Source organism: Cnephaeus nilssonii (genome assembly GCF_951640355.1).
Source record: "Cnephaeus nilssonii genome assembly, chromosome: 5".
Lineage (NCBI taxonomy): Eukaryota > Metazoa > Chordata > Mammalia > Chiroptera > Vespertilionidae > Cnephaeus > Cnephaeus nilssonii.
This window is the reverse complement of record NC_137076.1, coordinates 97,150,283-97,222,371: the sequence shown is the minus strand read 5'-3', so window position 1 is coordinate 97,222,371 and position 72,089 is coordinate 97,150,283.

Genomic DNA, 72,089 nt, shown 5'->3' with positions numbered 1-72,089 from the left:
CTCCTTTACAAAGGCATCATCACACTTGACACTGTGGATAATCAAAAACAAATACTGTATTATTTCTGCCCTTAAGTTGTTTATTATCCAGTAAGAAAAGGGGAAGGAGACACACAGACAACCATCTATAACCCAGGTTCCATGGCTGTAGGGCTTACCAGAGGGTCATAGTCTCAGCCTCTTGCCTCTTCTCCAGGTACTCTAGCCTACTGTTGGTTTCTGGAATGCTCTGAACTCATTCCTGCCCCAGGACCTTTGTGTTTGCTGTTCCTTTGCCGGATCATTCTGCCTTAGTTCATAGAGGGACTGGTTCCTTCTGGTTATTCAGGTCTCAGCTCATATGTCATCTCCCCAGAGAAGCCTTCCCTGAACACCCTTTCAAAGTTGGTTCCTCCTGGTCATTTTCTATCAGAGCAGGACCATCTTTGTTTTTATTTCCAGCATTTTAACAATTCATATTATCAACTTTAATTAACTTGTTTAATTGCCTGTCTCATCGACTAGATGGAAGTTTACATGAGACAAGGGACTATCTCTGTTTTATTCTCAGGTTTATCCCCAGGGCCTTTCACAGTGTCTGGTGTCTAGTAGGTACTACTAGAATGAATGAATGAATGAATGTGAATGAATGAATGAAGGAAGGAAGGAAGGAAGAAAGGAAGATTATAGTAAATGATAACATAGAAGAGAAAATAATAGTTTTGATTAAGAACTCCACATAGTTTTAAAGAGAGAGATGGAAAATTTAGGATAGGCATTGTGAAGCCATAGAGCACTGTGAGCAAAGACATGGAGAATTTGATACCATTACCTGTTTTGAAGGAGAATCCATCTTCTGACCTTTAGCACGTAACTGCAAGGTCATGTTTCAAGTTTCCTGGGTATCCTAAAAAGCTTTTTCTTCCTCCCTCAGCCCTGTTATTGTGTAACTTTTTCTTTCACTGTCTTGTCTTTCCAATCTTGTTACCCATCCATTTAAACTTAAAGAAATGTAGCAGAATAGAGTGCCATCTTGTTGCTCCCAAGCAGGAGATTTTGCTAAAACATTCACACCCACGCTCAAATTATGCAGTCACCAGGGACTGCACAGATAGTGCAATCATGTTTATGCAGCTGAGAGTAAGAGAAGATCAGGTAAATGGTGGAGATCACTTACCTAAGAGCTGTGGGTTTCCATTGATGATAACCACAGACTAATTTCACTGCTGAACGAAGGCTGTAAGATAATTAGGAAAAGTGCATGCCAGAATGCCAGTGCATATTTCTTCTAAATGAATACAGCCTTGTCAAATAGGTTATATTAAAAGCAGACACTCTGTGATACAAGATCATTGATTGGCTTAATTAATAAGAATCAACAGGCAGAAGTTAGGGCTTGCATTAACCTTGGCAGCAGTTGGGGGTTGGGGGACGGTAACTGAACAAGAATTATCTGCTAGGAAGTAAATCTGTGCTAACAAAATAGCTTCTAAAATGGAGACTGGCTGTGCACTGATGCAGCATTTTTGTTCCAAAAGATCTCCCCTGGGCGTACCCACTAAGGTGGCATACCAGAGCAAGATAGGGAACCTGCCTGTGGAGAGACAGATGTATAATTCAACCCCAACTTGTGGATATTTTGGGGACGCTTACTTCCTAGATCAGGGAGAAACTTTTGCTCTAATTGAGTGATATTCCTGGAAATGCCCAGTTATTTCAATTGCATTCATTTTCCGGTTGACAGATTCAGATTTAGAAGAAAAAAAAAGGAGATGTCCAGGTAAATTTTCTTAAATCTTTATTGTTGAAAGTATTACATATGTCCCCCTTCCTCCCCAATGACCCTTCAAGCCCACCCCTGCCCCCTACCCTAGGCCTTCACCACCCTATTATCTATGTCCATGTGTTATGCACATATGCATACAAGTTCTTTGGTTGATCTGTTCCCACCCACTCACCGCTGCGTTCCCTCTGTGTTCTTAATATTTAAGGATTTGACTCGTGACTCTTAAAGAATTTTTTGGAGATTTGACCTGGCACCATTAATGCCCCCATGGAACTAATTTTTCTTTGTCCTATTGAAGCCAAAGATATGCATATTCATTGTATTCAAGATGACTAATAGATGTTGAAAAATTATGTGATGATGATTTAGCAATAAGGATAAATGCAGAATTTTTATAATAGTTAAATAAGAGGGGGAAAAAACTGAATAAGCAGTGGTATATTGGGACGATGCTCTCTATGCCAGTGGTCGGCAAACTCATTAGTCAACAGAGCCAAATATCAACAGTACAATGATTGAAATTTCTTTTGAGAGCCAAATTTTTTAAACTTAAACTTCTTCTAATGCCACTTCTTCAAAATAGACTCGACCAAGCCGTGGTATTTTGTGGAAGAGCCACACTCAAGGGGCCAAAGAGCCGCATGTGGCCTGCGAGCCGCAGTTAGCCAACCACGGCTCTATGCCAACTTAGCTACCTGGCCAGGGTCCTTGCAATTTATTTAAGCTTTGGTTTTCTCAATGATAAAACAAAAGGTAGTAAGAAAACTAAGTTGTTGGATCACTAAGAGGCTTACAAAACATTAAAAAAATATTAGGAAGCTAGGCACAGTAATTGCTCTACAAATTTCAACTGTTCACTATTACAAAGGAAACTTTAGATGGGCAAGGTCTTAGGAACTTTGGATGTTGAAAAAAATCAGAAATTTGGGCTTGGTTTCAATCCTCACTCTGGTAGCATGGTAATTCTATTTCGGAGTCTCTGGGACACAAAAATTCACATTTCTCTGTGGTGACTTCTGGTTCCAGTCTTGTAAACAGCCTAAAAGCAAAAAAATAAGAATTTAGGATATCATTAGAAAGCATGTAGAAACTTCCTAGGGTATAACACTTAAGTTTAATTTTATGGTTTTCCTTACCTAGACAAAATTTAGTAACCTTGAATGTCTATGACTTCCTTTTACCGAGAATCAGAAATCTGAGGATTTGGCTAAGCCAAGAAGGAAACAATAGGGAGAAAATCAGTGGTAAATTTACTCTTATGATTAGATTTTGAAAGATTCACTGTCTGTTTGTATATGTATTTGCTTATGATCCACAGCTACTGATCTCTTTTAATGTAGAAAAGGGACTAATTTCCCTCCTACATGTCACAGTTTGTAGAGAAGCGGGCACTCCGTCACCTTTAATAAATTTACTATAAAATATGTAATGGAAGGAAGATTGGTTCACTCTGTTATGCAATTATGTAAACTGTTTTAGAATTCTTAGATTTGGGAGTTTCATTCTGTGGAATTATGGGTCTATCTTTTGGCAATTTGCTGTTTGTTTTTATAAACTAACTAGAGGCCTGATGCATGAAGATTCATGCAAGAAGAGGCCTTCCTTCCCCTGGCTGCCAGCACCGCCTTCGCTCCGGCCCGGAGCCACCTTTCTGTCTTCTCTCCGGCCCAGAGCTGCCTTCCGCCTCTCCCCTTGTTGCATCAATTTGCATATCCCCTCCTTATTGGCTGTGGGCACCACCATCTTTGTCACGGAGTTATGGTCAATTTGCATATTCTGTCTTTATTAGACAGGATATATATATATATATATATATATATATATATCTTTATATATATATATATACTAGAAGCCCGGTGCACGAAATTCGTGCACGGCGGGGGGTTGTCCCTCAGCCCAGCCTGTACCCTCTCCAATCTGGGACTCCTGGAGGGATGTCCGACTGCCCATTTAGGCCCGATCCTGGTGGGATCGGGCCTAAACGGGCAGTCGGACATCCCTCTCACAATCCAGGACTGCTGGCTCCCAACTGCTTGCCTGCCTGCCTTCCTGATTGCCCCTAACCGCTTCTGCCTGCCAGCCTGATCACCCCCTAACCACTCTGCTGCCAGCCTGGTTGATGCTTTACTGCTCCCCTGCTAGCCTGTTTGCCCCCAACTTCCCTCCTCTGCCAGCCTGGTCACCCCTAACTGCCCTCTCCTGCAGGGTTGATCACCTCCAACTGCCCTCCCTTGCAAGCCTGGTCCCTCTCAACTGCCCTCCCTTGCAGGCCTGGTCCTTCACAACTGCCCTCCCTTGCAGGCCGGGTGCCTCCCAACTGCCCTCCCCTGCTGGCCATCTTGTAGTGGCCATCTTGTGTCCACATGGGGGCAGGATCTTTGACCACATGGGGGCAGCTATATTGTGTGTTGCAGTGATGATCAATCTGTATATTACTCTTTTATTAAATAGGATAGAGGCCTGGTGCACGGGTGGGGGCCAGCTGGTTTGCCCTGAAGGGTGTCACAGATAAGGGTGGGGGTTCCCTTGGGGTGTGGGGCGGCCTGAGCGAGGGGCCTGTGGTGGTTTGCAGGCTGGCCACGCCCCCTGGCAACCCAAGCAGAGGCCCTGGTATCTGGAATTTATTTTCCTTCTACAATTGAAACTTTGTAGCCTGGAGCGGAGCCAAGCCTGGGGCTCTGGCAGCCATTTCTGTGGCAGTTAATTCACCTTCTACAATTGAAACTTTGTAGCCTTAAGCGGGTGAGCCCGGCCAGGGTGTGCGGAAAGCTTTGCTTCCCCTGTTGCCGCCGGCAACCCTGGCCTGCTCTCTCAAGCTCCATTCTGCCGCCATTTGTTTGAATTTGTTTACCTTCTATAATTGAAACTTTGTAGCTTGAGTGGAGGCTTAGGCCTGCAATGGCTATGGAAAGCTTGGCTTCCTCTGTTACCTAGGAAACCTTGTTCTCTGTGGCTGTAGCCATCTTGGATTGGGGTTAATTTGCATACTCGACCTGATTGGCTGGTGGGCGTGGCTTGGCTGGTGGGTGTGGCTTATGTAGCGGAGTGATGGTTAATTTGCATATTACCATTTTATTAGAGAGGATATTCTTTACCATTACCCATTGGTAGATACCAGTTTTCAAGGCCCAACCAATGTCCCTTTATAGAACTGAATTTTACTTCTCTGTCCAGATGAAATTTTCCTCTGCGAACTGGCTTATATTTAGTTGCATATTCAAAATCTGCTGGTAATTTATGAATAGTCCTCTGGGGCAAGAATTTACCTTTTCCTTTAATACAGGAACGTAAGTCCAATGGAGTGAAAGCACAGGAAAATTAGAATGAAAGAGCTAATCAGACTCTACTGCAGCTATAGAGAAAATAACTCAAGAATTTAAAGAAAATATAATGTATTTTTGAATCTTGTCTATTTAATATCAATATACCACATGGTAGGACTCTTATATTTCATTTCACCTATAGATAGTGGATAAATACTCTGGACTGAAATATTATGAAAAGATATTCTATTTCAGATCTGGTCCTTGAGGACTCAAGCATTTTTGAAAAATTCCTCTTTAGTCTGTGAGCTGAAGATGGAGCCCTTGTGCCGTTTCCTAGAGGCATTCTCAGCAGCATCTCTTCCAAACTTGTTTATGCAGTTTTAGAAAGGACACAGACCAGCAAAAATATTGGGATTGTTTTTTTAACTCCTGAATTGCCACCTTGGATAGTTTGTGGAGGAGACTGGATTAATGGGATTTCATGGGTAGAGAGAAAAGCAGCCAAAAGCCTGTGTGGTTGGGAGCTTGAGGTTTAGGTAGTAACTGTGGTTTCTGGAGGTTGGAAGGAAACTGTCCTTGTTCATCACGTCTTCATGGTTGCTCCTCTGGATATGTCCCTGTAGGGTCTCAGTTTTGCCATTTGTAAGACGAATGGCTTCTATTAGCTGTTTCCTGTACCTTTTCTCTTACAACATTCTGTGAATTTAAGGTGTTTGTTTATTTTTTAATTTTTATATTATTATTATTATTTTTGTTAATTTTCACTCAAGGGTATTTCCCCCCACTGATTTTTACAGAGTGGAAAGGAAGAAGGGTGGGAGAGAGGGAGGGAGGGAGGGAAGGAGAGAGAGAGAGAGAGAGAGAGAGAGAGAGAGATTGATGTGAGAGACATCATTTGGTTGCCTCTCACACGTGTCCCTACCTGGGCCCAGTATTGAACCTGCAACCCAGGTACATGCCCTTGACCAGTAATCAAGCCCACAACCCTTCAGTGCGTGGGCTGATGCTCTAACCACTGAAACACACCAGCCAGGGCAAGTCTAAAGTCTTTTTAATGTATTTCCCAACCAGATCAGTTTGCCTTTGGAAGAAATGTAACTGCTGTAGGTGTGAGGGCAAGGAAAGGACAGAGGTAAAAATGGTAATACCTACCTGCCCAGAACTTCACAAAGGTTGTCTCATTTTCTTTCTAACAAGAACCCTGTGAAATAGATATTACTGGTACTTTTCTTACAGATGGGGAAACACAAGCTCAGTAACAAGTAATTTATGCAAAAACACATATTGAAGAAGTGACAGAGCAGAGCTTTGGACTTAGCCTAGTTTGACTCCAATTTTGGGGGTGTTTATACTACAATCAAAGCCTGTATACACCTGCTACAGAAAATATGGAAAGTAGTTGTTTTTTTAAAGTGAACACGGAGTTTAAATTTAAAAATGCATAGCATGGCCATAGCCTGTGTACTCAGTTTGTTGGACGTTGTTCTGTGCACTAAATGATTTCCAGTTTGATTCATGGTCAGGTCACATGCCTGGGTGGTGGGCTTGATCTCTAGTAGGGGGCGTACAGGAAGCAGCCCATTGATGTTTCACTCTCACATTGATGTTTCTATCTCTCCCTTTCTCTCTAAAAATCAATTTTATTTTTTTTCCATTTTTTTAATTAAGGTATTATATGTGTACATATCTTACCATTGCCCCCCCCCACCCCACTCCCATATATGCCCTCACCCCCCAGAGTTTTGCGTCCATTGGTTATGTTTATATGCATGCATACAAGTCCTTTGGTTGATCTCTTATCTTCCCCACCTCTCCCTAACCTTCCTGCTGGAATTTGACAGACTGTTTGATGCTTTACTGCCTCTGTATCTATCTTTTTGTTCAAGGTTATAATGTTCTTTATTATCCATAAATGAGTGAGATCATGTGGTATTTTTCTTTCATTGACTGGCTTATTTCACTCAGCATAATGTTCTCCAATTCCATCCAGGTTGCTGCAAATGGTAAGAATTCCTTCCTTTTTATGGCAGCATAATAATCCATTATGTAGATGTACCATAGTTTTCTGATCCAGTCATCTGCTGATGGGCATCTAGGCTGTTTCCAGATCCTAGCTATTGTAAATTGTGCTGCTATGAACATAGGGGTGCATATATCCTTTCTTATTGGTGTTCCCAGTTTCTTAGGATATATTCCTAGGAGTGGGATTACTGGGTCATATGGGAGTTCCATTTTCAGTTTTTTGAGGAAACTCCATACTGTTCTCCACAGTGGCTGCACCAGTCTGCATTCCCACCAGCAGTGCACGAGGGTTCCTTTTCTCCGCATCCTCGCCAACACTTGTCGTTTGTTGATTTGTTGATGATAGCCATTCTGACAGGTGTGAGATGGTATCGCATTGTTGTTTTGATTTGCATCTCTCGGATAATTAGTGACGTTGAGCATGTTTTCATGTGTCTCTTGGCCTTCCTTCTGTCTTCTTTTGAAAAGATTCTATTTAGGTCCGTTGCCCATTTTTTTATTGGATCATTTATCTTCCTTTTATTAAGTTGTATAAGCTGCCTGTAGATGTTGGAGATTAAACCTTTATCAGTGATACCATTTGCAAATATGTTCTCCCATGCAGTGGGCTTTCTTGTTGTTTTGTTGATAGTTTCTTTTGCTGTAAAAAAGCTTTTTATTTTGATGTAGTCCCATTTGTTTATTTTCTCTTTAGCTTCCATTGCCCTAGGGGCAGTATCGGTGAAGAAGTTCTTTTGGCATATGTCTGAGATTTTGCTGCCTGTGGATTCCTCTAGTATTTTTATGGTTTCCCGTCTTATGTTTAAGTCCTGTATCCATTTTGAGTTTATTTTTGTGTATGGCGTAAGTTGGTGATCTAGCTTCATTTTTTTGCATGTATCTGTCCAATTTTCCCAACACCATTTATTGAAGAGACTGTCTTTATTCCATTGTATGTTCATGCCCCCTTTGTCAAATATTAATTGAGCATAGTGGTTTGGGTCAATATCTGGATTCTCTATTCTGTTCCATTGATCTATATGTCTGTTCTTGTGCTAGTACCAGGCTGTTTTGAGAATAGTGGCTTTGTAATACAGCTTGAAATCTGGTATTGAGATCTCTCCTACTTTATTCTTCTTTCTCAGGATTGCTGTGGCTATTCGGGGTCTTTTTTTATTCCAGATGAATTTTTGGAGAGTTCTTTCAAGGTCTATGAAATATGCCGTTGGTATTTTAATGGGGAGTGCATTGAATCTATAGATTGCTTTGGGTAGTATGGACATTTTAATGATGTTGATTCTACCAATCCATGAACACGGTATGTTCTTCCATCTGTTTACGACTTCCTCTATCTCTTTTTTCAGTGTCCTGTAGTTTTCCGTGTATAGGTCTTTTACCTCCTTAGTTAAGTTTATTCCTAGGTATCTTAATTTTTTTGGTGCGACGGTAAATGGGATTGCCTTTTTAGTCTCTCTGTCTGTAAGTTCACTATTGGTGTATAGAAATGCCATAGATTTCTTGGCGTTAATTTTGTATCCTGCTACATTGCTGAATTCATTTATTAAGTCTATTAGTTTTTTGACGGAGTCTTTCGGATTTTTTATGTACAATATCATGTCATCTGCAAATAAAGACAGCTTTACTTGTTCTTTTCCAATTTGGATGCCTTTTATTTCTTCTTCTTGTCTAATTGCAATGGCTAATACTTCCAGTACTATGTCAAACAGGAGTGGTGAGAGTGGGCATCCCTGTCTTGTTCCTGTTCTTAGGGGAAATGGTTTTAGTTTTTGCCCATTGAGTATGATGTTGGCTGTGTGTTTGTCATATATGGCTTTTATTATGTTGAGGTACGAGCCTTCTATTCCCACCTTGTTGAGAGTTTTTATCAAGAAAGGGTGTTGGATTTTGTCAAATGCTTTTTCTGCATCAATTGATTTGACTATGTGATTTTTATCTCTCAATTTGTTTATGTGATGTATGACGTTTATTGATTTGCGAATATTGTACCATCCTGCATTCCCAGGATAAATCCTACTTGGTCATGGTGTATGATCTTTCTGATGTACTGCTGGATCCGATTTGCTAGAATTTTGTTGAGAATTTTGGCATCTATGTTCATGAGGGATATTGGTCTATAATTCTCTTTCATTGTGTTATCTTTATCTGGTTTTGGTATTAGGGTGATGCTGGCTTCATAGAAGGAGCTTGGAAGTGTTCCTTCCTCTTGAATTTTCTGGAATAGTCTGAGGAGGATAGGTTTTAGTTCTTCCTTGAATGTTTGGTAAAACTCCCTTGTGAAGCCATCTGTCCCCGGGCTTTTGTTTGGTGGAAGCTTTTTGATGACTGCTTCAATTTCTTCCATAGTTATCAGCCTATTGAGATTTTTAGAATCTTCCTGAGTAAGTTTTGGAAGGTTGTATTTTTCTAGGAATGTGTCCATTTCCTTCAGGTTGTCTTGTTTGTTAGAATAGAGTTGTTCATAGTATTTTTTAATAATCCTTTGTATTTCTGTGGGGTCTGTTGTTATTTCACCTCTTTCATTTCTGATTTTGTTTATTTGGGTCCTCTCTCTTTGCTTCTTGGTGAGCTTGGCTAGAGGTTCATCAATCTCGTTTATCCTTTCAAAGTACCAGTTTTTGGTTTCATTGATCTTTTGTATTGTTTTTTTGGTCTCTATGTCATTCATTTCTGCTCTGATCTTTATTATTTCCTTCCTTCTGCTCACTGTGGGATTTTCTTGTTGCTCTCTTTCTAATTATTTGAGTTGTTGAGTTAGATGATTTATTACCATTTTTTCTTGTTTTTTGAGGTAGGCCTGTAGAGCTATAAACTTCCCTCTCAGGACTGCTTTCATTGTGTCCCATAGTATTTGCATTGTTGTGTTTTTATTGTCATTAGTCTCCAGGATGTTTTTAATTTCTTCTTTGATCTCATTGATAACCCATTCATTGTTTAATAGCATGCTATTCAGCTTCCAAGTGTTTGAATTTTTTGGAATGTTTTTATTGTAGTTTATTTCTAATATTATGCTATTGTGGTCTGAGAAAATGCTTGATATGATTTCAATCTTTTTGAATTTGGGGAGACTTTGTTTGTGACCCAATATGTGGTCTATTTTTGAAAATGTCCCATGTGCGCTTGAGAAGAACGTATATTCCGTGGCTTCGGGGTGAAATGCTCTGAAGATGTCAATTAGGTCCATCTGATCTAGTGAGTCATTTAGAATTGCTGTTTCTTTGCTGATTTTTTTGTCTAGAGGATTTATCCAGTGATGTCAGTGGTGTATTAAAGTCCCCTACTATGATTGTATTGTTGTCGATCTCTCCCTTGATACCTTCCAGGAGTTTTTTTTTATGTATTTGGGTGCTTCTGCATTGGGTGCATATATGTTTATCAGGGTTATATCCTCTTGTTTTATCGATCCCTTTATTATTATGAAGTAGCCTTCCTTATCTCTTGTTATGACCTTTACTTTGAGGTCTATTTTGTCAGAAATAAGTACTGCTACTCCAGTTTTTTTTTTTTTTCATTTCCATTTGCCTGAAAGATGTTTTTCCATCCTTTCACTTTCAGTCTGTATGAGTCCCTTTTTCTGAGGTGGATCTCTTGTAGACAGCATATATATGGGTCGTGTTTTTTTATCCATTCAGTCACTCGATGTCTTTTGATTGGAGCATTTAGTCCGTTTACCTTTAAAGTTATTATTGAAAGGTACTTATTTGTAGCCATTTTTATTTTTTGTGTCTGTGTTCCTTCTTACCTTTTTATTCCTTCTTTTTACTCCAGTCCCTTTAGCATTTCTTGCATTGCTGGCTTGGTAGTGATAAACTCCCTTAGCATTTTTTTGACTGTGAAGCTCCTTATTTCCCCTTCAATTTTGAATGATAACCTTGCTGGATAGAGTATTCTTGGATTCAGTCCCTTGGTTTGCATCACTTTGTAAATTTCCTTCCATTCTTTTCTGGCCTGATGTGTTTCTGTTGAGAAATCATTTGATAATCTAATGGGAACTCCATTGTATGTAACTTTCTGTCTCTCTCTTGCAGCCTTTAAGATTCTCTCTTTGTCCTGAATATTTGCCATCGTAATTATGATGTGTCTTGTTGTGGGTCTTTTCGGGTTCATCCTGTTTGGGACTCTCTGTGCTTGTGTGACTTTTTTCTTTGCCACATCATGGAAGTTTTCTGACATTGTTTCTTTAAATAGTTCTTCTAACCCTTGTTCCTCTTCCTGTTGTTCTGGCACCCCTATTATTCATATGTTGATTTGTTTCATGTTGTCCCATAGCTCCCTTAGGCTCTCCTCCTTTTAATTTTTTTCTCTAGTTGCAATTCAGTTTGGCTGTGTTTTTCTTCCCTGTCTTCTAGTTCACTAATTCGGTTCTCTGCTTCTCCTAGTCTTCTGTTGAAAATTTCCATGGTGTTTTTTATTGCAGCTATATCACTCTTCATTTCTTCTTGATTCTTACATAAGTTGTTGATTTTTTCATCCATTTCTTCTTGATTCTTACATAAGGTGTTGATTTTTTCTTCCATTCGGTTTATGAACTATATGACTCTTATTCTGAATTCTTTTTCTGACATATTGCATGCCTCTGTTTCACTTGGCTGCCTTTCTGGTGATTCCTCCTTTTGTTTCCTTTGGGGCTATCTTTGTCTACCCATTTTTGGTCTCACCGACTGATCTAGATGTCGAGCTGTGCAGGGGCTGCTCCTTGGGTGGCAGTGGATTCTCTGGCTGTGGTTGCTCCTTGGTAGCAGCTGCTTCTCAGTTGTCAGTGCCTCCTCTGGTGGGTGCTGTCTGCAGCAGTGGTGCCTCCTCTGGCTGGTGGGGGAGGCTGCTCGTATAGCTGCTGTTCCTTGAACAGGGGTGGGCTGATTATGATTTTGCTGCTCCTCGGATGGGGATGGGTTGCTCATGTCTGCTGCTCCTTGGATGGGGGCCAGGTGCTCACATGGCTGCTGCTCCTCGGACAGGGGTGGACTGCTCGCTTGGCTGCTATTCTTTAGATGGGGGCTGGCTGCGTGCTGCTGCTGTTCCTCAGATGGGACAGGCTACTCGTGATGCCACCACTCCTTGGACAGGGGCAGGTTGCTTACAGGGCTGTTGCTCCTTTTACGGGTGTGGGTTGCTTGTGCAGCTGCTTCTCCTCAGACGGGGGGCGGTCTGCTCATGCGGCTGCTGCTATGTGCATGGGAGTGAGCTGCTCGTGCTGTTGATGCTCCTTAGACAGGGACGGGCCGCTCACCCAGCTCCTTCTCGTCGGACAGGTGCAGGCTGAGTGTGGGTGCTGCTCCTCGGACCAGTGCGGACTGCACAGGGCTGCTGCTCCTTGCACGTGGGCGGTCTGTTTATGTGGCTGCTATTCCTCAGATGGGGGGAGGCTGCTTGTGTGGCTGCTGCTCCTCAGAAGGGGGCGGGCTGCTCACAGAGCTGCTGTTCCTCGGATGTGGGCAGGTGGCTCGTGCATCTGTTGCTCCTCAGAAGCGGGTGGGCTGCTCATGCAGGTGCTGCTCCTAGGATGGGGGCAGACGGCTCACACAACTGCTGCTCCTCGGATGGGGGCAGGCGGTTCGTGTGGCTGCTGCTCCTTGGAAAGGGACGGTCTACTCACACAGCTGCTGCTCCTCAGAAGGGGGCAGGCTGCTTGCACAGCTGCTGCTCCTTGGAAGGCGGCTGGCTGCTTGTGCGGCACAGCTGCTGCTCTTCGGACAGGTGCAGGGTGTGGGCTGTGCGCAGCTGCTGCTCCTCAGAGTGGGGCTGGCTGTGTGGGGCTGCCGCTCCTCAGTAGTGGGTGGGCTACTCCAGCACTGCTGCTCCTCAGATGGGGTGAGCTGCTCGCGTGGTTGCTGCTTCTCAGACGGGGGAACTGGCTGCTCACACAGCTTCTGCTCCTTGGAGAGGGGCAGGCCACGTGAAGCTGCTGCTCTTAGGCCTGTGGCAGGTTGCTCGCGGGGCTGATGCTCCTTGGACAGGAGTGGGCTGCTCACGTGTCTGCTGTTCACGTGGTTGCAGTTTCCTGGGAAGCTGCGTCTCCTTCGCCAATTCGGGCTGAAATCCACTCGTTTCAGACACTAATTCTATTTGCTCCGGGACAAGGCTAAGGACACGTCCGTCTATTCTGCCGCCATTTGTCTCTCGATTTGCTAGAATTTTCATAGCTGGACTGTTTCTGTGTTTCACTTATTTGAAAGATATTTAGGCATTCTTTATAATATTAGTTGTAAATATCTTTGCCTAGTTTCTCTTTTATCAAGTTTTCTTTGTGTCATAGTTAGTCATATCTTCCCCAGTTTGAGGTCCTAAAAGGATTTGCAAATGGTTTCTCTAACACTTTTATGTTTCATAAAATCTTTCATCTTTTTTTGGATTTTATTTAGGTATAAGATGTAGCTAATTTTCCAAATTCCTATCCATTTGTTCTGACTGCACAAATCTATATTTTCCTGACTGACTTAAGATGCTCTTTAACATGTACTCAATTTCTCTATTCATTTGGGTCCATTTTTGCACTTCCTCTTTTAACCCTTTGCACTCGCTTGCTTTTTTCTCGATTCATTTATTCTACTCGGGATTTAATTTTTTAAATACCCCAGATTTTACAAAGCGCGGCAGTAGGATAAAAAACTGGAGTTTCTTTTCATCCAAACTTATTTATTTGGAATTTTTTATATTTCAAATTATTGATACATTCAAAGAGTATAAAAAGAGCTGCTACCGATGCTAACCATGTTGAGTCACACTCGACATCCGAGTGCAGAAGGTTAATCCTTTGATTATCTCTTCATGTGCTGCCCCCACACTTCTTTAGTTGTAGCTTTATAATATTCTAATGCCTCTCTTGGTACTGTGATTTGTTATTTTAGATTTTTTTTCCGGCTTCTCTTGTTTATTGTTCCATATAAGTTTTAGAGTTAAGGTTGGCCTACATTGGTAAATTAATTCAAGAAGAAATAGCATTTCTATGATGTTTAACCTTCCTACCTTAAAACATAGCATGCTTTTATTTGTTCATCTTTTTAGATGCCTCAGGAGCATTTAAAACTTTTCTTTATTTAAATCTTATGAATTTCTTGTAATGTTTGTTCTTAGATATTGAATAATTTTTGCTATGGATTTACAGTATTTTATCTCATTATTTTTCCCAAGTGGTTATTGTTTGCAAATATGAAAACCATCAACTATTGTATATAAATGTTATTACAGCCTACATATTTGTATATTTTTTTGTAACAGTTGAAGCCTTGGGTTTTTCTGATATGCAGTCAGATCATATTCACATATTAAACAACTTTACATTTTATTTACACTATAACTAGAACATTCAGAATAATGTTCAATAATTAAAGTAAGAGCGAATATTCTTTTTTTGAAATATACATAATTTTAAATGTTTAATCACCTCTGTATTTTTGGATCCAACCCAATTGGTTATTGTTTTATTTATTTTATTATTTATTTATTTATTTTTAAATTTCTTTATTGATTAAGGTATTACATCTGTGGGCTATTTTAAATTACTGTAATATATTGCTGGATTCATTTTGCTATTAATTTTTTAAAAATCTCCCAATGAAACTGGTTTATAATTTTCTTTTCATTATACTCTTATTGGGTTTCATATTAAAATGATTATTGCTTCATAATATGAACTGCGAAGTTTTAAATCTTTTTCTGTGCTCTAAAACTGTTTCTAACAAAGGAATTACCTATTCCTTGAAGGTTTGGAATTGTGTTCTTAAAATATGGGTGTGTTTCATTAATGACGATTTCGATTTCTTCTATGGTGATTAGTCTATTGAAGTTTCTTACTGAATGAAGACTCAGTTTTCACATGTTCTAAGAGGACAGTCCATTTTATTTAGAGTTGTTGATTTACTGGTATGAGGCTATACAGAATATTCTCTGAAAAAATTTTTTTTATATTTATTGATTTCAGAGAGGAAGGGAGAAGGAGAGATAGATAGAAACATCAATGATGAGAGAGAATCATTGATCGACTGCCTCCTGCATGCCCCCTTTTGGGGATCGAGCCTGCAACTCAGGCATGTGCCCCAACTGGCAATCGAACCCTGACCTCCTGGTTCATAGGTTGACACACAACCACTGAGCAATACCAGCTGGGCCTGAAAAAATTTTAATGGTAGAATATCACCATTTTTCATTAATAAATTGATCTAGGCAGTGATTATCAATGGCTATTTTCATGAATTAATTGATCTAGGCAGTGATTATCAATGGCTATTATGTTGCAAAATAGAAAATCAGGTGTTGATGGAGTAGTATCACCTATAGTAGTCTTATCAAATAATGGAACATGAATCTTATGAAGCTTTTGGATCTGACAGGCAATTTTCAGCAAATGAAGAATACAGAGGAACATATTAATTGACACTACAGAATGTAATAAACAAAATCCAGACTTTGGGCAAACAACAGGACAAAAGACAGTTTCTTCAACAGAAATATTACAGGGAAAAAGAGATAAAAAGAGAAGGGAAACATGCATTAAAAGAAACAGAAAAGACCAACTAATAGCAGTATATGGATCTTATTTGGATTCTGGTTCAAACAAACTGAAAATTGTAAAATGACTGGGAAATAGAAAAACAATATGAATACTGAAAGTATAATGATGATATAGTGGCTATCTTTAAAAGAGATACTACCTTTTAGTGACACATACTGATTATTTCCAGATGAAATCATTTGATGTCTATGAGATTTGCTTCATAATCATCTAGGCTGGGGGGAGTGGACAAAGGGTGGAGATGAAACAAAATTAGCTATGAATTTGTAACTCTGAAGTAGGCTAATAGGTACATTGAGATTCATTATTCCATTTTTTTTTTTTACTTTGGTATATATTTGAAAAATTTTATCTCCTCAATCTTTGTATTTCTAATTATGTTCCCCCTTTTCTGACTTATATTGGTTATTGTTTTTCTTTATTTTTTTCATGATAAAGCTTTCCAGAAGTTTGTCTATTTCATTATTTTTTCCAAATGACCAGTCTTTTTGTTTACAGTATATATCTTTCAAATTTGTTCTATTTTCTAATAACATATGATTTTTTCCTGATTCATCCTATTCTTTCTTCAACTTTACTCTAGCCATACCCTTAGATGCTATCTGAGAGAGGCGTAAGGTTTGGGTCTTTTTCCTGCAGCACTTCAGTCTATAGCACTAAACTGATCACTCACCACTAACAGACAGTGAGGGTTAATCGCATCATGCTACATGTTCCAGTTTATCTCAATGACCTGTAGAAGATAAAATTTTCCTGAACATTCATTATGACCCCACTTTTTGTCATCTGTGTATTTCCCTAATTCCCAGACTCCCAAAGCCTCCACTGTGTCCCAGTGACCTGCAATGTTGATTAGTAAACTACTTTGTCTTTCCTCTCTTCATCATGTTCTCTTGTTATTGTAAATGGAATGTAGGTGTATTCTATGGCTTGAACTCCTGAAAAAGACTGTATTTTTTCTTCTCTCATGCTCCATGTACCTCAAGAGCAGAGTTACAGTTCTCTATTGCCCCTTTAAATCAGGACTCTCTCCTTTAAAAAACTTTGCTGCATCTACAAATGAATAATCTTTCCCCATGATCTCTCTACCACATTACCTGGTTTTCCTTGTGACTTCAAAGCCTATTATCATTCTTGGCAAATCCACTTGCCAATATCTGGCTTCTTCGTTCCTGGAACTTACTTATTATTTTTTAAATTTATATTTTTATTGGTTTTAGAGAGGAAGAGAGAGGGGGAGAGAGATAGAAACATCAATGATGAGAGAGAATCACTGATCAGCCACCTCCTGCACAGTCCCTACTGGGGATGGAGCCCACAGCATGGGCATTTGCCTTGACTGGTAATCAAACTGGCAACTTCTCAGTGCATGGGACCATGATCAACTAACTGAGCCACACCAGCCATGGCTCTGGAACTATTCTTAATGATCTTTTCCTTTATTCCACCAGCCTTTCAATTCCATGGGCACACAAGAACCACTTAAATAATGGCACCTCATCTGTAATCTTAAAAATCAGCATATGATCTTGAACATACCTGGTATCTCAGCCTGCTTTTTCAGGTACAAATGTTTTCCAGTTTCTCAAATATTTCCTCCCAGTATAACAGTTTTTTGACTACATCATCACCTCGAACTATTATTACCATACATTTAAACTTATAGTTTTTTATATTTAATATAGTTAAATTCTAAATTGTCCTTAATTTTGGTTTTTCTTATATTTTATTATGAACATTCATCAATTTTGAAATAATTTTGGAGTGAAGACGCATATGCCTATCACCTAGATTCTACCATTACTCTTATATTCTACCCCTTACACACATCTATTAATCTAACATTGCTATCTATGCAGTAAACCATTGTCTTCTTATGGATACATTTCAAAGTAAACTGTAGACTTCAGTATATTTCCTTCTACATGCTTCACCTACAGGCATGTTTAATTAGAGCCCATTGCTCATTTACAGGGTATTTTGTTGAGTTTAGATATTATACACAAGGAAATGCACAGATCTAAAGTGTGCATTTCAACATATAGAACATTACCACAATTCCAGATAGTTCCCTCATGTTTTGTCCCACTCAATCTCTGCCCCACACTTCCAGAGACCACAGATGTTCTGATTTTTTTCATCATAGGTTAGTTTTGCATTTCCAGAATTTCCTATGAATCAAATCAAATAGGTGTTCCTATGTGTAAGATTTATTTCATACTACGTACATAATATTTTTGAGCATCATCCAATGTTTATGCAGGTTTCAGTAATTTATTAATTTTTATTGCTAAATAATATTCTATTGTATGACTATACCACAGTGTGTTTATCCAATTTCCTACTGATGAACACCTGGGCTATTTGCAGTTTTTACTATTATCTTCTCAGGTATTAATTGGTATTTGCATATCTTTTTTTTTGGTGAAGTTTCTGTTCAAATTGCTAATTGGATTACTTATCCTAATATATAAAAACCCAGAATCTGTAATGACTGAAAGGACGACTGGTCCATCCTCTGGCCCTCAGGCTCCATTGCTCAGGGGATGGCTAACGGGAAACCAGGGTCCCTCAGGCTCCAATGAATCCATGGCAGCAGCAATGACTGGTGAGTAGGCAGAAGCCAAACCACTTGGTCCCTCACCTGGCCCACAGGCTCCCATTGATCAGGGGACTGTTAACAGGGAACTGGAGCAAGCAGCTGGAAGGCAGGCCTCTTGGTCCGTCCTCCTGGCCCTCAGACTCCAATCAATCGGTGGTGGAGGTGGGGCGGAACTGGAGACTGGCTTCCTTAGTAGTCCTGTAGGTTCAATCTCCAGAGGACAGGCCAGGCACCAATGGACCAGCACCTCTGGCACAATCCCAACAGCGCTGCCGGCTTCCTGGAACTCAACCTCAGGCACTGCAGCTGCTTCCCCTCCCTAGAGGCTCCATAAGGAAGAAAGGATACCACCAATAGTGCAGGGGCGACCAGCACTATTGACTGCTCTCCCTGTGATTCCTCCAGGTCACTTGAGCCGGCCCCTGCCCACCCCGCTCCAGATGAAGTGTGATCACTGCACACGGAAGGAATGTAGTACAAAAACAAAAACCAATAACCAAGAGAATGCCGCAGTCAACGTCTGGAGTCCGGCTCAAGAGAACGGAGAGAAGGGAGAATTCCATAAGTTGGCTGCTGCCAAGATATTTCGGAGTGACTGCCTGGTGTGTGACAGTTGTGTGACCGGAGAGGAAGGAGTCCAAGTTTCTCAACAGAACATCAAGGACTTCTTCCGTGTTCTGAACCTTAATAAGAAATGTGATACCTCATGGCACAAGGTGCTGGCAGTGTCCGTGTGTCCTTAGTCTCTGCCTTATTTTGCTGCTAAAGTCAGCCTCAGTGTGACTGATGCATCCAGAAGGCTCTTCAGCTTTCTCAAAAGCCTTGGGGAACACTGTCTTTGACATGAAAATAGCTGCAGACTTCAGCATCCTGGAGAGTCAGAAGGAATTTGTGCATAGGTACTGCCAGCACCATGAGGAAAAGCCCCAGCTACCCATGCTGACCTCCTCCTGCCCTGGCTGGGACCTATATGCAGAGCGTGTGCTGGGTTACCCCATCACCCCCACCTCTGCACGGCCAAGTCTCCCCAGCAGATCATGGGCTCTCTGATGAAGGATTACTTCACCAGATGGCAGAACCTGTCCCCAGACAAGATTCTCCACATCATTGTGGTCCTGAGTTATGACAAGCAACTGGAGACCCTTTGAGAAGATGTTCCCACAGCTTTACATAGTTCCCAGGGTGCTGACTGTGTGTTAACCTCAAGTGAAATTGTCCAGATAATGGAGCAAAGTGACCTCTCCTCGAATGACGCTGCCGTGGACACACTGCTTGGAGACATGAAGGAGAAGGAGGTGAGGCTCCATGAGGGTGCCAGCTCTCAGGGGTACCTGGCACACATCTTCAGGCACATGGCCAAGGAATTGTTCAATGAGGATGTGGGAGTGCTCACCTGCCGCACCCTGAGGAACAAAGACTTCCAGGAGGTCACCCTTGAAAGGGGCAGAGAGGTTCTGCTACTCTTTGAGGCTGCTTACGGCTTTCGGAACATCCAGAAGTGGTCCTGAAGCTGTAGAGGGGCAAGTTCCCCTGCCACTTTGTGGAGGTCCTGGCCTGTGCCGGGCATGCCTAAGCGGCAGGGGCCAGGCCCAGGCGGATGACGGGTATGCAGACAGGGCACTGCTGCGGCAGATGGAAGGCATCTACGCTGCCATCCCGGTATGGCCCCTGGAGAATAGTGCCCATGTGCAGGATCTGGAGCTGGGGGGCGACTCCCTCCAGGCTCAGGCGGCCCTGCACACCGCCTAGCAGGGCCCAGGGCAGCCTACCAGGACATCAAGTGGTAAAGGTCCAGCAGACGCCTGGCCTGCAGGCTGCCTGAAGAGGGGTGTCAGACGTGTGAAGGAAAGGCTTAGCATCTCTGTCATCGCTTTGGTTTTCAGAATTCCCTGCTCCCCATCTGTCGGCTCCCTCCCTCTGTGGGGTGCTATTGTCATCACATGGGTGCAACTAGAATATTGTATCTCGAGAGGATTGCCCCAATGTACGTATCCTTTTATCCGATGGTGAAAAAAATCCCAAAGAATGGAGACAGGCTACTGTCCTTTAGGCTTAAAAAACCCCAGAAGTGTCCTACGAAGAGCTGAGACTTGGTTCTGTCCATGCGCCTCAGAGAGATTGGATGAGGAAATGACCCAGTTTGGCCTTGACTTTACCCACTTATATTACTCTTGAAGGTGTCTTTGCCACAATGTGAATAAACTGCCACCTTTTGGAATGGGGGCTCATACGAAAGTCTGCATTCCCAGCTTTCCTTGAAACAGATCTCTGTTCTCCAACTGTGGCCACCATCCTGAGATCAGGTCCTGTCGACCAAGTCCTGTCACTGGGAATCTGGGGGGCACTGGAATGGACCTTCATCCCCACCCCCGTGCCCTTTTACATTCAGGGATTGAGCTGAACTGATTTTGGGGGAGGCCTGGCAAGGGTGACAGGTATCACAGATGGAAGGATGGAGAATGGAGAGGCGGACACCCTGCTCGGTCCCTCCCTGGGTGGGGGTCAGGCATATGAAGGCCAGCTAGCCCGCCCCACAATTGGGTGAGATAGCATCCTCTGTGTCCACCTCTCACCCCGTGGCCTGGCCACTCCCCTCAGCTCCGGGAAGCCCTCTGTGTTCCATGACAGTGCACTCTGCCCTCACATGCTGCTCGCCCTAAGTGAGAAGGAAGAGGGCAGTTGGCCCACAGATAAGTACACAGAAAGATAGGGCTCACGGCTGGTGAGCACTGTGGCAGTGGTGGGAGCCTCTCCTGCCTCTGTAGCAGCAGTAAGGAGCAGCAAGCTGAGTGGTAAGGAGCAGTGAGCAGGCAGGCAGTAAGGAGCAAGGGGTCCCGGACTGCGAGAGGGATTTCCAACTGCCAGCTTAGGCCCATTCCTCATGGGGAACAGGCCTAAGCCGGCAGACAGATATCCCCTGAGGGGTCCTGGACTGCGAGAAGGTGCAGGCCGGGCTGAGTGACCCCCCCCTCCAGTGCACAGATTTCGTGCACCGGGCCTCTAGTATTTATATATAACACTCCTTTGTCAAATATGTTTTGTAAATAATTCTGTCTTTCCTACTCATTTTCTAAATAGTATCTTTTGATGAATAGAAGTTTAAAATTTTGATGAAACTTAATATCAAATTTTAATGCTTTTTACTTTATGTGTCTTGCACAAGAAATATTTGTATAACCAAAGTCATGAAGATCTTCTATGTTTTCTCTAAAATCTTTATGGTTTTAGCTTATATTTTGATTCTTTGTAAATGAAATTTTATTTTATTTATTTTTAATTTTTTATTTATTTCAGAGAGGGAGAGAGAGAGTGAGAGAGATAGAAACATCAGTGATGAGAGAGAATCATTAATCAGCTGCCTCCTGCATGCCCACACTGGACATGTGCCCTGACTGTGAATTGAACCATGACCTCCTGGTTCATAGGTTGTCGATCAACCACTGAGCCATGGCGGCCAGGCTGTAAGTGGAATTAAAAATAATATTGGTGAGATTTGGCACTTTTATCTTATTCCTTATGTAATGAGGAAGTATACTCAGGATTTCACAATTAAGTATGATCTCAGTTATTGTTTTTTTATAGATTCTCTTTAATCAGATGAAGAATGTTCTCTTCTGTTCCTAGTTCACTGATGGTTTTAATCAGGAGTGGGTGTTATATTGTGTCAAAAGCTTATTCTTCATCCATTGATATTGTTATATAGCTTTTCACTTTTAGTCTGAACATGATGAATTATATACTGTATATTGATTTTCAAATGTTAAACCAACTTTGCATACCTTGGTAACCTTACTTTTTAATGATGTATTGTTCTTGGTATGTTTTGCTGAAAATGTCAAATGTCAGCATGTATCTCTTGAGGGACATCAGTACTTCTGAATTCCAATACGAAATTATAAGGCTGCATAGAAGACAATATCATAGAGCCTGTTACTTATAAAACATTGTTTTTAAAAAAATATGTTTTTCTTGATTTCAGAGTAGAAGGGAGAGGGAGAGAGAGATAAAAACATGAGTGATGAGAATCATTGATTGGCCGCCTCCGGTATGCCTCCTACTGGGGATTGAGCCCACCACCTAGGCGTGTGCCCTATCTGGGAATTGAACCATGACCTCCTGGTTCATGAGTCAAAAGCTCAACCACTGACCCACACCAATCAGGCTCATAAAATATTTTGAAATGAGGATATTGAGTGTTCAAGATGTTTTAAACCTTTATTAAGTTTATAGCGTCGTGATCATACTGTTTTTGGTGTGGGTGGCAGCGAGTAACTCTACTTTTGAATCATAGTATAACAATAAAGGCTTTTAAAGAAAAGGAATGAGAGTAGTAGGTGCTATTTTGGCTCTGAACAAAAATACCCAGTGAACTCTGCTGCCATCACAAAGGCACCTGGTGAAAAATGCCTGCTGCTCCTCTTTTCTATCATTAAAGAACTTGATGTCAGGACAGAAAACTCTTCCAGTGACACTTTCTGAAACTCTTATGTACTTAAAAGCTTATATAGATTTTGAGATGATGGCTTATGTCAGCTGTGCTTCTCCTCAGGATGATAATGGTGTAGATATTTTTAATGACATTGGACGTGAAGTATTCTTTCATAGGAACTCCTTACCACTCTTCAGAAATAAATAGTATTAATATTTTGGTTGATAATCTTCAAAATATTTTCTATGCCTGAACAGTACTGTAACCATACTAAACACTTTTTCATCTTATTAAATACTAGTAGCCCATTGCGCGATATCGTGCGCAATAGGCCGCTCGCTGCTTCCACGGGAGCTGTATGGCTTCCGCGTGAGGCAGAAGCGAGCCGCCAGCGCCCATGGGAGCTGGGAGGGAGCCCCGCCGATTCTGTGGGAGGCGGGAGGGAGCTGCGCTGCTTCCGTAGGAGGTGGGCCCACCATCTCCTCTCTGGGCCTGCACTAGGCCGCAGAGGCTGCGGGCCGGCCCCCCTGTCCCCAAGAGGCGCCCTGAGGCTGGGGTGGGATGCTTGCCTTGTTGCCACGGAGACAAAGCAAGCATTCTGCCAGGCCGCTCATGCTGCCCGCTCTCAGCAGCCACCTCCCTAGGACTGGGGGACTCTGGTGGGGCTGAGGGGACTGGGCACTGCCATCTTGTGGCTATGGGCGCTGCCATCTTTGTGACAGAGTGACGGTTAATTTGCTTATTACCCTTTTATTAGATAGGATTCTACTGCAACATCATTTTCAATGGCTATTGTGTTCCAATGAATAGATGCTCTGGTATTTAATGCATCTCATATTATTGAACTGTCACCAACAGTGTGATGAACGCATCTTTTTGCTATTGTTGTTAATCCTCACCCAAGGACATTTTTCCATTGAGTTTTAGAGAGAGAGTGGAAGCGAGTGGGTGAGATAGAAACATCGATGTGAGAGAGACACATCGATTGGTTGCCTCCCGCACGGGGCTAGGGCTTAGCCTGCAACCGAGGTACATGCCCTTGACCAGAATCGAACTCATGACCCTTTAGTCCATGGGCTGATGCTCTCTCCATTAAGCAAAAGTGGCTAGGGCTGTGACGAATATATCTTGATAGTTATCTTTGACATATTATTGATTTATTCCTTAGAAAAAAGTTTCTCAAGCTTTGTACCATTGGGCGCCATTGACTTTATGGGAACAGGGGACTGTCCTGTGCACTTTAGGATGTTCAGCAGCATCTGGTCTCTTTCCACTGATGCCAGTAGCTCCTCCACTCCCAGTGGTGACAACCCCAAATTTTTCCAGACATTGCCCAATGTCCCCTGGGAGTCAAAATTTCTCTCCTATTGAAAATCACTGGCTATGATTGAATCCTCTGAAGAACAGTTAGCTACATCAATGGTATGTACAATTTAAAGGTTGTTTTTTAAAAAATCTGTGTGGGGTTTTATTTTCAGTTTAAAGAAATTTAGTATGAGAATATAAAGAGATAACTTAAAATTTATTTAAAATTTTCTTCTAAAACCTTCCTACCAAGTTCTTAGAGTTTAGTATGCCCAGTGATAAATATGGGGTTCTATTTCATCTTTAGCTACAGGGAAATCTCTCTATGTGGCAACAGAGTGATAGAGCTCAAAGATAACAGGAAGAGAAGACCCATACCTCAACTGCTTCTCATCTTATTAATTATATGCTATTTTGTGGTTTTATATTCCATAACTACATTTACACATTTTAGACCCCTAATGTTTTCCTTTTACAGGAAATAAATATAACTGATTGAGTGTTTAGATTTTGGAATCAGTCCAACTAGATTCTGATATTGTGTTTTATCAGATTCGAACTAGCTGATCTGGGGCCACTTTAATCCTCAGTTTCTGTATCTGTAAAATGGGAAAAATAATACCTACCATACCAAGTTTTAGGAAAATTTTAATATTTTTTTATTATTGTTTAAAGTATTACAAATAGTAGTACATATGTCTTCTTTTCCCCCAATACCTCCTCCCTCCAACTCCCCCCCCTCTGGCACATGCTCTCACCCCTCTAGTGTCTGTATCCATTGGTTATGCTTATATGCATGCATACAAGTCCTTTGGTTGATATCTTCCCCCCCCCCCCCAACCCTTCCCTGCCTTTCCGTTGAAGTTTGACATTCTGTTCGATACTTCTTTGTCTCTGTAACTATTTTTGTTCATCAGTTTATGATGTTCTTTATATTCCACAAATGAGTGAGATCATGTGATATTTATCTTTCTCTGACTGGCTTATTTTGCTTAGCATAATGCTCTCCAGTTCCATCCATGCTGTTGCAAATGGTAAGAACGCCTTCTTTTTTACCGCAGTGTAGTATTCCATTGTGTAGATGTACCACGGTTTTCTAATCCACTCACCTGCTGATGTGCACTTAGGCTGTTTCCAAATCTTAGCTATTGTAAATTGTGCTGTTATGAACATAGGGGTGCATATATCCTTTCTGATTGGTATTTTTGTTTTCTTGGGATATATTTCTAGAAGTGGGATTACTGGGTCAAATGGGAGTTCCATTTTTAGTTTTTTGAGGAAACTCCATACTGTTTCCACAGTGGCTACACCAAGTCTGCATTCCGACCAGCAGTGCACGAGGGTTCTTTTTTCTCCGCATCCTCGCCAGCACTTGTCGTTTGTTGATGATAGCCATTCTGACAGGTGTGAGATGGTATCTCATTGTTGTTTTGATTTGCATCTCATGGATGATTAGTGACTTTGAGCATGTTTTCATATGTCTTTTGGCCTTCTGTATGTCCTCTTTCGAACAGTGTCTATTTAGGTCCTTTGCCCATTTTTTGATTGGATTGTTTATCTTCCTTTTGTTAAGTTGTATGAGTTCCCTGTAAATTTTGGACATTGAACCCTTATCTAAGATTACATTGGCAAATGTGTTCTCCCTTGCGTTGGGCTTTTTTGTTGTTTTGTTGATGGTTTCTTCTGCTGTGCAGAAGCTTTTTATTTTGATGTAGTCCCATTTATTTATTTTCTCCTTAGTTTCCATTGCTCTAGGAGCTGTATTGCTAAAGATATTGCAAAGGCAAATGTCTGCTATTTGTTCTAAGCTTTTTATAGTTTCCCATCTTACATTTAAGTCCTTTATCCACTTTGAGTTTATTTTTGTGAATGGTGTAAGTTGGTGGTCTAGTTTCATTTTTTTGCATGTATCTGTCCAATTTTCCCAACACCATTTATTGAAAAGACTGTCTTAACTCCATTGTATACTCTTGCCTCCTTTGTCAAATACTAATTGAGCATGATAGCTTGCATTGTTTTCTGTGTTCTCTGTTCTGTTCCACTGGTCGATATATCTATTCTTGTGCCAGTACCAGGCTGTTTTGAGAACAGTGGCTTTGTAGTATAGCTTGATATCTGGTATTGTGATCCCTCCAACTTTGTTCTTTTTTTCTCAAGATTGCTGCAGCTATTCGGGGTCTTTTTTATTCCAGATGAATTTTTGGAGAGTTTGTTCTAGGTCTTTGAAGTATGCCTTTGGTATTTTAATGGGGATTGCATTGAATTTATAGATTGCTTTAGGGACTATGGACATTTTAATGATGTTGATTCTACCAATCTATGAACATGGTATATTCTTCCATTTGTTTATGTCTTCCTGTATCTCCTTTTTCAGTGTTCTGTAATTTTCTGGGTACAGGTCTTTTACCTCCTTGGTTAAATTTATTCCTAGGTATCCTAATTTTTTTGTTGTAGTGGTAAATGGGTTTGATTTTTTCAGTTTCTCTTTCTATGAGTTCATTATTGGTGAATAAAAAAGCCATAGCTTTCTGGGTGTTAATTTTGTGTCCTGCTACAGTGCCAAATTTATTTATTAATTCTAGTAGTTTTTTTTTTGATGGAGTCTTTTTTTAATGGGTTTTCTATGTACAATACCATGTCATCTGTGAATAATGACAATTTTACTTATTGTTTTCCAATTTGGATGCCTTTTATTTCTTCTTCTTGTCTGATTGCCATGGCTAATACTTCCAGTACTATGGAGTACTGGAAGTATTAGCCATGGAGTGGTAACAGTGCGCATCCGTGTCTTGTTTCTCTTCTTAAGGGAAATGGTTTTAGTTTTTGCCCATTGAGTATGATGTTGGCTGTAGGTTTGTCATATATGGCTTTTATTATGTTGAGGTATGATCCTTCTATTCCCACATTGCTGAGAGTTTTTATCAAGAAAGGGTGTTGGATTTTGTCAAATGCCTTTTCTGCATCACTGATATGACTATATGGTTTTTATCTCTCAATTTGTTTATGTGGTGTATCACATTTATTGATTTGTGGATATTGTACCATCCTTGCATCCCTGGAATAAATCCCACTTGGTCATGGTGTATGATCTTTCTAATGTAATGCTGGATCCGATTTGCTAGAATTTTGTTGAGAATTTTGGCATCTATGTTCATGAGGGATATTGGCCTGTAATACTTTGTATTGTTTTTATTTGATTTTGGAATTAGGGTAATGCTGGCTCGGAAGTGTCCCTTCCTCTTGAATTTTTTGGAATAGTCTGAGGAGGATAGTTTTTAGTTCTTCTTTGAATGTTTGATTAAACTCCCCTGTGAAATTGTCTGGTCCAGGGATTTTGTTTGTTGGAAGTTTTTTGATTACTGCTTCAATTTCCTCCATAGTTTTCACCTATTCAGAATTTTTGATTCTTCCTGATTGAGTTTTGGAAGGTCGTATTTTTCTAGAAATATGTCCATTTCTTCAGGTTGACCAGTTTGTTGGAATAGAGTTGCTCATAGTATTTTTTATGAGTCTTCGTATTTCTGTGGGGCCTGTTGTTATTTCACCTCTTTTATTTCTGATTTTGTTTATATGGGTCCTCTCTTTGCTTCTTGGTTGAGCCTGGCTAGAGGTTCATCAATCTTATTTATCTTTCCAAAGAACCATCTCTTGGTTTCATTGATCTTTTGTATTGTTTTTTGGTCTCTATGTCATTTATTTCCGTTTATGTCCTTATTATTTCCTTCCTTCTGTTCACTGTGGGCTTTTCTTGTTGCTCTCTTTCTAATTCTTCAAGTTGCAGAGTTAGTTTATTACCAGTTTTTCTTGTTTTTTTTTTTTTTTTTTTTTTTTTTTAGGTAGGCCTGTAATCCTATCAACTTCCCTCTCAGGACTGCTTTTACTGTGTCCCATAGATTTTGGATTGTTGTGTTTTCATTGTCATTTGTTGCCATGATATTTTTTATTTCTTCTTTGATCTCTTTGATAACCCAATCATTGCTTAATAGCATGCTATTCAGCCTCCAAGTGTATTAATTTTTTGATTATTTTTATTGTAGTGTATTTCTAATATTATGCCTTTGTGATATGAGAAGATGCTTGATATGATTTCAATCTTCCTGAATTTGGAGAGAGTTTGCCTGTGTCCCAATATGTGGTCTGTCTTTGAAAATGTCCCATGTGCACTTGAGAAGAATTCTGTAGTTTTGGGGTGAAATGTTCTGAAGATGTCGATTATCCATTTGGTCTAGTTAGTTGTTTAGGATTACTGTTTCTTTGCTGATTTTTTTGTCTAGAGTATTTATCCAGGGATGTTAATGGGGTATTCAAGTCTCCTACTATGATTGTGTTGCTATCAATCTCTCCCCTGATATCTTACAGAAGTTTTTTTTTTATGTATTTGGGTGCTCCTGCATTAGGTGCATATATGTTTACCAGAGTTATATCCTCTTGTTGTAATGATCCCTTTAGAATTATGAAGTGGTCTTCCTTGTCTCTTGTTATGGCCTTCACTTTGAGGTCTATTTTTTCAGATATAAGTTTTGCTTCCCCAGCTTTTTTTTCATTTCAATTTGCCTGAAAGATATTATTCCATCTCTTCACTTTCAGTCTGTGGGAGTCCCTTGTTCTGAGGTGGGTCTCTTGTAGACAGCATATATATGGGTCATGTTTTTTTATCCATTCAGTCACTCGATGTCTTTTGATTGGAGCATTTAGCCCATTTACGTTTAATGTTATTATTGATAAGTACTTGTTTGTAGCCATTTATATTCTTTATGCCTTGTTCCTTCTTCCCTTTCTATTTCTTCTTTTTACAATAGTCCCTTTAGCATTTCTTGCGTTGCTGGCTTGGTAGTGATAAACTCCCTTAGCCTGTTTTTGTCTGTGAAGCTTCTGATTTCCCCTTCAATTTTGATTGATAACCTTGCTGGATAGAGTATTCTTGGATTCAGTCCCTTGCTTTGCATCACTATGTATACTTCATTCCATTCCCTTCTGGCCTGATGTGTTTCTGTTGAGAAATCACTTGATAATCTGATGGGAGATCCTTTGTAGGTAACTCTTTGTCTCTCTCTTGCAACCTTTAAGATTCTCTCTTTGTCGTTAATGTTTGCCATTATAATTATGTTGTGTCTTAGTGTGAGTCTTTTTGGGTTCTTCTTGTTTGGAATCCTCTGTGCTTGTGTGACCTTTTTCTTCCCCATATCAGGGAAGTTTTCTATCATTATTTCTTCAACTGGGTTCTCTAATCCTCACTGCTCTTCTTGTTCTTCTGGAGGGCCAGCAGGAGGGGGATGCGCTCTGTGACTCATAGGAATCTGTGGCTGGGATGGCTGGAGTCTCAGTGTCTGTGGGTTTGCAATTGTGGTAGCAGGTCTTTGTCCATTGTGGCTGTTGTGTCCCGGTTTGTGTCTGATGCCAGTCTGGGTGGTTCTGAGTCACAGCAGTTCTCTAATATGTTTTGAGACTCTTAGTAATGCTTGGTATAAGAAAGTACTCATTAAATATTATCCCTTCCATAACTGAAAAAAGAACAAGTTATTTTCTCAATTTAATTCTATAAGCTATCTATTGAGGTATTTCAGTAGTAAGAGTTGTCCTGAAACTTTTTCATTGGTATGATAACTCCAGTTGTGATATTTTAAGGTTGTGAATATTATAATTGTGCATTAGACATCATGATGGTTGCTATTTGAGTTATTTGGAACAAAATCCCACTGGGTGAGTGTGGGAAGAAAATACTAGAATCTTTGTCAGCTGTTTAAATTTCATCTATTTTAATTTCTATTTTTATATTAGCTAATGTTCATAATATGTCAGTACAGTGGTATGACAATATCTAATTTGTAAGTAAATAAAAATATGTTTAAATTTCATCTATTTTAATTTCTATTTTTATATTAGCTAATGTTCATAATATGTCAGTACAGTGGTATGACAATATCTAATTTGTAAGTAAATAAAAATATGTTGAGGATGCTTGACCAAGATTTCCTCACTGCTGGGGTATGAGATCAACATCTGTTTTGGAGATCATTGATCAGGAAGGTAGCTTTTTACTGTTTCTATGATTTGGGATGGAGGAAAGGAGTCATAAATCCATGGCTGTCAGAATCCCCACAATTTACTGAGGGTTGTTTCAACATCATTATGCATGAGGTTTCATCATTCTTGTGGCTTTCAATTACAGCAGAGGTATATTTTAAATGTTCTCACTCCATTCTTTCTTTCAAGATTGATTGAAGTAGGGAGCAAGATGAATCATTTCCCCATGTCACTGATGACACCTTGAAAGATTTTATCTCCCTGTTTTAAAAATGGAAAATAAAATATAAGATTCTAACTTTCTTTTTTGAAAACTAAAGCTAGATATTCAGGAACAGCAACTTCCAAATTAATCCTTCTTCTGTTCCTTCCTTCTGTTCTCCCTTGAAATAATGATATCTAGAAGATAATGGAAATGAACCATAAGATTGGAAACATGTAAATGATATCAGGGTTCAGAAGATGTTGGGAGTGGTGTGTCTATGTGCTCCCCATCCCCCCAGTGTATGAATAGGAGAAGCAAGATTAATTGGATTCCTGATGTCTGAGAGGCTTTTTATATTGGACATTTATAACATCCATGTTTACCCTCATACAAGGTAGAGAGTGGAGAAAAGAATTTATTTCCCCTTGCATGGTAAAAATGTTTAACAAGTAAAGAAAAGATAAAGTAGGAAGTTAAGGTTTTGCTGTATTCCACATTGGTCTTTTCACTCCACAGACTATAGGTATTTTGTGAGTGCTTCCAGAAATTTCTGTGAATATAAGGGGAAAATATGTATACTCTCTTTTCACAGATGAGAATCATATTGTAGATATTAGTATCTAAACTGTTTTTCCTCAATTTGTAATATAATTGGGATATTTTTAACTTCAGTATATATAGATTTACCTCATTCTTCCTAGAGGCTTCATGGCGTTGTATTGCACGATTTACTATAATAAATTTAGCTACTTCCTTATTCAACACTGTAATATCTCTATGTTTCTTTGAATACTTCTCTAGAGATACATTTATAGAAATGGAATTTCTGTTTCAAAATGTGTGCATGTTTAAAATTTAGATCCAACAAGAGTACATCAATTTATCCTCTCACAAGTGAGAAATTTTTCTTTAAAAAAATTCATATTGTTTAAATTTTATGGGCAAAAAAAAAAAAAAGACATTTAGTTTTTCTCTTACTTTTTTCTTTTAAATAATGGGTGATATTAAGCATCCCAGAGAGGTCATTTTATAAACGTTGCTGAGGTCATTTTATAAACATTGCTGAGGTCAGGGCTCTTTCCATTGTACCAGTGTCATTCTAAACTGTTTCTATGCTTAGGGTCATCAAGGAAGCCAGAATGGAGACTGTGGGCTGTTTGGCTGCTCTATCTAGCAGGCTGATTACTGAGGAAACATCAAAAGCTTCACCCGAGTGACTCATCACCCAAATCCAACAGAGGTAATAGAATAACTTACATTGCACAGCCTTATGGGTATTTAGTCGGCTGTGTGAGATCAACAGTGCCCACTTTCTCTGCAGGATTTTGCTTTGGAAAAGAGATTTATATTTAGACCTCACATTACAATGCAGTCAGGGGCTTTGGGTCCTGATTCCCTAGGTTCAGAAGTCTAGAGAAAAATTATTTAACATCTTGGCCTCAGGTAACAATATCTACTTCATGGAGTTGGGTCAGGCATCAGAGTCTATGGGGATATGCTATTGTCCACTGCATTAACCATCCTTCATGTCATTGCATTATTTTCTGAGGCTTTACTTTGTATTGGATTATGAAAAGCTTATGGCCAGAGAGAAACCACAGCGGATGTTTTAAGAGGCATGTGAAAAAATGTGACTGGTCATGCATGTGGATTATTAGATGTTAAATGTATAGTATAACTTTTTAGATGTAGTGTTACCTGGATTAGGCTTATGTGCTATAATTATGATTTTAAAATGTATTAGCATGTTTTCATGAAGCCTAGATAGTATGACTAGTTTACTAGTATATTCTCTAAACATTTCTTGTTTTACTCTTACATCAGATTCCCCACTTAAAATTTACTACATGGTGTCTACAGTCAAGGAACAAAGGCTTTGTACTGCTGCAGCCATTTATTTTTATTTATTTTTTAAAAAATATGTTTTTATTGATTAAAGGGAGAGAGAGATAGAAACATCAATGATGAGAGAGAATCACTGATCGGCTTCCTGCTTCATGCCCCATACTGGGGTTTGAGCCTGCAACCCGGGCATATGCCCTGACTGGGAATCACAGTGCGACCCCCTGGTTCATAGATTGATGCTCAACCACTGAGCCACACCGGCCAGGCTGCTGTGGCCATTTAGACGTAAGAAAATCCACATTTCCTCTCCTTTCACCCTGAGACTGCCAGTGCTTTATAGTTTCCCACACACTTTGCTTCTCTCAAAGACATTTTCATGTTTAATAATACATTTTTTAAAAGTCAGATAATTTTCAGATAATAAAATTCTGGTACTGCGCAGACTTTAAAAGAAATACAATGAATGAAAACAACCCCTCCTATACAGAGGCATTTACCATGTCTATCTAAAAATTACAGCTACACATTGGCTAGTTATATTATTGCTAGAGGCCCGGTGCACGAAATTTATGCACTTGGGGAAGGGGGAGGGTTTCTCAGTCCAGCCTGCGCCCTCTCACAGTCTGAGAGCCCTCGGGAAATGTTTGACTGACAGCTTAGGCCCGCTCCCCATGGGCTGTCAGTCGGACATCCTTAGTGCTGCTGTTGAGGCGGGTGATGTCAGTCAGACATCCTTAACACTGCTGCAGAGGACATCCTTAGCGCTGCCGTGGAGGCTGGTGAGGCTCCTGCCCCCGGCCGCTGCGCTCTCCAGCTATGAGCCCAGCTTCTGGCGCACTGACCACCAGGGAGCAGCTCCTGCATTGAGCGTCTGTCCCCTGGTGGTCAGTGTGCATCATAGTGACCGGTCATTCCACCTTTCGGTTGATTTGCATATTAGCCTTTTATTATATAGAATAGAATGGCTAATATTACCTACTTTTCAAAAGCATTAAAATAAACTTGGTTGAAAGTAATGTTATTTATTTAAAAAAAGGGCAGGAAAAGTCATATATCTTTATACATTGGTTTAAAATGGCAGTATATTTTATGGAAAATAGGATGTTTTAAAGGTTAATCTTAATGGAAGTCTTTTCTTGTATAAGTATCTTGTAACTTCACACCATGCACTAGTGGAGTTTTCCCTGATAATTTGTGTTTTTGAGAACTGTAGGGCTAGGCAAAATGTACTGATGTGAAGATTTCTTAGCTTTCATTGTGAGGGTACACAGACCAAAAAATAAATAAAATCACGTGCCCCATAATATTCTTTCTAGTGTATCTAGTCTGATCAAATGGAATTACCTACTTCAAAAGTTATTGTGAAAGAAACCTAAAAAAGAACAAATTGCATGTAATTGTGGTAAAGAATAAGCTTTTATTGATCAGTTAGAAAATACCAAAGACATATTTGCTTTCTGTACCTCTGTAATCAATACTGGAGTAGTAATTTTATTTTAAATAAAAAAGAATATTTTAAAAATGTATTCCATTGTTATTGAAAGGCACGAGAGCATTGCATAATTTTGTAATTCTTGCTGGAGAGAGACTCTGTCACTGGCTGGAACTATTTTTGTATTCAACCAGCATTTACTGAAGCTGTGCTGTTATGTACTCTGCTAGATACAGAGCTTGGGGTGGGCCCTGTTAGAAGTGAAAGTCAGGAAAGCATGGGGCCTTAGGGTTTTACAAGCTTGAGGATGGGAGAACATAGAGAGTCAACCCTGTAAATATGAAAAGATAATACACAGAAGAATGAGAAGTAGTCAGCAAAGGGAAAATGACAATAGTAAGTGATAATACTAGTATTGTCTTCACTAATTGCCCATTATTGGCTAAGGACTTAATTGCCCACAGTGGGTGTTAGGTCATCTCCTCAACATCTGTTCCCCTCTCTTTCCCCATCTCATATTTACTATACAGTTTATGGGCAGAAAGATATCTTCCAGGGTTTGTAAAATCAAGAAAAATAACCTAAATCTTGGATAATAACAGTGGGAATCTGTCAGGTTTTACACAGGAGTTGCTTCCAACTCCTCAACGAGCACCATCAGCCTCACAGCTCTACTAGGGTAGGGCAAGCTGTGAAAAACAGCAGTTTTACCCCAGGAGAGGAATCTCTTGATTTGGAGGAATGGTCAGAAAAGTACTGGCAGAAAGAGAACCATCCTATTGTTAAAAGAGTGAAGAACAAGGCCATAGCATGCCTGAGGTGATGATCCTGGTTGGGTCTAGTAATACTCTGGCAGACTAGCTAGAAATTTGGGAGGAAGAGAGAATGAGACATACATAGAGGGCCTTGATATGCAACTACTTATCCCTGGGAGTCTGAGAGGCTATGTGTAAGTACAAGGTCAGATGAGAATGCAATTCACACAGCCCTGGCTGAATATGAGGCCATGCAAATATGCAGAGGTCAAACAAGAGAGCTGAACAGCAAGTAAAAGAGAAAACCTGTAAACTGATGAAACTTTTAAAGCATTCCCTACACCACACATAGATCCAGTGATAATAGGTGGAAATATTACCTACTTGAGCTGTTTGAGCATGAAGGAAATCAAAACTTATGTCACCCTAAAATATGTTACTTTGGCCCAAGGATCATTTTGGACTGAAAGAATTTGAGAATCATATATTAGAAAAGCTCCCTGCCTGCTTACTATTTGCCTAAAAACAGGACACACATTTTCAAAGGTGCCCATCCTCCCCTCTCTACCAGGAAGGATAAAAGTTAATCACTGGAGACAACGTTAGACCCTATCAGCAAGGTAGATTTTATCTAACATTAGTTTCTCATATATTTACCTTCTCATAGTTTGCTGCTCTCAGAATCCTAAAATTGCTTTCCTTTGTCCTGTCATTTCTTTACAAATTACTATTTTTTGTTGAAGATGCTATATAAACCTCAATTCTAAACCACCTCTTTGAGTGCTTGCTTTGGCAGCACATAGACTAAAATTGGAATGATATAGAGAAGATTAGCATGGCCCCTGCACAATGATGACTTGCAAATTCATGAAACATTTCATATTAAAAAATAAAAAAATAAGATAATAGACCACCTCTTTAAGTTACTCTTGCTGAGTTACTCATATATACACATTTTAATAAACTGCTGTTTGTCTTTTGTCTTTTTCTTATTAATCTGTTTTTTGTTTGTTTGTTTGTTTTTATTATGGAACCCCAGCCAAGTACCTAAGAGGAATAGAAAAAAAAATTTTTTCCCTCCACTACAAACACAACCTCTGACCAATCATTGGCCAAATACCAAATCATGCTGATTCAATGGTGACCTCTGGGAATTCAGATTTTAACAAAAAACAATTTAAAAAAATACTGAAAAGAAACATCAGTGTCTACACATCAAGGAAGAGATAGACTCCACAGAATTAGGTCAGGCAACTTACTAAACAAACAAAATGGCAGCAACAAAAACTCCAGGAGGGGAAAAAATCAGAATCCAGAATAGCTACAATATATAAAAAATGTCCAGTTTTTAATAATAAAACTAATGGGATGAAAAGAAATAGGAATGTTTGCTTCCTAAAGGTAAAAGAAAAAAACAGGCAATTGGAACTATTTCTAAGGGTGCCCAGATATTGGACTTGGCAGAGAAAGACTACAAAACAACTGCCATCAATATATTCAAAGTAGTAGAAAAATTTTTTCACGAATTAAAGGAAATTATGATGATAATTACATTAAAAAGAATTTCATCATAAATAATTTATTTTAATGGAAATTCTGGAGTTGGAAAGCATAACTGACTCAATTACTAACTCTGACTCTAGAAAAAAATTAAATAATATTCTTTCATTAACTCTTCTATAAAATTTATTCCATCAGATTAGTATTAACAAATCCAGACAAAGACACACAGAAAATAAATTACAGACCAATATCTCTCATAAACATAGATGTGAAAATTTCTATACAAAATATTAGGAAACCAAATCCAGTACTAGTTGTGATGATTATATATCATGACCAAGTGGGATTCATCCCAGAAATATAAAGTTGCTTCAACATGTCATTATCAATGTAATATGCTTATTAAACTAAGTGACAGAAAACACATGCCCATCTCAGTAAATTCAGAGAAGGCATCTGAAAAAAATTCAACATATTCATGATTTAAATTCTCAACCAAGTTGGAAAAGAAGGGAACTTTCTCCAACTTGATAAACAGCATTCAAGAAAATCTACAGCTAACATAAAACTAGACTTTGCTTTCCCCCTATGTTTGGGAACAAGGCCAGACTGTCACTGTCTGTTTGCTTCTATTCAACATTGTGCTATAGGTTCAAGCCAGTGCAATAAAGCTAGTAATAATAATAAGTAATAATAAGTAAAAAAAAAATAGAAATAAATAGAAAGGAAGAAGTAAACAAGAAAGAAGTAAAACTATAAATTTTCATCTACAGAAAATAAAATCTTGTAGAAAATTTTAAGAAATCCACAAAAACACTGCTAGAACAAATAAGACTAGCAAGTTCACAAAATTAAAGATTAAATAATAATTCATTGTATATAATACAATAACAATGAGTAATCAGAAAAGGATTTTAGGAAATGCATTATAGCCTGGCAGGCATGGCTCAGTGGTTGAGAGTCAACTTTTAAACCAAGAGGTCACTGTTTGATTCCTGGTAAGAGCACATGCCTGGGTTGTGGGCTCGATCTTCAGTGTGGAGCATGCAGGAGGCAGCCGATCAATGATCCTCATAATTGATATTTCTATCTCTCCCTTCCTCTCTGAAATCAATTAAAAAAAATTTTAAAGTGAAGATGTTACTGATGCCATTTAACATGAAAAGTTTGTATTCCACCCTCTACCTACGTATTTACTCACTTCTATCCAGAGCTACCTGGGAAGCAACCCATTATTTTTATATTGTTCCCATTTACAGGTCCTAGCCCCTGGCGCAGTCATCTGTGTTAATCTAACAACTGGCCCCTAGCCCTGGCCCAGTCATCTGTGTTAATTTAACAAATACTCTAGCTCCCTAATGGAGCCTTCTGCAAGGATGACGGACTGAGGCAGAAAAGTGAACAGGAATAAGAATATATGGAGTCCACTCTGTCTATTTGCTTGGGTTTCCTATGTATGAAGCCCTCACTTTCACTAACTTCTTCCAAAGGCCTTTTCCCCTAACTTCTCCAAACAAAACAAATATGAAGTCGTTCTCTTTACTGAACCATGAGCCCATCTTTTATGCAGCACCCAGATTTCTCCCTATATGATTGACAATTCTTCTACTCAAGTTTTATTTGATGATCTATTCCCAGGAATCGGTATGATTCTGATCACTTTTAGTCCTTTTTGGAGGCATACATCTACTAATCTTCAGTAATAACTTCACTCAGAGAAGTATTTTATATTTTATACTAGAGGCCCAGTGCCCTCTCGCAGTTCGGGAGCCCTCGGGGGATAGTCCGACTGACGGCTTAGGCCTGTGTTGGCAGTTGGACATCCTTAGTGCTGCCACGGAGGCGGAAGAGGCTCCCGCCACCGCCTCTGCGCTTGCCAGCCTTGAGCCCGGCTTCTGGCTGAGCAGCACTCCTCCTGTGGGAGCACACTGACCACTAGGGGGCAGCTCCTGCATTGAGTGTCTGCTCATCATAGTGCGTGTCAGTGCGCGTCATAGCAACCAGTCATTTTAATTTGGTAGGGAATTCTTTTGGGGATTCAGTGGTCAGTGTGTGTCATAGCAACCAGTCATTTTGCCAATTCAGTCGATTGGCATATTGGCCTTTTATTATATAGGACTAGAGGCACAACATGTGAAATCACGTGGCCCCGCTCAACCATGCGCACCCTGCCCACCTGCCCGCCCTCCCACTTTGATACCCTAACCTCTCCACCCAGAGCTTGAGCACGCCTGGCCCCGCCCCTGACCCCTCCAGCCTTCTCTGGCTGCTTCAAGCCCTGCCCTTGGTCCTGTGAGTCGCCTTGGGCTGGTCCCGCCTCCTCCGGGCGCCTCCCTGCTTTCACCCTGTCTACGGAGCAACGCAATGGCTCTGCCCTGCTGCACATGTGCATGCAGCCTCCTGCTGATTGGTCGTTACGGCGTGAGGACATCACGGCCATTAGCATATTAGCTCTTTATTATATAGAACTAGAGGCCTGGTAAATGAAATTCATGCACTGGGGGGGGGGGGGGGGGCGGGTGTCCTTCAGCCCAGCCTGCACCCTCTCCAATCTGGGACCCCTTGGAGGATGTCTGACTGCCGGCCTGATCGACGCCTAACTGCTCACTTGCCAGCCCGATGGCCGCCAACTTCCCTCCCCTGCCATCCTGGTCGCCCCCAACTGCCCTCCCCTACAGGCCTGGTTGCCCCCAACTACCCTCCCCTGCCGGCCTGGTGGCCCCCAACTGCCCTTCCCTGCTGGCCTGTTCACCACCAACTGCCCTCCCCTGCCGGCCATCTTGTGGTGGCCATCTTGTGGTGGTCATCTTGTGGAAGCCATCTTATGACAATGTGGGGGTGACCATCTTGTGACTACGTGGGGGCTGCCATCTTGTGTCGGCCATCTTGTGACAACGTGGGGGTAGCCATCTTGTGATGACACGAGGGCGCGAGGGCCACCTAGGCTTTTATTAGTATAGATATTCTAGAGCTTGTTTTGAAAATCTCTATTGGCATATTTGATTCTTAGTCTGGGTACTTTTAACACATTGGACATAACAGAGAAATTATCAATTCATGTTCATGTGATCCCACTTTACTCTGGAGTAGGCAGTGGGCTTGTAAGTTTTTCATTGAAACTGATAAAGGTCATGTCTTTGTTATGTCCCCAAAAGAATTCCCTACCAAATTAAAAAAAAACAACTAACCAACTATATGTTGTAGTTTTACTTCAAACCTGTAAAATAAAAAACATCCTTACCCAAAGCAAGATGAAGGAAAATAGGCAATTAAAGCATGGTCTTGGATTTTATGCACTCATCTTCAAACTTTTCACACTTCTTGTAAATCTGTTGTGCTAAGAACCTTTTTTTTTCCTGCTTTAACATTCAGGACAGAGCAATGTACATGTCTATAGACCTATTTGTCAGAAAATAAAAGTAATGAATGAGAGTCAGATTTGAATAAGAAGAGTGGACTAGACATGAGAGAATAGAACAGGCCTAGGCAGCTTCAATTCTCCATCTTAAAATTACTTACTATTGTTGGGAATCATAGAACATCAAAAGGACAAATTCAAAACTCAAATTAGTTCCTGTCCTCCCAGGAGAGACCGCCTGCCTGATTCGGATCTGTCTTTCATGTGCCGTTCGCACTCAAACTTACAATTTCAAGGGCTAGAATGTCATTCAATATGCAGAGGCCTGTTAGAATTAATGAGAGTTATATTTAGAAATTCTTCTACTGTGAGATAGATTATAACATTAAACTTTTCAGGTCATGACAAGGACCTATTGACAAGGGAGAGTTTCAAAAATATGCAAATTAGCTACTTGGGTAATCACAGGCTGTGCAAATTAAAAGGGACACATTTATTCATTCTTTTCACAACTAAGGATCTGTCAGAATAGAGTTGTGTTATTTTCTGCTACAAACAATCCCAAAATCTCACTGACATAAAAATAAAGGTCTATTTCTCCCTCATACCACATAACTGCCATTTCTGGTCTAATCACTCCCAGTGTCTCCATCTCAAATGTTGCTGGTCACTCTGACAATGGGAAAAATTAGTTCTAAAGTGTGTTGCACTAGTGATTAGCTGTTTCTGCCCTTAAGTGGCTTTCTCATTTCTTTCACATCTCTTTAAAACAGGCCATATAACCCCATCATAATAGGCAGGAAAATGCAATCTCTCCAGATACCTAAATGAAAAGATTATTACCAGAGCCGTAATCCCAACAACTAAAGTCCCTGCTCTTAGAAACTTATTAGTGAAGGGAGTCACACAAATACAAAGTATACAAATAAGTAAAGAGGTAATTTCCCATTGCAGTAAATGATATGGAAGAGATAACCAATGATGTGATAAAGAGTAACATGAGGAAAGAGAGAGGAAGAAGGTCCATTTTAGATTATGTGGTTGGTTATAGAATAAAGTAGACAACAGGTACATTTTGTTATCTTTGCCCTTCTAAGTCCACTCTCCTTCCATTTCCATCTTGTTCTGTGTCTTTAGAAGTTGACCTTGGAAAGGCCAAAAAATATATGCCACCTCCAAATGTGACTATAGATGTTCAAGACATGCCATTCCAAAATATGCCACTTTGGTATATTGACGATTTTGAACTATAGGTACTTGAAAAACAGCAAATACAGGGAGAGGTGTTCTCTGAACTCCCCTTATCTGCCTAAAGACAGATCATCCAAAAGGAACTCAACTGTCATAAGTCCCCTCCCTGGAGTTTCATCAACCAGGGAAAATTGACTTTTATCACAGAAGAGACTAGAAGTCAACACTACACCCTGACAAACTGTCACAAACCATCATACCTCCCATCCATTCTTCTAAGGGCCCATTAGTCTTTCCTCAAAAGCATTTACTCTCCCAAGAGGCCTACATCCTCCCTTTCCTTTCCCTATTAAGATATATTTAAGTCTAGATTTTAAGACACCTATGGGAGTTCCTCATAACCCCCTAGGTATCTCCCATGGATACATGAGAGATACATGCTAATAAACTTCTCATTGTTTCTCTTTTTATCAATATACTAGAGGCCTATTGCGTGAGGAGGCGCTCCGCCTCCCGCTGTGCGAGGAGGCATCCCGCGGGGGACCGGGACCCGCACCTCACTCATGCAGCGCTGGCCACCACGGGAGTCAGGCTGGACTGGCACTGCGGGGGGCTGGACTGGCGCCGTGGGGGGCCGGGACCTGCATCTGACTCGCAGCGTCCCCTGGCCACCCTGCCTGTGTCTGCTCTGGGGCTGCCCGAGCCACCATGCTGGCTCAGGCAGGCCCTCCTGTCTCTGTCTCTGTCTCCGCTCTGGGCCTCACCTGTGCATGCAACCTCCTCCTGTCCAGTTGTGACCCGTTATGGCATCCTGGCCTAATTTGCATATTCTCTCTCTCTCTCTCTCTCTCTCTCTCTCTCTCTATCTATCTATCTATCTATATGTATCTTTTATTACAGAGATCTTGGCTAAAGACCTCTGAAGAGTAGAGGAAAAATTATTTTTCTTCCCCTACATATGTATGGGCTCCATCAATGGACTTCTTTCCCTCTGGCTTCGAGTTAGCTTCCCTGAGAAGCACAGGACAAAATCCAAGGGAGGCAGGAGAGTGAAGTCCTCACTCCTTCTCGGCTAGGGTTGCTATGGCTGGCTGCATTCCATACGACGGTTACAATTCCTGTCCAGTGGCCCTCACCACATCCATTTTCTCTCTGTCCAGAGTAGTGGGCAAACCCTCGTCAGCTCCTTCTGACTTAAGTGTGATAAATCCCTAAAGTTTCTAGCCTCAGGGTAATACACTATCCATTATTGTTTTCCTAAATGCTCTAGAATGAATTCCGTCCTCCTAAAAGTCATAGAGGAGGACCTAGCCCTCCCCACAACCAGACCATGCTAGCAACCTGACCCCAGATTTCCAGCCTGTGAGAAAATAAATTTCTGTTCTTTAAGTCATCCAGTCCATGGCATTTTGTTATGGAAGCCCGGGAAGACCAAGGCACTAAGCTTTACTCCTCTAATAATCCCCTTATTAAACTCTTTTCAGATTGCCCAATATGAGTATACCATCTTTTTCCTGCTGAGATCCCCACTAATGTAAAATGTGTACTTTTGATTCTCATTAGTTTGTACCTATAATTTCTCTCCAACTTGTAATTTCCTATATACATAATGGCTTAATTATGACTTAGAAAATTAGAACAGACTTTTGTTTAAAAAGGCTAAATATTTAAGTAAATATTTTATTTATGTTTTATTTAAGGCACTGTAAAGAAAAGAAGGCATAATATGGTATAATAATTCAGAGAATGGGACTGGAGATTTAGGCCAACTTGGGGATCAATCCCATCTCTGCACATAGCAGCAGAGTTACGTGGCCAGGTTACTTCTCTAATATTCATGTTCCTCACTTGTCATATAAGAATCACCATTTCATTTATAACCAATACGATTATTACAAGATTACAGTAACAGCCCAAAATGAAATGGTGAAAACTATTATTCCTACTGTTAATTATTACCTTTACTCTCTCATCAAAAATCCTTTTGTGATACTGCTATTTTTGGAAACTTCTTGAAACTTGAGCATATCCATGGTGCCAGTCCTCACAACCCTCATAGCCTATGGGATTTTTACATTAAGGAGAATGGATTAATAGCCATCAGTAGGCTCCCAAAGCAACATGAACTAAGGCCAAGAGGCATCCGGCATTTTGTCTACAGAATATTCTCTTTAGAAGGGAAGCTAATCAAAGCCTTATTACCTTTAAGGAAGTGTTCATATGAAATGCAGGACACAATATAACTTATTCTAATTATTTACTCTTTTGTGTTTAGAATAAGTTGTTTGACAAATTATTTGTTCTGTCTGTACATTTTATCTTTATCTCCTTTCTTGCCTGCTGCCACATCAGATACAGATGACTTATACAGAGAGCTGAAAAATACCAACAAGCATTAGCCCCTACCTCAGCAACTAACATGGGCTTATTCACACACCACCTCACTTAATTTTTCTTTGATAACACTGAATTTTCTATAGCTCAGTCTGTAGTATCTTACCGGGAAGTCAAGCCAGGCTCTGAAGTCTGCACGTATTATGAGCCTTTGCAATAGGAAAAAAGATATCTCAGCAGGCAGATTCAATCATGAAAAGTCTGAAAATCAACAATTTATGCAACAAGGTTATATAACAAATAATTCTTAGCTTTTTAAATTCAATGTCGAAAAATTTTTCTAATAAATTGCTACTTACACATGACCCTGAAAAATACCTAATCTGCCCATACTTCCAAGATGAGAGTTTAAACAAATGAGTTACATGACCTTGATCAACTTCCTTAACCTCTCTAATTTTTGATGCCTTATTTAAATGGGGGGACTAATAGTACATAGGGCAAGGGCTGCTGAGAAAATGAAATGAAATAAGGCGTACAAAGTATTTTTCCTAATATATGAAAGCACTCAATAATTATTAGATGCTCTATTATATCTCACATCCATTCTAGCTATAAAATATTATGACCCACTGCCATTTCAAACATTTGATTCCTCCTGCAATATAAATTCTTATTGTTATATCACTACTCTTATTTTTTAATTTTATTTGTCAATTATAATTTATATTCAATATTATTTTATATTAGTTTCAGGTATACAGCGTAGTAGTTAGACAATCATATACATTACAATCCCCCGATCTTTCAAGTACCCATCTGGCAGTGTACATAGTTATTACAATATTATTGACTCTATTCCTATGCTGTACTTTACATCCTCACTCTTTTAATTTAATGTTTCCTATAAGCATTTTTATCTCCAAAAGAGTTGAAAGTTTTCAAGGTTATCCCATTTGGGTGTACCCATGAAGATCATGGCTTATTAAATAATTCCATACTAATAAGCAGAAAAGATTTTTCTGATGTTTGTCTCATTACAGTCTAGAATAAAAGTAGGGTGAATTTTGCCTTAGAAAGACCAGGAAACCACGTTGTAAATATTAGACATCTACAAATTTGCTTCAAGGGTTCATTTTAACTGTAGAGTTTACAACATTTTAAAAAGATGAGGGGAAGAGTGAACAGAGATAAGTTCTTTTTTTTATTATTGAATGTCTATTTTATTAAATTTGTGCACATCCAAAGCTTAGAAAATTACCAGCCTTCAACATTTAAGAAGTTCTTATTCATATTTTGAGGTTTCTGAGTTTTCTTTCATAATCAGAAAGTGCATTTTTAAATGGGAAGAGGTACAATCCCAAATAGCCCACCAGGTGAGGCCATGTTTCTGAGGCGCATTCATGCCAGACAGTTGGTCATAGTACTGGATGAACTCATCTAAAGGAAAGTGTGTTTATGCAGTCAATTATCTCCCAGATCCCTTATATTTTCCCCAGCCAGGACCCAAAATGTAAGGAATTAAGCAAATAAACATACTGTTGTAAAATTATATAACCACTTTGGAAAATAGTTGAGCAATTTCTTAAAAGGCCAAATATGCAGCTATTATATGATTAGGCTATTCCAATTCTAAAAATATACCCAAGATTTAAAGAAAGAGTAGATGTCCATATAAAACCTTTATTTGTAATAGAAAAGAATAGGAAAAATTAGAAACAACCCAAATGTCTATGAACTAATAAATGAATAAACAAATTGTGATATGGCCACAAAAAAGGAGAGCTATGCAGCAATAAAGCCATGAATTTTTAATATATATATAAAAATGAAGGAATCTCAAATAATGATGCTGAAGATGTCAGATGCAAAATAGCACACACTGATTATTCCATTTATATAAAACTAGAGGCCCAATGCACAAATTCATCCATGGGGAGGGGCCATGGGCGGATGGCAGGCTGGCTCTGCCCCCTGGTTGAACTCCCGGTCAAGGGGACAATTTGCACATTAGCCTTTTATTATATAGGATGCTAGAAAAAATGCAAAGTTATATCCATTGACAGATCAGCAGTTGCTTGGGGATGGGGGTGGAGGACAGAGAGGAGACAGAAGGGAAGATCAGAGGAGTGACAAAGCTTCAGGGGTGATGGATTGTTATGATTGTGACAGTTTCGTGGTGTATTCATGTCTAAACAAATCAAATTATACTTTAAATATATGTAGGTTTTATGTCAATTATGCCTCAATTTTTTTAAAAAATGGATTTCTCCAGTTTAAAAAAGACTAAAAATTCATTACAATGTGTGATCATTTATTATACCCTTCTTTTAAAAATCATATAAGATAATTGTAGGACAGTAAAGGAAATGAACATTGGAATCCAAGAGATATATGGAATTCAGGGTGTGTGTTTTTTTTTCTTTAAGTATAACTGTAGTCTTATAGAGAAATGTTGCTTTTTTAGAAGATGCACCTGAAAGGATTCAGGATGAAGAGTTAATTTCTGCAAATTAAATTTAAAAAAAATACTGAGAGAGAGAGTAACGATGTCCCTTCTTGAATCTAGGTTGAGGTAATACAGTGTTCTTTTGGCTATCTTTTTATGCATTTTTGAAATATTTTATAATAAAAAGATTAATATATTACTCTATTCCCTTTCATTTCACTCCATCTTCATTCAGTAAGCAGTAAGAATATATTTTCAAAATATTGTCCTATGTAACAGGAAACAACAGTCAAAATAATCTTTAGTCATTTAATTGGTAAACATTATTCTCTCTATGAGTTTCTGAGATCACATGTAATAGCCCGGACTGTTAATGAAGCAACTAACTCAGTTGATCTGACAACAATAATAATGATCATAGCACCAAACTACCATAGGCACTAACCATGATTTACAGCCTTTATATGTATTTAATTATCACCTCTCTTAATGTAACTCTTAACAATTCAAAGATGTAGATGTTATTATCATTATCTCTGTTTTACAGCTAAGGAAACAACACAAAGAGGATTAACTGCCTCATCGAGATTTACATGGGATAAATGGAAAAGTGGCTATCATGCCCAGGCTGTTTGAGTCTAGATCTGTGCTCTCAAGTCTGAGGTCAGAAACCCTGATGCCTCTGAAGTCCAAGCCAAGTGGAAATGACCAGGTAGGTCTGTGACAAATTAGTGAAGTGACAAAGCTTTGGGGGTGGTGGTTTTGCTTTCTGCTTCTTGGCTGATACTGCCATGAGTTTGGATTTTTTCAAAAAAAGCCAGAAATATGTATTTTTACGTGAACTATTCTGGTTGTTTTGTTTGATTACTTGTTTGCATTTTGTTTGACTACTTGTTCCTTTTTTTAAAATGTGTTGCTAAAATGTAAACATTTTAAAAAGGTGAAATGGGCCCATAGCTTCCAGTTTGCAATCTATAACAAAACAATTAAAGTCCCTTGGTATTGTTGCATTAAGAACCACATTAAGAATTTCCAAGAAATTATTATTTTTGGATTCATAATCCAAGCTATTAGTTCAAATACTGGTCCCAGTACACAGAGATCAAGGAATAATGGAAGAAAGACACAGACCTCTTTAGATCGATGGATGGCTATTTGAATAAGCAAGGGAACTTGTAAATAAGGCTTGTTCTGGCAGCCACAAGGTGAATAGATCTCTGTACTCACCTGCCAGAATCTTAAAAAGTTTATATAGAGGCATTAACTGGTTCAGTCACCTATATATGTCCAGATGGTCTCAACAACACATTGCTCTCCCAAGGTTGCATCCTTGAAACAGCTCTGGCTGTGATAATGGTGGGCCATAGGAAATTCCAAGGATAGGGGTGGGGTGGGGTGGGAAGCTTCTGATTGCCCTGGTCCAGCTCCAGGGTTAACTGTCAGCCACATCCTCTCAATGACCTTCTCCAACACACACCAAGAGATAAAATACTCCTATCCAAGGATCCCTGTTCAATGATAATTCTGAAAATAGAAACTCGTATCTAGAAAGAAGTTTTGTGGCATGCACAGCAGTACACACAGAACTTAGAACATGCCTTAACTCTCAACCATTTCCCCAAGTTTCTGTGTCAATTGTGCAGAGAGGAGACACTGAATACAGAAGGGGTGATGTGAACAAAAACATCGTTTCTAACCTTCATCCCCCTTCTACTCCACCTTGTTGACTTTCAAGAAGAAAAGGCAGATATGAAACAGATAACAGTGTTTACTTTGCCTGCTCAGTGTCCCCAACAGACAACACAAATGTATACAGACGCCATTTCTTTATGCTGTCCTGTGCCTTTCCTATGAGCACCTTACTTAAAAGCAGACGTTTCTGAGAATCTCTCTGTCTGCCTGGTCTTTACTCTGCTCTCAATCTAGCAGCACTCCCCTTTCTTCACCTTATGACCAGGCTCAGCTCCTTACTAATAAATCTTCATCCAAAGTGAAAGGAGCAAAGGTTTGTGGAGAAGAGGAAAGGAATGAGGATTAGAAGAAAGATTTAAAACAACTTGCAGAGCAGGGACGGACACCTCCCCCTCCTGAGCTCCCACCCCCAGCCCACCAAGAAGACTTGAGCTATTCCTCATAACCTTACCTAGTATCCCAGCATCAGAATCACCTGGGGAGAGCATTTAAAATGCCGATTCCTGGGCCCTGGTCCAGCCCTAATGAATCCACAGCTCTAAGGTAGGAACCAGAAATTTTCCATTTTAATTGCACCCACACAGTGAATTTTAACCAGTTCTTCAGGCAAACCACTGAATTTGATGATTCAAAAAAGCAGCAAGGCATAGTTCAAAATAATCGCTAGCGCATATTCAGATAAAAAGAAAAAGACATTTTAAAGTAATCCAAGAAGGAGCTTTTGCTCTAAGACTCATACAGTTTTTAATTTTTTAAAAATAACAATTATTATCAACAAACGTCTGAAGGAAATATAGTCCATTTATTTTACTTGTTTTGACATCTGCAGATAATGACAAGCTAGAGGGAAAAACAGGTTTAAGAATTATAGCAATTAGTTAATTTGTGACTGATTATTAAAAAATAATATATGCAGCTTTGTGCTTCTCCAGAGGGGACAGTTACAAATTACTATGGTTTGTTGGTTTGCTGCTGCCACTGTTGATGTTATTGTTGTTTTTAAAGGATTGCAGCCTCCACATGTTTGTGAATGTTAACATTGTGTGATGTTTGTCAGATTGCCAGAGCTACGTTAGTTCCCTTCCGTCAGCAGGACACGATGCACAGGGAGTCAGAATTGTGAAGGAGCCCACATATGTAAATGTAACCTGGGGAGCAGTTGCATTCAGAAACCACCTCTTCCCTTCTCATGATTCCCTGCTTTTGTCCCATTGACCAAAACCACCTGTTTGCCCTCCTGCATTCTTTTCGCCAGCTCCATCCTCCTCTCCATCTCCCTCGATTCCCTCAGTACCTTCACTGTGCTCTCTTGAACCCTTACACATACATGCTCACTCAGCATTTCTGGCAACATTTTATCTTCTCTAAATGGAAACCTGGCTTTTCCCTGATAATACTGAACTCTTAAGTGTACAAAGATCCTGGTGATATCATCTTTTTATTTTCCTAACCCACACCCAGTCCCTTCATCCCAGTATTTTAGGAACTAGAGGTAGGTCAGTGTCAATCTCAGTATTTCACTGTGTCCTTTCAAGGACTCTTCCCTCCTTTTCACCTCTTCCATCTAGTTATGCCATCTCTTCTGATCTTGCTCTTTGTTTTCTAACCTTTGGAGGAAACCCAAGCTTTCTTATTGATCCTGGCCCTTCTCATCCCTCTGAGAGACTCTATGCATGGACTGGACTCCAGCCCCACTACTTTATCTCCTTTACTCCAAAGCTGTTCAGGTCTGGGCTTGGCCTTCAGGCTCTAGACTTCACCCTTCGGGAAGGGATTCAGGTGTTCTGCTCTGGGATAGGCTATTTGGAGGTAGGCTCTGCCCTTTGGGTCTGGTTTGGCTGTTCGGGTGGGCTCAGATCTTCGGATCTTCAGAGCTCGGCTCTGCCCTTAGGGACTGGCTAAGGCTATTTGTGCCTGTGCTTGACTCCGTGTCTAGGCTCTGCCCTAAGGGATTGCCTTAAAGGGAAGGACCCTTAAGTGAGCATACTTGGCCTGGGAGCCAGAGGTTGAAAGGGCTGCTGACTCTTGAGGGAGAGGTGTCTGTGCAAGTCACACCCAAGCACTGAGGCTGGCTCCTTTGGTCCTGCTGGAAGGACAGGTATTGTTAGTGGGTTTTGGCCAGCCAGTTCTGCAAAAATAGTCTAGGTTCTCAATTCGAGTTGGCTAAAGATGGTCTTCTTCAGAGGAAGAGCAAGTTGTGGGAGACAAATACAGAATAATTCACCTAATGTCCACCAGCAAAAGAAAGACAGAAGGCTCTCTGTAGGTGGGGCTGCCCCCTGAAGTATGCCGCAATACCCTGCATGTTCAGAAAACAGGGCTCCCAGGAGCTGTGTCCAAAGCCTGGAACACTAGTGTAGACATGGCTGTTGGAACTCCAGAAGCAGAAAAATGATCCTTCTCCTGTGGCCACACTGCCAGGAGTATATGGGGGCCACCCTCTTCCCTGAGACCCAGGCTTCCTTCTGTAAGGCAGTGGCACCAGTGACCTCTATGGTTATTGGTTACTGGACTGTGGGCCTTGCAAGTTCTGATCTCCAGATAGCACGTGACTGGGAGTTGGAGGCGCTGCATTTAAATCCCATCTCTGGCTGTGTGACTCAGGTTCATGCCTGCCTGGATCTCAGGCTCCCAATGGTTCAAAGCAGGGGTGGAAACAGGTAACCTGTCCACTGCTTCCTGCTGGAATATTCTAGGATTCTAACCTTGCTTTTTGTTCCTATGCTTGTGCTAGTCCCACTATCATCGCTTCTTGTGGCTTCTTGATTCCAAACGTGTGCTGCTTGTGCGGTAGGATACGGTGCTTAGGAATGTGGTGTGAAGTCCTGGCTTTGCCACTTACTACTTCTGAGGTTCAACCTTTTTAGGCCTCAGTTTCTTCATCTATAAAATGATGGCAATAAGATCGCCTATTTCATAAGGTTGCTATGAGATTGAAACAAACAAATAAACAAATGAACGAACGAACAAACAACTCCTGGGTATAACGGTTGAAGGTAAGAAGAAACCCAACTCAGACTGGCAAAAAAACCAAAAGTGTCTTATTGGCTCACTTACCTCACATTCCACAGGAAAGGTAGGCTTCAGGTTAGGTTTAATTCAGTGGTTCATTTACAGGATCAAGGATCTATTTCTTGGTCTCTTCCTGTGCTCTGCCTTTTAATGTGTCAGATTGTGTTTAATGCTGGTTTTCCCTCATGGTTATGAGAGCTTATCATTGGGTTATAGGCTTCCTCACACAAAACAAAAGGGTGGACAAAATGATTACTTCAAAAATAATACCTTTTATTTTACACACTTTTCCAGAGGTTCTCAGAAAACCTATCATGTTCCATTGTCCAGATGTGGTTAATATGCCCATTCCTGAACCAGTGGCTGGAACAGAAAAATCCCTAATTGGTTCAGACGGGCTCAAATGGAGCGATTGTTTATAAATAAATGTAGCGATTGATTATTAACATTTATAAACAAACATTGTTTATAAATCAACACTTCTCAATTCATTGTATGCCTTTGATCCATTTCCAATGAAATTATACCTTTGGTTCATTCAAAAATTCTGAAATACTAGTTTTTAACAACTTTGTTCAGTTTTATCATTGCTTTTTGGGGAAAGGATCTGTTGAGAACCCTACTCCAGCATTCTGAAAATCCTGGTCATACCACTTTTGTTTTCAGGGCCATAAAGATAAATTTACAAAAACTGTTTACTTGAGATTTAAAAGAAATTTTTTATTTTACACAGTTGATTTGTTGACTTTCTAGGCATTGGGCACATATTGCTTGCTAATAGTCATCCTCTCTTTATTTAGAATTTGCTTGTAGTTACTCAAAACAGTTGTCTGGTGTGATGGCATTTTATTTAACATTTTCCTTATCAACTCTGCAGATAGTAGCCTTACATTGGTCAGTAAAATGAACTTTTTCATTGAATTCTAGTATTTAATTTGCTCTCTGATATGCACCTACCTGACTCTTTATTTTGAAGATAGTTATGTGCTGACTTTATGGGGCATGGAAATTATTATGTGAAAATTTCCAGAGACTCTCATTCCCCTTCTACTCTTCCATTCATCTCTGTGGTTAATGGCTTCCTGAGTCTCCCATTCAGGACATCTTTTCAACCAGTTTCAGACACCAGTCTGGATCATCTATGTTCAGTCCTTCTTCTTACATCTTTCTTTTTTTTATTTCTATTCTTCTCTTTGCAGTTGAGAGAATATAATACTCCCTTTAAAAAAAACCTTTAAATGTTTAAAAATCTCTTGCTTAAACGGAATGGTAGAACAGAGGTTCAAGGCTAGAAAATATGAACTTGGTTCTGATTCTTCTCATCTGTAAACTGAAGAGGTTGGACTAGTTCAGTTCAAGGATCACCTCTGGCTCTATAGATCTGTTATTCCGTGGATTTGAATTCCTGTATTAATTATGAAATATGCCTCTTTAATGGAGTTGGTCTTACACATTAAAAGCCAATTAATATATATGTGCATCTAATAAGAAAGATAAGTATATATTAATTAATTTCTCATTTAATAAAACTGTTCTGGGAGATGAGGTGAAATGTAAGGATCTAAATAAACCTTTTCCCTTTTTCATACTATGTTCTCAAACACAAACTATCTTTTGGAGGCTATTAGTGCCCATCACCTTTCTCTTTTGCATATAAGGAGAGCATTGAGAAGTTAATGGGCTGGCAGACAAGGTCACAGAGAAGCTGAGGGTGAGAACCAGAAATTGAATTTCAACTCTAAATAGCCTTCCCTTTCCTACTCATCCATAAGCCTTTCCTGCTGCCTTTTCCTAGTTGTTTTTTGAAACACATTTAGCCCATTTTGAATTGTGTTACTTATGCAGTACATATTAAATATCAATGTGAACATTGAGAATGAAAAATTTTGTCAGTCTGGCTGACGTGGTTCAGTAGTTGAGCATCAGCCAATGAACCAAGAGGTCACGGTTGGATTCCCAGTCATGGTACATGCCTGGGTTGCAGGCTCGATCCCCACTGTGGGGCATGCAGGAGGCAGCCGATCAATGATTCTCTCTCATCATTGATGTTTCCATCTCTCTCTCCTTCTCCTTTCCTCTCTGAAATCAATAAAAATATATATATTTTAAAAATTTGTCACATATTTATTGCAACTACACACTGTGAGCACATTCTTGGTTTGTAAATGAGTCGCTGTATACTTTACCCTGTAGACATTGATACTTAAATTCAATTGTTATTTTGTAAGTTTATACAAATTTTTGTTATTGTTAATCCTCACCCAAGGATATATTTTACATTGATTTTTAGAGAGATTGAAAGTGGGGAGGGAGGGAGGGAGGGAGGGAGGGAGGGGGAGAGAGAGAGAGAGAGAGAGAGAGAAATATAGATCTGAAAGAGACACATTGATTGGTTGACTTCTGAATGTGCCCTGAATTAGGGCCCTGGGTCTGGAAAACAAACCTGCAACCCAGATATGTGCCTTTGATCAGGAATTGAACCCATGATCCTTTGGTGTGTGAGCCAGTGCTCTACCACTGAGCCACACTGCCCAGGGCTATGCTAATTTTTATTTAAAATATTTCAAAGCAGATATGGTTATTTATTTACTCTCTGTTAGAGTAAGCTTTATATTTTTTCAGATCTTTTCAACTCTCTGCTTTTTTTTGGTTGAGATTTAGAATTAATCTAAGCTCCTTGGCCTCATCCAAATAAGAACTACCCTTTTCTGAACATATGTTACCTGGCAGTACCCATGCTAGGTGCTTTACAGAGAGAATATCTAATTCTTCAAATAATCTTGCAAGCTGCGACTTGCTTTGTAGGAGGAAAAACAGACTTAGAGAAATGATTGACTTAGCCACTCACTGTGTGTAGGTGGTGGGTACAGTTTTCAAAGATAAAACTTTTGCTCCAAATTTGCATTCTTTTCATTACCCCAGTTGTCTCCTCCCAGCCTGCCACTCCTATTGGCTCTTTGAAAGGATATTTGTAGATGTTGGCTATTTATTTTTTACCATATACCATGTAATCCAAAAAAGTTCTTAATTATTTGCCCCTGAGTTCCCTGCCAATTGCATGGACATGTAACCCACACAGGGAAGGGACAATCAAGAGGCTGACACAGACATGCAGGGGTACTTTTTTTTCTCATGAATTTGCCTTTGGACAGTGAGGGCTCTCTGGGAGAGCAGAAATTAGGCAAGGAGCAAGAGATATTGTTTGAACCCTCAACCATCCATGCCTGAGGCCAGTCCACTCCCCTGTAACATCCAGGTGAAGTATCACAATATATTCCTGCAGTTGCTTCAACCAACTGCAGGAATATATTGGGTTTCTGATACTTGCAACCAAACAATCCTAATTGAGAGTTCCTAAAACATACTTATTCTTATAGAACTTGAACTAGTATTGTGAGGCTTGTCAGTGATATACCCTCATCTCACGTAATACTGACTCTTTGGTGGCTGGCTACATGGCTGTTACAGGTGATTACCCAAGCTTCTTTCTTACATGGGAGCCCCAGTGAAAGCAACCATTTGCCTTCTCACTCAGATATGCAAAACTGATGCTGACTGGGTAGAGATGCACTGTCATCTTCCACAGTTGGGAAGGGAAGTCTGAGGGGGGAAAGATGCAAATGACTTAAAAAATGATAAGCTCTTCTTAAGGTTCCATTTAATTTGAAGTGCAGAAGCTTCTGTCCTTGGTGCTGAATATTCATGTTTAGCGAGGAGTCCCAGAGGCTTCACAGCAGCGTCATTTTCTACAATTTCAGAGTGAAGAGAAATGTGCTTTTTGCTGATAATGAACCTGAGGAGTGATGAAGGGGAGCTGTGGAATATTTTTTAGACATTTATGTTCTGACAAGTCATTTTCATAAAGAGCCTACAATTTAGAAAATATTAAGAGCACTATGAGGGCTTTTGCTTAATTCCTAGTAAGCTTGTTTTCAAATGAAGAAACATGAAGGGCAAAAAGGCATAAGTAACCCATCTTTTAATAAACCCTGATTAAACTCACTATGGGGTGCATGCATTATTTCAAAGTTATTAACTTGACTCAGTTTAAATTGCCATAAATTACATCTGCACGAAGGACTTAGCCAACCTCTCCCCCCAGTAGTGCAAAATGTCACAAGATGATAACAGGACTGGAAGTAAATTGAAGCTAGAATAGAATCTTAATTCATGCAGGTTGATAGGATTCCTTATCACTACTCACTGTTAGAATGCAAAACTTGCTATCTTTTTACTTGGCAGCATTTTTGGTCATGCTAGGGATATTTCTTAAAAATACTATTCTTGAAGGAAGCAAAGTGAGTAACACAAAGTGAAATGTGGTTAGAATTAGAAAAATAGAAGCATATCTCTTACCCAAGGCAATTAGGAACAATGGGGGGATTAATTGAAAAAATCATTAAGAGAAAGAATCATAACAAATGAAATACACATGCTTAAATATTTATTTATTTATTTTAAAATATATTTTTATTGAATTCAGAGAGGAAGGGAGAGGGAGAGGGATATAGAAACATCAACGACGAGAAGGAATCATTGATCTGCTGCCTCCTGCATGCCCCCCACTGGGGATCGAGCCTGCAACCCAGGCATGTGCCCTTGACTGAAATCGAACCCGGGACACTTCAGTCTGCAGGCCGACACTCTGTCCACTGAGCCAAAACAGCCAGGGCATTTACTTATTTAATAATCCTCACCCAAGGATATTTTTTCCATTTATTTTTAAAAAATATATTTTATTGATTTTTTACAGAGAGGAAGGGGGAGGGATAGAGAGTTAGAAACATCGATGAGAGAGAAACATCGATCAGCTGCCTCCTGCACACCCACTATTGGGGATGTGCCTGCAACCAAGGTACATGCCCTTGACTGGAATCGAACCTGGGACCTTTCAGTCCCCAGGCCGATGCTCTATCCACTGAGCCAAACAGGTCAGGGCTCCATTGATTTTTATAGCCAGTGGAAGGAAGGGAGAGAGCAGGGAGAGAGAGAAAGAGACATCAATGTGAGAGAGATACATTGATTGGTTGCCTCCAGCCAAGGCCCTCACTGGGGCTGGGGATTGAGCCTGCAACCCAGGTATGTGCCCTTGACTAGGAATTGAACCCATGACCCTTCAGTACCCAGGCTGATGCTCTAACCACTGAGTTACCCCTGTCAGGGCTAAATATTTTACTTTAATGTAAACTGTTTTAAAACATTTATTTGCCAGTCTTACTAACATAATCTGAGGCCTTCTGATTAGAATTCTGTATCACTTTTCTTGGCTAAACTGCATTCATGAGGCTGTGTCTCTCTCATATCCTATTTCCAGGTTCTGTTTCTTTAAAAATAGTCAGAATTTTAGAATATTTGTAAAGCTGCTTACTTCTGACTCTATGTAGACTTTTCTGATTCATCCATCTCATTCATACCTAATTTTTTCAGAGCATTCGACTTGGGTTTCATAGAAAAACACCTTTCATTCTTTTTGAACTCATATTTTAGTGGTTTACAGAATAGTTCATCAAATGCTTCAATTACCTTGACAAATTTAGTTGGTATAAACAGAGTAGGAACAAACAGATACAATAGACTCTTAGTAAAAGTACAACTCAACTGGTGGGCCCATAATTGGGTAGAGTGCTAGAAAGACACCCATACGTTTATCACTCCATGTATATTAGTCAGTTTAGTGACTTTATCAGAGGGAATGGAACAGGTCTGTTAATCTAGTGAATAAGCTAAATGAAGGATAATTAGAGACTTTCTATTGTAAAATGTTCTCAGAGAAGGAACTGGACTGGATTGGACCTTGTACTCATTAACAGGTTGTCTTTTTTTTTTTTTTAATTGCTGTGTTTTGCCTCAATGAGCAAAGAAAAACAAACAAACAAAAAAACCCCACAACCATATACCATCAAAAGTACACTCTCCTTCTATTTTTTGTTTTCTTTTCCCAGAGTGAGTAAGCCAATTAGATGTGCACTCTGGTTTCCAGTGTAGCCACCATGAGTGGGATGGAAAGGTGATAGATGGGTTCCTGCTTCCGCTGAAACTAACGCAGAATACTGGACTACTGGGATACAGGCTGTTTAAGTTCTGCTCTGAGACCTGACTCCATCCCAAAGACAATCTCTAGTGAGCTTATTACCTCACAGATGCCATTGCCTTATTCCCTGTGGCCTTATGGGGAGGAGTGTCATAGTGATAGACTGGAAAGTTTTTGCTGCCCTTGACCATGTGCTGAAATCATGTTTCCAGCATTTTCTCACTCAAAATCCCATAGCAATTGTTTGTTATCCATCCTCATGTCCTAGCAAAGGAACCTAAAAATGACAAAATTGCTATTTTAATGCATTACCGAATAATGAGGATGCAATACAGTCATAGTTTTTCATAAAAATACTAGAGGCCCAGTGCATGATTTAATCATGCACCTGGTGCACCAGCGGGCTGGCTGTCCGCCGGTGCACCAGGCCTTCCGAAAGCCTCCGGCGTGGCGGAGGCTTTCGAAAGGCCTTGTGCCGGAGCAGACAGCCGGCCAGCTCCCCCGCTTTGGCTTTTGATCGCGGGGGAGCTGGCCGGCTGTCCACCGGTGCACCAGGCCTTCCGAAAGCCTCCGGCGCGGCGGAGGCTTTCGAAAGGCCTTGTGCCGGAGCAGACAGCCGGCCAGCTCCCCCGCTTTGGCTTTTGATCGCGGGGGAGCTGGCCGGCTGTCCACTGGTGCACCAGGCCTTCCGAAAGCCTCCGGCGCAGCCATGACACAGACGCTGAGCTCAGCAGACGCGAGCTCAGCGTCCTGCTGGCCCAATCAGCTACCCCAGCCACCCTGAGTCCCGCCCCCTGCGCCTCCTGCTGGCCCAATCGTGGGCGTAGCGGAGTGATGGTAATTTACATATTACCATTTTATTATGTAGGATTGCCTGGGTGTACTTGCATATACAGAATTATTGAATACGTCATCTACTGAATACCTACAGGCTGTAACCTTAAAGGATCAAAGAGTAGAAAGCAAGAAGAGAAGGGATTATGTTCCCATTTTGGTAGATGCTGAGAGGCATCTTGCTGCTCTAATTTATGTGTGTGGACAATCACCAGGGCTCACTACAATGGACATTTCAAGCTGCTGTCAGTATTCATACCACAAATGGAAACTCAAAAGGATTTGCATTTATCCTGCTTTCCTTTTAGGAACACGAATAATAAATAATGAAACCTAAGCCATGCAGTCCTCAGGAGTGATGGAAAAGGTAGGCTCCAGATAAAGAGACCTTATTCTGATGTATGGTCAATGCACTCTCCATGCACTCCCCAAACACAAACAAAACATGAGGAATGAGGAAAGGAGGTCTGATCCAGAAGAAAAGCTTCTAGAATTAGTGAAAGGCTTTTGACTTATGTTATTAGCTTTGCATTTATAATACTAGGCAACATTATGGTGACAGAACTATTTTCTATTAATATGGATAAGAAAATTAGGTATTTTTATAGCTCCCCCCCCATACTTCCTGACTCATTTCCATCCTCACTTTTTTTTTTTGAGTTTTAGCTCTGACTCACCGATGAAATTTCTACTTAGGAAAAGAGTGAGAAAAGCTAGATTTGGTCCCATAGGTACAAAACTATAATTAGAAACATTGATGTATTTATATTACTACATTTTACATGTGCAATTATGTATCAGCTAATTCTATTGGGGCATAATTATATTTCCAGTTATTTCTGTTGAAGTTCCTTATGACAGGCATTTTAAAATTCTGAGCTTGGCCAGTGTGGCTCAATAGTTGAGTGTTGACCTATGAACCACAAGGTCATGGTTCGATTCCTGGTCATGGCAAATGCCCAGGTTGCGGGCTCGATCCCCAGTGTGGGGCATGCAGGAGGCAGCCAATCAATGATTCTCTCTCATCATTGAAGTTTCTACCTCTCTCTCCCTCTCCCTTCCTCTCTGAAATCAATAAAATATATATAAAAAATAAAAATGCTGAAATGTGTACTTCTGATATTTATGGGGATTAATAAAAATAAAATTTTTAATGTTATAAAACCTATTGCACTTTCTGTGCCTTTAGTGTTTAGTATTGGAGTGGTATGGGCACATATATAAAAAAAGATATATTCTTTTTAAAATTATTTTATTTTTAAATTGAATTTATTAGAGTGATATTGGTTAATAAAATTATGTAGGTTTTATGTATATATAGTTCATAATACATCACCTATATATTGTCTTATGTGTTCATCACCCAAAGTCAAGTCTCCTTCCATTGCCATTTATCCCCTTTTACCCTCTTTTACCTCCTCCCACACCCTTTCAAAACAAGAAATACTCTTACTTAGGTAAACAGAAGTGGTATTATAATCACTAAAAAGACTATTATAAATCTTCTCACGATACCTTCAGTGAAAAATAAAAATTGTGTCTTAAATAATTGAGGAAATATTAATGATTCATGCATATTAGATCACTTGAAAAGGTCAACTTGTCCTTTGAAACACACTCTCTCCTGATTGTCAAGTGCTTGCATTTCTTTCAAATATTTACTGTGCTTTTCCAACGACATGTACTTTGTGCAGATTTGTGTAGTTATTAATGACTCAGCATGTAATGTACCAAAAGGTGACAATATTGCATATTACATAATGACATTTCTTCTTTTCAGAGCTAAGTATTTTATATTCTCATGTAGTCATGGTGAAGGATAGTGAACTGTATGATGGGTAAAGTTTAGGTTTGATTTATAAGAGCTTTCAATATTTGCAAGTTAATTTAATTTTGTATAGTGAAAAAGAATTGGTCTACTTTTATGGTAAATCTGGGCCTGCTAATTTGGAAAGAGACAGAAGGCATATAACATATAACAGAAGCAGAATGACCAATTCCTCACAACTAATGTAAATAAAGTAAGTGTAGATCTTGGCTCAGCCATGGTTTTTGGATCAAATGTGAAAAATTTCTGGTTCTATATGTAAATATTAGATATATTTAAATAGAGTTAAGATGTTTCACATTTAGAGGTGCTATTCTTAAGCTATTGAGTATTGAGAATATGCTATCTGTACTCATGGTCTATGGGAAGATCAGCTTGCAGTTTAAGACTGAGTAGTTTCATTTTTCTATATTTTTTGTTAGCTCATCAGAATGAGAAATGCAAACCTCAGTTGTTCTCAAGGGCTTAGTGGCCAGTTTTGTTCAATTTTTCCTATAGCATTGATTTATTTTGGACGTTGATCAAGTCTGACCCTGACCCAAGAACTGATGCTTCAGCACTCTAGGGACTTCGGCATGAAGGGGACATGTAGCAGGTGAAGCTAATCAACTTTTGGAGTCCATCCAAATGTGCACCATTTCAGTGTATTATATATTTCTACAAATTTTAAAAATATTATTTTAATATAAAATTTACCATAATCCAGGGACTCCTAAGTCAAATTATATGGGAAAGTTGAAAGAAGATAAAGCATTGTTGACTAAGGTCACAATCAATTGCCTCATCCTAAGCTAGGACCAACTATAGTTAGAAGACAATAATACATTGTTGAGTTATGTTATTAATCATATGGCTAACATTAAAAATAATAAGGGTAATTTCCCTGGCTAGTGTGGCTCAGTTGGTTCAGTGTCATCCTATGCACTGAAATTTTGCCAGTTAGATTCCAGGTCAGGGCACATGCCCAGGTTGCAGCTTGATTCTTGGCAGCTTATTCCTGGTAGGGGGCATGTAGGAGGCAGCGTATCGATGTTTTGCTTTCACATCTGTGTTTTTTCTCTCTCTCTCTTTCTCTTCTCCTTTCATCTCTCACTAAAAATCAATAAAAAATCTTTAAAAAATAGTAAGGGGAGTATGCTCAAGTAGAAAAAAGGTTTCAAATGTTGTTCTCTACTTCACTCATTACTAGGGGAACTGGAAAACAAAATAATTTTGATTGACTACATAATGAATATTGCTTTTTTGTACTTTTCATTTCCAGCTCATTGAGGTAGCACATCTCTGTAAAACTATGTTTATTCAGAACTTGGATCCAATTAAGATCCTCTAGTAAAGGCTTTCTGTGGAAAAATAAAAGAATGACGCATCTTTCCTTCCTCTCCCCCCCCCATTTAAAAAAATATACTTTATTTATTTTTAATTCTTTATTGTTGAAAGTATTACATATGTCTCCTTCCCCCCCCCCCCCCCATTGACCTCTCCCAGCTTGCTCCTGCCCCCTCCCCACAGCACAGGCCCTCACCCCCCTATTGTCTGTATTCACTGGTTATGGTTATATGCATGCATACGAGTCATCTTTCCTTCTTGTCAAATGGAAAGTAGATTTTTAGAGTATTTGAGGTCTGGTATGGGGTACCATTCAATGCTAACACCTGTGTATGCCTAGATGCATTTCCATCCACTTGTCCTGATTTCCCTTTTGTTACTATAGAAAAACTATCTGTTCTATTTAATACCAACATTTCCCCTGATCGATTGGTTCCCACTTTCCTATGCTTTTTCAAGAACACCATTCTAGCAATTCTCCTCTCTCCTGTAATCAACTTTGCCATAGTTTTTCACCATCATAATGATATGATGGAATATTATCTACTAAAAATAAATCTCTTGGTTGTACTTCCTCCACTAGCTACCATTAGTCATTTATTAGCTCTGTGTCTTGGGACCAGCTGTTTCTCCAGCAATATACCTTTTCTTCTCCCTGTGCCTTACTTTTTCTTAGCTGCAGTATTCCAGGTTTATTTCCTTAAAGCCCTGAGTTCTGTTGTCTATGATATTTTCCCCCTTAGATGAGACAGGAAGACTCAAGGACACTAGTGAGAAGAATGACCTCCCCCAACTAGGGTAAGGCTCTGGAACATTCTTTTTTTCTCTGGAGAGAAGGGCTTTGTCTGGAGATGGCTCTGGGCATATTTACATTGATCACTCTTCCTCTTCCTTGGTAGAACTAAGAGAGGATCTTACCCCCCCCACTCCTCCTCCTTTTTCTTCTTCTTTTTTGAGAGGATCTTTCTTAGATTTTTGCTGTGAGTACTTGGTGGGATTCCTGGCGGGAAAGCCCGTGAAGGCGTCTTGTTCCCTTGACTGCAGCCTCCGGGTCTTCTTACTCTCACACTGGACCAGACGTAGTCTCCAGCAATTTGTCAAAACTACCATTTATAATGGATTGAATTGTGTCCACTCCCAAAATGTGTGTTTGAGTCCTTGAGGCATCCAGATCCTGATAAAAAACTCATATGTGGTTTTTCAGGCCCAAACACAGGCAATTACAAAGGTTTTACCTGCCAAGCTTCACACAGAAACAGTGACTTCTCCACGCCAGACCTAGTGCACAATCTCAGAAGGAAGCTGCAGGCAAGGACTCAGGCCCTTTTGCCAACCATCTCCTTACACATAGTCTCATTATTAGCCTCAGCATCTGCATTTGAGGGCCTAATCCTCAGACACACCTGCTCAAACCTCCTTACTTGGGGGAGGGTCCCTTGAAAACACCTTTTGCCACTGTGACTCATTCCTTTTCCATTTCTAGCCCTTTCCCTCATCCTCCCTCTAGACCTCAGAGCCAGAAATCTATAAGAATTCTTTGTTGTGGGGCTCTCTCCACAGTGAGAAAACTCCCTATATCTGTGCTGACCCACCTGGTCCTCCACAAGAACCATTTCCCAAAGAAAAATTGAACAGAGGGGAGTCTTTGATTTAGGCTCTTGCCTTCAGTATCACAGAAAGTGATTAAAGATTGACCGTTACTTCATTTGGCTTGCTGTTTTAATTGGCTACTCCAAAACTACGCAGCTCACCTCTCTGCATCTCACTTCAAGTCTGGCCAGTCTGAATCTCCATAGTTGTGAATGATACTATATTTGGAAATAGGGTCTTTGAAGATGTAATCAAGTTAGGATGAGGTTATACTGGATTAAGATGGGTCTTAAATTCAGTGACTAAGAGAATTCAGTGTAAGAGAAAAGAGAGGGAGATTTCTGATTTTATTTTTTAAAAATATATTTTTTATTGATTTCAGAGAGGAAAGGAGAGGGAGAGAGAGATAGAAACATCCATGATGAGAGAGAATCATTGATCGGCTGCCTCCTGCATGCCCTACACTGGGAATCAAGCCCACAACCCAGGCATGTGCCCTGACCGGAAATTGAACTGTGACCTCCTGGTTCATCGGTCAATGCTCAACCACTGAGCCACACCAGCCAGGTGAGATTTCTGATTTTAGTACAATGTGAGAGGAAAGAGATAAATTGAGGAAAGAAATGTGAAGCAACAGGGAACCAAAACGTGATGATTTGGAAAAAATCTCAGTCTACATTGCATAGAGACGCAACATACAAAGGGATGTCCGAGAGACTCAGAGTAATACAGACATGTGAAGACAGAGGATTTTAAGTCACCCAGTTATTGGTATTTGTTCCAGCAGCCCAGTGAAATAATACACCATTTAAATTTATGGCAGCCTCTGTTAGAAAATAAAGCAGGTCTAGGCTTTTTCTCTCTAGATGAGCCTATCTCTTGAGATTTCAGGCTGGTGGTTTGCCCTGCAGACTCAATTCTCTGATAAGTCCAAGAGAAGTCATTGATTTTCAGTTTGTCTATATCTAGTTTTTATTTTTATTTGTAAGGATGAGAATGATGACTTCCAAACTCTACATGTCAGAGCTGACCCTTAAGTTCTATTAAGCTATTTTTGAGTTATATTCTATTCTTTCCTCCTGTTTGGCATTTCTTTCTGTCATTCGACAGATGTTCTGTGGACGACGTAAGTTTGTTTACAGAAGGCCTCTACCACAGAATACTCTCTTACTATCTCAGCTTTTGAAATACTGTACTTATTCTTTAAGTCCTAGATCAGAATGTCAGGTATTCCATGTAATCTCAAGTATCCTCTCTCTGTGTAGTTAGAAAAATCTTTCTACCATCTTTGTTCATGAAACACTTTGATATAGTGCTCATCAAATTATATTATAGATATTCCTTTATTCCTAGATAAATATCCTTAGCATCTTTTATGTATTTGATACTATTTCAATTATAATTGGACAGTTGTTTTTAATTTGTTTAATCTTTGTTTTTCACTTTAGAATGTTATTTTCATAGGTGAAAGAAATGTGTTCTTATTGTTCCATACTGTATCTCCCTTCATGTATTGAACAAATATTTTTGAATATTTACTAAGTGCTAGGCATTAAACAAGAAACTGGGTGTATTAGTCACAAGAACAATGTGTTCCCAGCCCTCTTAGAATCTAGCAGTGGAGGAAAATTACCACACTTACACACATACACACACACACACACACACACACACACACACACACGCACGCACGCACATGCACACACTGATTATATAAATAGTGATAAGCACCATGAAGGAAATAAGTGGAATATTGGGAAGTAAAAGTAATTGTATGTGTTAGGACTAGTGAGGATAGACTTCTCTTTGGAAGTGCCATTTAGACCTTGATCTGAAGGATGAGAAGAAAAAGAGACACCTGAAGGTAGTACAATTGTGTCCAGCTTTTCAGGCTAAAAAATCCTATGTATGGCACTAAGGTCAGAAGGACTTTAAAATTTTTCACACTGTCTGCTCCTCAGTCAAAAACTGTATCCCACTTTTCTGTGTTTATAATATGTAGCAGCACATAGTAATATAGGTTGGCTCCAGGAAAGGAAGAGGGGCTTATGAGTAGGTTGACAATTGCTAATTGTCTAGTGCCTACTCAAACACTGTATTGGACTCAATGTTATTTAATTCCATAACAGCTTTGAAGGACATTCTTATTTTTATGTAGAAAAGGAAATAGAGCCTCAGAAGAGCCTGATTTCTTTTCTTTCTTTCTTTCTTTTTATATAATCTTTACCCAAGGATATTTTTCCATTGATTTTTAGAGAGAGTGCAAGAGAGAGGAAAAGACAGAGAGAAATACTGATGTGAGAGAAACACATCGATTGGTTGCCTCCTGCACAAGCCCTGACAAGGGCCCAGGCCGGGGAGGAGCCTACCACTGAGGTATGTGCCCTTGACTGGAATGGAGCCCAGTATTCTTTGATCCACAGGCCCATGCAATATCCACTGAGCCAAACCGGATAGGGCAGAAGAGCCAGATTTATAATCCAAGGCCATAGAATTAGTTAGGTCGTAGAATTAATAAGAGGGAGAGGCAAATATGAGCCCAGGATTATATGATACCAAATTTCTTGCCCCATTCACTATATCATGTTGCTTCCTAACAACAAATGACTATTGAGCAAATAAGTAAATGAAGGCTGGAAAACCTGGTGAAAACAGATATTAAAATCACAATTATATCATAGTGGATTTAGAATTGTATCTTAAATATCCTTGATTGGATATTATCATCATATCTAATAAAACAGTAATATGCAAATTAACCATCACTCCGCGACAAAAATGGCGGCGCCCATGGCAACAAGATGGCGGCGCCCAGTCCTCTCATCCCTGCCGGAGTCCCCCAGACCACGCAGCCTTCGCAATGCAGGTTGTCCAGCTCGGAGGCGCCTGTGCCCCCACACCACGATTCCCACCCAGCAGTGTCAGCCTGGGCTGGGGTCTCAGCCTGCGAGGGGCGCGCACCCCAACGGCACGATCCCCCTCCCAGCAGCCATAGCCTGGGCTGGGGTCTCAGCGTGCGAGGGCCGCGCACCCCCACAGCCCGATCCCCCTGCCGGCAGCCATAGCCTGGGCTGGGGTTTCAGCCTGTGAAGGGTGCAATCCCCCTCCCAGCAGCCATAGCCTGGGCTGGGGTCTCAGTGCGAGGGGCGCGCACCCCCACAGCGCGATCCCCCTGCCCGCAGCCATAGCCTGGGCTGGGGTCTCAGCGTGCGAGTGGCGCGCACCCCCACAGCGCGATGCCCCTCCCAGCAGCCATAGCCTGGGCTGGGGTCTCAGCCTGCGAGGGGCGCGCACCCCCACAGCGCTGTCCCCCTCCCAGCAGCCATAGCCTGGGCTGAGTCTAAGCCTTAAAGGGCGTAAATCCCAATTGCACGATCCCCCTCCCAGCGGCCATAGCCTGGGCTGGGGTCTCAGTGCGAGGGACATGAACTCCCACAGCGCGATCCCCCTCCCCGCAGCCATAGCCTGGGCTGGGGTCTCAGCCTGGGAGGGCCGCACACCCCACAGCGCGATCCCCCTCCCAGCAGCCATAGCCTGGGCTGGGGTCTCAGCCTGCGAGGGCCGCGCACCCCCACAGCCCGATCCCCCTCCCAGCAGCCATAGCCTGGGCTGGGGTCTCAGCCTGTGAAGGGTGCAATCCCCCTCCCAGCAGCCATAGCCTGGGCTGGGGTCTCAGCCTGCGAGGGCCGCGCACCCCCACAGCGCGATGCCCCTCCCAGCAGCCATAGCCTGGGCTGGGGTCTCAGCGTGCGAGGGCCGCGCACCCCCACAGCGCGATCCCCCTCCTCGCAGCCATAGCCTGGGCTGGGGTCTCAGCGTGCGAGGGCCGCGCACCCCCACAGCGCGATGCCCCTCCCAGCAGCCATAGCCTGGGCTGGGGTCTCAGCCTGTGAAGGGTGCAATCCCCCTCCCAGCAGCCATAGCCTGGGCTGGGGTCTCAGCCTGCGAGGGCCGTGCACCCCCACAGCCCGATCCCCCTTTCAGCGGCCGTAGCCTGGGCTGAGCCTAAGCCTGTGATGGGCGTTCACCCCAACAGCCTTAGCATGGGCTGGAGTCTCAGCATGTGAGGGGCGTGCACCCCCACGGCCTGATCCCCCTCCTAGCAGCCATAGCCTGGGCTGAGTCTAAACCTGCGAGGGGCACACACCCCCATGGCACGATCCCCCTCCCAGTGGCGGCAGCCTGTGGTCTCAACCACTGAGTCACACCAGCCAGGCAGATATGGAGAAGTCTTAAACGTTACTTTTTTTGTTACATATATTTTATTGATTTTTTACAGAGAGGAAGGGAAAGGGCTAGAGAGCTAGAAACATATATGAGAGAGAGACATTGATCAGCTGCCTCCTGCACACTCCCCACTGGGTATGTGCCCCTAACCAAGGTACATGTCCTTGACCAGAATCGAACCTGGGACCCTTGAGTCTGCAGGCCGATGCTCCATCCACTGAGCCAAACCAATTAGGGCTGTCCAATATATTAAAGAAAAAACCCTATATAATAAAGAGGGAATATGCAGGGGAGGGCATTTGGGGGTGACCGGGTTGTCATGGGAGGGCAGTTGGGGATGATTGGGCTGGCAGGGGAACAGTTAGGCATCGATCAGGCTTGCAGGGGAGTGGTTAGGGGGTGATCAGGTTTGCAGGCAGAAGCGGTTAGGGGCAATTAGGCAGGCAGGCAAGCAGTTGGGAGCCAGCACTTCCAGATTGTGAAAGGGATGTCTGAACAGGCAGTCAGACATTCCCCGAGGGATCCCAGATTAAAGAGGGTGCAGGTTGGGCTGAAGGACACCCCCTCCCCCAGTGCACGAATTTCGTGCACCGGGCCTCTAGTAAGTTATATAAATTTTATATGAATGTATCATTCTATCTCACTTTTGCAATACTCTGCTTATTGCTATGACAGCCATTTGTAATGAACCAATGTTTATCAGGGCTAGGGTGGTCAGAAACTCAGGTTTTTCAATCTGGATATTTATATCTGAGGAGCTGGAGTGAAAATATCAACCTATGAACAACCATTAAACAGTGGAGTTTATAACCTAACCCAATATAGGAATGGATAGCATTCAAATAAAACCAAAAACCAAAAAACAAAACCACACACAAAAAGAAAAAAAACCCACAGTGCATTTTGGGAAAAGTTGGAGACATTTTATAGTCAATGGATTCTAAAATGTAAGACCCTTTTTACCTCTAGCCTCTGCAGCTGATAGCGTTCTGTTCACCAGCATGGAAAAATATGTTTCATATTAAGTGATGGCAGAAGCATCTGTTTCTGTCATTTCCACTGCACATCAACTTCATTTCACATATGCAAATGATGCAAGCTCTTCAAAGGGGGGCCCTGTGGGGTAACTGACTTTGTATTAAGGATTGTAAAATTTGTTATTCTCCTAGACCTTGATTAACAAATTCTGAATGCAATTCATGGCCAGAGCCTTAAATATGTGATCACTTTAGGAAAGGCCAAAGCCAGATTACAGGTGTGTAGAAAGATGATAGGTATAGTTTTGATGTTAGTTGGTGGAAATGGTTAATTAAGTGGACACAGCCCTGGGCTAGGATAAGAAAATCTGACTCCAAGTTTTAGTCCAACCATTGAACCTGGGCAAGCCTATTTTGTTTTTTAATCTTTATTGAGATTATTACAGATGTCCCTCTTTTTCCACCCATAGCTCCCCACCACCCAGTTCCCACCCCACCCCAGGCCCTTGCCACCCTATTGTGTGTGTCCATAGGTACTGCATACATGAGTATAAGATCTTTGTCTAATCTCTTCCCGCAACCCCCCAAATCCCCTTTCCTCTGAGAATCATTAGTCTATTCCATTTCCATGCCCCTGATTCTATTTCATTCACCAGTTTATTCTGTTCATCAGATTTTTTATTCACTTGATTTTTAGATTCACTTGTTGATAGATATGTATTTGTTGTCACTTTGTTGTTCATAGTTTTTTATCTTTACCTTTTTCTTCTTCTTCCTCTTCTTAAAGAATGCCCTTCAGCATTTCATTTAATACTGGTTTGGTGGTGATGAACTCCTTTAGCTTTTTCTTATCTGTGAAGCTCTTTATTTGACCTTCAATTCTAAATGATAGCTTTGCTGGGCAGAGTAATCTTGGTTGTAGGTTCTTGCTATTCATCACTTAGAATATTTCTTGCCACTCCCTTCTGGCCTGCATAGTTTCTGTTGAGAAATCAGCTGACGGTCATATGGGTGCTTCCTTGTAGGTAACTAACTGTTTTCTCTTGCTGCTTTTAAGATTCTCTCTTTGTCTTTTCCCTTGGCATTTTAATTATGCTGTGTCTTGGTGTGGTCCTCTTTGGATTCCTTTTGTTTGGGGTTCTGTGCACTTCCTGGACTTGTAAGTCTATTTCTTTCACAAGGTAGGGGAAGTTTTCTGTCATTATTTCTTCAAATAGGTTTTCAATATCTGGCTTTCTCTATTCTTCTGGCACCCCCATAATTGGGATGTTGGTACGTTTGAAGTTGTCCCAGAGGCTTCTTGCACTATCTTCATTTTTTGGATTCTTTTTTATTTTTGCTCTTCCAATTGGGTGCTCTTTGCTTCCTGGTATGTCAAATCATTGACTTGATTCTTGGGATCCTCTAGTCCAGTGGTTGGCAAACTCATTAGTCAACAGAGCCAAATATCAACAGTACAATGATTGAAATTTCTTTTGAGAGCCAAATTTTTTAAACTTAAACTTCTTCTAATGCCACTTCTTCAAAATAGTCTTGCTCAGGCCATGGTATTTTGTGGAAGAACCACACTCAAGGGGCCAAAGAGCTGCATGTGGCTCGCAAGCCGCAGTTTGCCGACCACGGCTCTAGACTACTGTTGAATCTCTGTATATTATTCTTTTTTTAAAATTTCTTTATTGATTAAGGTGTCACATATTTGTCCTCATTCCCCCATTCCCATCCCACACCCCTCCCCACGGATGCCCCAACCCCCTGTTGAACTTAACCATTGGTTAGGCTCATATGCATGCACACAAGTCCTTTGGTTGATCTCTCCCCCCTCCCCCCACCCTCCCCTATCCTCCCTCTGAGGCCTGATAGTCCGATCGATGCCTCCTTGTTTCTGGTTCTGTTCTTGTTCATCAGTCTATGTTGTTCATCATTTCCCCAAGATGAGTGAGATCATGTGTCACTAGAGATATACTTATATGAACTGAATGTGAGATGAGCAATAATAGTTATGCTGACAGGCAAATGAATCAGTCTGTAGTGAGTTTCTTTCTGGACCAACAGTTCTTTTGAGACCCAATATCAATGTCCACCAGTTCCTTATGTGTACATGTCGGCACTGACCCCTCAGCTCTGGATGGTGGACAAATGGTGGTAATGCAGGTTTGATTCCCTCTGGTTGGGTCTCGGCCGGACCCAGGGGCACAGCTTCATCCGGACCCAGGGGCACGTGGCCTCACCCGGACCCAGGTGCGCGCGGCTTCCCCCGGACCCGGGACCCAGCCTCACCCAGATCCAGGGGCACATGGCCTCACCTGGACCCGGGATCCAGCTTCACCCGGACCAAGGGGCGCATGGCCTCACCCGGACCCAGGGGCGCGTGGCCTCACCCGGACCCAGGGGCGCGTGGCCTCTCCCAGACCCAGGGGCGCGTGGCCTCACCCGGATCCAGGGGCACATGGCCTCACCCGGACCCAGGATCTAGCTTCACCCGGACCCAGAGGCGCGTGGCCTCACCCGGACCCAGGGGTGCGTGGCCTCTCCCAGACCCAGGGGCGCGTGGCCTCACCCGGACCTAGGTGTGTGCGGCCTCACCCGGACCTGGGACCCAGCCTCACCCGGATTCAGGGGCATATGGCCTCACCCGGACCCGGGATCCAGCTTCACCCGGACCCAAGGGCGCGTGGCCTCACCCGGGCCCGGGACCCAGCCTCACCCAGATCCAGGGGCACACGGCCTCACCCGGACCTGGGCTCTAGCTTCCCCCGGACCCAGGGGCGTGTGGCCTCACCCAGACCCAGGGGCGCGTGGCCTCTCCCAGACCCAGGGTCGCGTGGCCTCACCCGGATCCAGGGGCCCACGGCCTCACCCGGATCCAGGGGCACACGGCCTCGCCCAGACCCAGGATTCAGCTTCACCCGGACCCAAGGGTGCATGGCCTCACCCGGACCCAGGGGCGCTCGGCCTCTCCCGGGCCCGGGACCCAGCCTCCCCCGGATCCAGGGCACACGGCCTCGCCCGGACCCGGGATCTAGCTTCCCCCGGACCCAGGGGCGCGTGGCCTCACCCGGACCCAGGGGCGCGTGTGTATATTATTCTTTATTTCAGTCAGTGTATGCTTAATTTCTGACTGGTCCTTTTCCATTTTTTGGTGCATTTTCAATAAGATCCTTGAAGGTCTCACTAAGTTCCTCAGAGGTTTCTAGAGGATTCTTGAGTAAATCTTTTAACTGTGGTTTTGAACTCTATATCCAGTAGTTTGCTTTCTTCTATTTCTTTCATTTGTGACATGTTTCTTTGTCTCCACATTTTGGCTGCTTCCCTATGTTTGTTTCTATGTATTGGGTAGCTGCTAAGTCTCCTGGAGTTGATAGAGGGGCCTTGTGTAGTAGGTGTCCTATAGGGTCCAGTGGCTCAGCCTCCCCAAGCACCTGAGGTGGACACTCTTGGTGCACCCCTTTGTAGGCTGTATGCACAGTCTTGTTGTAGTTGAGCCTTGATTGCTGTTGGTATCACTGGGAGGAATTGACCTCCAGGCCAATTGCCTGTGAGGACCAGCTGCAACTACAGTGGGTGAGCTGCTGTGCAGGAGACACCCTTATGGGGCAGGACTTGCTTCAGTGGTGCTTTGGTGCTCACTGCATCTGCCCCTTGAGTGTGTCACTTATGGATATGAAAGAGCTGTAATCTGGTATGGTCTCACACTGACCATTGGGTACACTGGCTCTTGGATCTCCATGGAGGTGCAAAGTCAGCCACTTCCTGGGGCCACTCAGAAGGAGCTACAGAGAGATCTGCAGATTCCTCCTCTTTGTATCGGGTTTGGAAGTGCCCAGATGAGGCCCAGCTGTGAAGCAAGGCAGGCTTGGTGCTGGTGTGGCCTTGGGCCTTTTATTGATAGCTTTGGGGCTCCTTGACCCAGCTGCAGCTATTTTGACAGGTTTTAGGCTGAGAAAGGACAGGCCATTCATATGCAAAAGCCGCTAAGCACATCTTGGGTGCGGTTGTAAATTGGTAGGGTGAGATCTCAGGGAATCTCCAGGGCGGTGCTAACAGAAATGTCTGCCAGTCAGCCCTGTACCCGGGAGGTCCCAGCATGGGAACAATGACTACTGTGAGCACCTCCATCTGGAAGAAAGGTGCCCCCGCATTCCTGCCCAGATGGCAGATAGTCCAGTTTCTCCCCTTATCTGTCTGGGTCCCCCAGAGTCTTGCCCGGCACTGGAGGCTCAAAGCAAGCGGGAGCTTGTAAATTCAGTTTGTGGTGCTGGCCTTTTAAGAGGAGCAGCTGGGTCTCTAGCAGCCTGTATGTCCCTCAGCCCCAATCCCCACATGTTTTACAGTCCGTAGTTCTTACGGCCCCGTAGGGACTTCTTTCCCCAGCTCTGGAACCCTGGGCTGGGGGTCTGGTGTGTGGCTGGGACTCCTTGCTCCTCCAGGTGGCCTCCAAAGAGGTGATTTCCCTCCAGATTAAAAAAGTGGCACACCCAGGTGCTGGACCATCCCGTTCCGCACCTCCTACCAGTCTCAGTGTCTTTCTTCACCTCTCTAGTTGTAGTACTTCCACTCAGCCAGCTTTCCTGTGGTTCTGGATGATAGTTGTTCTGTATTTTAGTTGTAATTTTGTTGTGGTTGTGGGAGGCAGAAAGTACAGGCATTTATCTATGCTGCCATCTAGGGCAAGCCTCTTTTATTCCTTATAGAGTCCCAGAATCAGAAATGTGTAAAGGGCTTAACTATCTAGTACCCCAATGTGTGAAAAGTCACTACTATATGACATGTTAAGTAATATAATGGCATGGCATTGAATAACTTCAAATCTCGTAAGCAAAAATGTTTTATCGTTAGTTTTCTCTCAATTACTTTGATTTTCTCAGGAGAAGAAAGTGAGTGTGATGCTGGTGTGTCCTTATGACTTCTCCAATATATTGCCTTGCTAAAATTGGATTTAGCAGGCCAGGAAAAGAGCCCAAATGTTGGGGCAAGGTGGAGAAGAGGGCTCAGAAGAGCCTGTCTCAAGTTTGGTTAAGGAAAGAGTCCTTATCAGCTTTATAATTTAGAAACGTCACCCTGCAAATTTTATGGACAACTGAATGCACTGAAACACCAGTTGAAGCAAGGAGGTAAATAGGAAGTGATCTCAATGTTCTCTGTGAGAGACAACGGTGGCCTGGTTTCAGGGCTGTTAAGCATAGTTGTGCAGGTTGAGGATTAATTAGGGGCTTAAATCCAGCTAGAGCTGTGCTCTTCCAGCTCTGTGCCCTGGCACAGGGTTGTTTTCACCTAAAGCCGTGGTCGGCAAACTGTAGCTCGCAAGCCACGTGCAGCTTTTTGGCCCCTTGAGTGTGGCTCTTCCACAAAATACCACGGCCTGGGTGAGTCTATTTTGAAGAAGTGGCGTTAGAAGAAGTTTTAGTTTTAAAAATTTGGCTCTCAAAAGAAATTTCAATCGTTGTACTGTTGATATTTGGCTCTGTTGACTAATGAGTTTGCCGACCACTGACCTAAAGGAAAGAGACTTTTCTCAGTCTTTGCAAAGTCATCCTCTGCCAAGCCATGTGCCCACAGGATTGATTTTCTAAATCTCACA